This window comes from Podarcis tiliguerta, assembly GCF_965153285.1.
Source record: "Podarcis tiliguerta genome assembly, chromosome: 11".
In the NCBI taxonomy this organism is placed as follows: Eukaryota; Metazoa; Chordata; class Lepidosauria; order Squamata; family Lacertidae; genus Podarcis; species Podarcis tiliguerta.
This window is the reverse complement of record NC_139544.1, coordinates 38,669,446-38,741,070: the sequence shown is the minus strand read 5'-3', so window position 1 is coordinate 38,741,070 and position 71,625 is coordinate 38,669,446. Positions and strand designations below refer to the sequence as shown.

At 42.1% G+C, this 71,625-nt stretch overlaps 1 long non-coding RNA gene across 3 annotated transcripts; it reads left to right on the top strand.

The window, feature by feature from the left end:
- Positions 1-16,752: 16,752 nt before the first annotated feature.
- LOC310660072 lies at positions 16,753-69,954 on the top strand. 3 transcript variants are annotated; one of them, XR_014503116.1, is made up of 4 exons: positions 16,753-16,772; positions 60,901-62,717; positions 63,105-64,356; positions 66,647-69,954. It is a non-coding gene; the product is annotated as an uncharacterized lncRNA (long non-coding RNA). The 3 variants fall into 3 exon arrangements; XR_014503117.1 differs by lacking the exon at positions 66,647-69,954 and adding an exon at positions 65,647-66,640 and having other exon boundaries at positions 16,754-16,772; XR_014503118.1 differs by lacking the exons at positions 16,753-16,772; positions 66,647-69,954 and adding exons at positions 60,285-60,303; positions 65,647-66,090 and having other exon boundaries at positions 61,058-62,717.
- The last annotated feature ends 1,671 nt before the right edge of the window (positions 69,955-71,625 follow it).

The window sequence follows — 71,625 nt, the reverse complement described above, 5'->3', positions numbered from 1 at the left end:
CGATGCCTGGGACTCCTCCCCCCTACTGCACTCTGGGGGGGACGCTGGTCCTGATTTCCAGCTGCTGCTCTCTGAGTCCCCTCTGGTCCCTTCTTCCCGAGGTGTCTCCTTGGGCACTCCTCTTGCCCTGACTATGGGGGCCCCTTTCTGGGAATCCTCCAAGTCACTGGAAAGACTCAGAGAACTCGGATTGCTGTCATCGCTGACATTTCCTTCGGACTCCTCCCCCTCGCTCTCCATTTCCTCCCTCTCCTGTGCCTCTGCTCCTGAACCCCTGACAACAGCAATTTAAAATTAGGCAGCATGAGTAGAATTAAGTATTTGCCTGCATATTGACTTTGGAAAACTTTTGTTTCCTGCGCCTAATAGCGGCTACGCAGAATTTGGCAACATTGATCGTAATTTCAGGAACCTTATCTTCTACCAAGGCTCTCATACGTTGGAGTTCTGATTCATTTTTAAGCTTTTGTAGAACTGGGGCAATAAAGGTCAGGCGTAGATCCTCGTAGTAACTACAGTGCAGCAAAACATGCAGACTTGTTTCCACTTCCGATGAACCACATGGGCAAACACGTGACTCATATGGTTTGCCCATGTGTCACTGGAATGTGAACCCAGCTTCACTCTCTAAGCCCTGGCCTTCAGTGGGATTTGGGAAGAATCCAAGGCTTACCGTATTTTTTGCCCTATAGGACGCACCGTCCCATAAGGCGCACTTAGTTTTTTTTTTGGGGGGGGAATAAAGGGGGGGAATTATTTTTTTTCCCCCAGGCATGGGGCTGGGGCGGGGGAAGCCCGAGCTTCCCCCGACCCCCGACCCCAGCCCCCAGAACAGGCAACTCTCCGCAAGCGGTGGGAGCCCGGCGCTGGGCTCCCACGCCTTGCGGAGAGCTGCGCGAAGCCTGGGCGTGCTGAGCTCAGCGCGCTCAGGCTTACGCATGCAAGCAACTCTCCGCAAGCCATGGGAGCCCAGCGCCGGGCTCCCGCGCCTTGCGGAGACCTGCGCGAAGCCTGGAAATTCCTTTTTAAAGGAATTTATTATTATTATTACTATTATTACTATTATTACTATTATTACTATTATTACTATTATTACTATTATTACTATTATTACTATTATCATCATCATCATCATCATCATCATTATTATTATTAGCTGAGGCTCCAATACTTTGGCCACCTCATGAGAAGAGAAGATTCCCTGGAAAAGACTCTGATTCTGGGAAAGATTGAGGGCACAAGGAGAAGGGGATGACAGAGGACGAGATGGTTGGACAGTGTCCTCAAAGCTACTAACATGAGTTTGGCCAAATTGCGGGAGGCAGTGGAAAACAGGAGTGCCTGGTGTGCTTTGGGGTCACAAAGAGTCGGACATGACTAAATGACTAAACAACAACAACAACAACATCCATGTACTATCTGAAACCCAAGGGGCGCATTGGTTGCCAGATGTGAACTGTTTTCAGCTCTCCTACCCCACTATGATAAACTAAACTATCTAACCGATCAGTCCTGCCTCTTACAAATATAGGTCAATTGAAATGTTACCGTGCCAATGTATCAAGATCCACTTCCGCATGGGGGAGGGCCTCCCTACTGGTGGGAGTGATGTTGTAAATGTCCGTTGCCCCCTACTTTGGTTGAGACTCAAACAGTGACCCAGCCATCACTAGGGATGTGCAGCTTTCCAAGAAAGATTCTCCCAAAAATCTATTGTTTACTTCTGCGTACTGTGAAAACCACCAGTTCCTTCTTGTCTCACACAGTGCAATCCAATACATATTTACTTGGAAGTAAGTCCCACTGTATTCAATGGGATAATACTTTCACTTTTTAAAGGAAATATCCTTACCTATTATAACTCATCGAGTTTGAGGGATAGCCATCTTTGCACTCTTTTGTACTTTTGTCAAGCTTTTATTATTGATGTCTTTTTTTAAAAGGGGGGGGGCAAACAACCTCCAATCTTCCTGAAGGAAGTTGACTGTACCCTTTTGACTAATATACTGATTTTGGGGAACATTTCCCTTGCCTGTTTTTAAGGCGTGCTGGGCTAGACGTAATGAAACAGTGAAAAGTGCAGCAAGCGCTCACTAATAGGCAAACTCCTGCCTTAAGATGCCATTGATAAACATTCTGGAGGTTTACACAGTAATTGCATTTGACCTTTTGGTGATAGACATGCTCTATTATGTGACTGATGGCTGTTGTCTGCTTACTTAATATTTTCAGTGTACCAGGATAAACAAGCAAGTTTGGAGTTTTAAAACTGGATTCGCTTCCTTCCCCATACCAATGTTTGATGTTCAAAGCAACTGAGGCCTGTGCCAGTGTGGGCTCAGAGCTAGGAGTGGGGCATTTGGTGGGGGGACTTGCACTTCTGGGCGGGGTGTGCTTTTGTAATACATGGTAGATCTCTGCAAGAAAAGTAAATTATTTCATATTAATGCTCCCATCCTAAACAATTTTTCCTCTATAGCAGTAAATCCTGTTGGTTTTGATGGTGTCTATTTATGTCTAAATATGGTTAAGACTGAAGCCTTGTTTTAATTTACAGTTCATGATTCAGTTATCATAATTAGTATGTGAGAAATGCTTCTCCTTCAAGTAACTACAGGAGTCCAGCAGTGATGTTGGCAGGGTGGGGGAGCTATATTTTGCAGAAGTGAATGAACCACAGAAAGGCATTAATCTGATCGGCACAGATGCCTCCAGGCAGAGGCATCAGGGAGCTATGAAAGGTCATGTATTTTTTACTTTCAGGGAAAGGGCTTGTGGGATTTTACAGCCTCAAAAGTGCAAAAAAACACCCCACAAAAAACCCTACCCCTTGACTGTTATTGGGTACTATGCAGATTGACTGGGCGGGGGAAGAACAATTTGCCTCAGGCAGCAAAATGTATTGGGCTGGTCCTGAGTGGCTGGTGTATCTGTAGACAAGGGGGTGAAGAAGGCTCATTGTCAAGAAGAATATGCTAACCACACAGTCAGGCAGGGCGGGAGAAGCACTCTGTTCTCAAGGCCGGCCCAATCATTAGGCAGAGAGAGGAGGTTGCTTCAGGCAACTGGTTGTGGGTGTCATGAAAGGGCAGCAAGTTGCTAGCTATAAGTTTTGTGGAATTGTTACTTCCAGGGAAGGAACAAGGCATTTATGGGAGTTCTTGCTTCAGATACCAGAATAAGCTTGGCTGGTTTTGATTTGTGGGCTTTGCCTTGTGGTGGTGCTCTGCCTCAGGCCACAGAATGTATTGAGCCATACCTGCCCAGGGGTTGATTTGGTATTTAGGACTTCGTTTATGTATTTCTTGTGTTATAACAAAGCCAACCACAATTCTTTAAAATTACTTTTGTAAAGTTCCAGAAGTATATTTTCAATAAGCACTTAAAAATAAATAAATGCTAGGTTCTATTCCAACAATGTATCCATGTAAGAAAACCTCAGTAATCTGTGCACTAGTTGTTGTTGTTGTTGTTTAGTCGTTTAGTCGTGTCCGACTCTTCGTGACCCCATGGACCAGAGCATGCCAGGCACTCCTGTCTTCCACTGCCTCCCGCAGTTTGGTCAGACTCATGTTTGTAGCTTCAAGAACACTGTCCAACCATCTCATCCTCTGTCGTCCCCTTCTCCTTTCCCAACATCAGGGTCTTTTCCAGGGAGTCTTCTCTTCTCATGAGGTGGCCAAAGTATTGGAGCCTCAGCTTCACGATCTGTCCTTCCAGTGAGCACTCAGGGCTGATTTCCTTAAGAATGGATACGTTTGATCTTCTTGCAGTCCATGGGACTCTCAAGAGTCTCCTCCAGCACCATAATTCAAAAGCATCAATTCTTCGGCGATCAGCCTTCTTTATGGTCCAGCTCTCACTTCCATATATCACTACTGGGAAAACCATGGCTTTAACTATATGGACCTTTGTTGATAAGATGATGTCTCTGCTTTTTAAGATGCTGTCTAGGTTTGCCATCGCCTTTCTCCCAAGGAGCAGGCGTCTTTTAATTTCGTGGCTGCTGTCACCATCTGGCTGCTGTCACCATCTGACAGCATCTGTGCACTAGTACCTGCCGCAATGCACTCTATGCAGGGCTGTACTTGAAGGTGAGTTGGAAACTTGAACTGGTGTAAAACATGACTGCTCTGTTTTTTGTGGATGCAAAGTGATCAGAACATGTGGCACCAGATCTCTGCCAATTGGACTGCTGTTGAAGTTTAATGCTCCCAGAATTTTGTGACCTCCATCTTTTAAGGTCTGCCTATATCCATATGATTGTGTCTGGGCATCGTGATCTATCTCTTAGCCTTCTCATAAGCCCACTGTAGGATTAATTCTTTTGGCAGGGGTGAGAGACAGGACCTTTTATGTGATAGCCTCCAAATCGCAGAGCTCCCTCCCCTTGGAGACGTGTTTGGCTCCAATTATCCTGTTAAGGAAATTGTAGCTCAGTTATAGCTCAGTTAGAGCATGGTGTTGGTAATGCCAAGGTTGCAAGTTTGATCCCCATGTAGGACAGCTGCATGTTCCTGTATTGCAGGGGGTTAGAGCAGATGATCCACCGGGTTCCTTCCAACTCTGCAGTTCTATGATTCTATGATTATTAGCACTGCTGGCAATTCGTTGGTTCATAAAGTTGTGTTGTGCATTTTGTTGGGAATAAGCAACAACATCTGTAAAAAGGTACCTGGACCAGCAGGGGTGATAGATGGAGAGGGAACCTATTCCAAAGTTTGGGAGCAGCCACCAAGAAGGCCCTCTCAATGGCTCCACCAGAATCCTAGGGTTATGTGGGGCATAGACACTTAGTTTCTTCCGGTTCTCCTCAAGATTGCCAATGGGAAACTTGGGTATTAGTTCTTGAATGCCTCCCTGTTCAATTGACTGAGCCAAGATGCACCAGCACTAACAGATTCTCTGGAGTGTGCTGGATCAAAGCAGAAGAATCAAAGCAATTTAAAAGAAACAGATAGTAACACATTGCAGATTAAAAATTCAAAAGCATGATTTGCTTTAGTCCACTGAAAACCTTTAGATGTTCCGAACAGATTCTGCATTGGCCACCGGCAGCATTAGCCCGTGGCAATGACTTCCACTTAGATCAGCAACGCTGAGCAAGTGGTATAAGTGTTGCGTGCTGCAGAAAAAATAAGTTCCCTTTTCATCCTCCTTATTGTTGGTGTAGCAAGGGCTCCGTATATTAGCAGCTGAGGGCATGTTTGTAATTTTCCATTGTCATATAGCCACTCCGCCAGCATTCTAATCATTTCATTGTTGCTGCACTCCAAAAGGATGCATTGTTTTGGGACACTGAGCTATTCATCTGTTTCCTGTGCTGCTGCTTTAATTTATTGAGGTGGAAAGCCTGTTATTAAGCCTTAAAGTTGCTTGTGTTGTGTTGATGATTCCTCCAAGAAAGAATAGCACAGAGACAGATATGATTAAGAAATCCTTGCTCTTGATCTTTTATAACCTACAGGGACAGACCATATAAAACTGCCCTTTTTTGTACTGGATGCTTCGTCTGGCCCAAGGACACTTTTGCAGACCCGCTGCAATGCAGGAACCTTTCATCCAATGTGGGGCTTCAACCCATAACCCTAAGATTAAGAGTCTTAAAAAGGTAAATGACCCTGGACAGTTAAGTCCAGTCAAAGGAGACTATGGGGTTGCGGTGCTCATCTCGCTTTCAAGGCCGAGGGAGCCGGTGTTTGTCCACAGACAGCTTTCTGGGTCATGTGGCCAGCATGACTAAACCACTTCTGGTACAACAGGACACCGTGAGGGAAACCAGAGCAGATGGAAATGCCATTTACCTTTCCACCGCAGCAGTACCTATTTATCTACTTGCACTGGTGTACTTTCGAACTGCTAGGTTGGCAGGAGTTGGGACAGAGCAATGGGAGATCACCCCATTGTGGGGATTCGAACCTCCAGCCTTCTGATCGGCAAGCCCAAGAGGCTCAGTGGTTTAGACCACAGCACCACCCGTGTCCCTTAAGAGTCTTATGCTCTGCTGACTGAGTTATTCTACCCCAAAGAGTCTGATGTTTTGCTAATGGCTTGCCCTTATCAAACAAACCAAGCCATTATCAGCATTTTGTTTCTTCAAGATGTATTCCCAGCCAGCTTTTGCCAGGCTGGACTCAATAATAGCCAGTTTTATTTCCCAGCCCTTGCTAAAGTTATGTATTTAAGAGTTTGCTCAAGTCCTAACCCTTCTCTGAATGTAGAGGTGAAGGGGATCTGCCCCTGTAACTTATAACAATATATTACTGAAAATAACATACAGTAATTACGAAACAAAAAAATGAATGTGAAGATTGAGTGTCATTGAGCCTGTGTCTCTAGCAGTGGTATAGCATGGGGTGGGGGCACACAGGGGTGGTTGCTCTGGGTGCAAACTTGTTAGGGGGGCAACATTTCAACACCTGGTGCTGCCTCAATAGAGCTGTGCTCTTCCGTTGCTGAGTTCCGTTGGAAATGGCTTCTTCCTGTAAATCAGGAAGTGACCTTTCTAGACAACAGAATGACTCTTGTTTTCTCATCTTTGTGGCTGTGATCTCCTGGGTGATGCAAATGCCATTAGGCCATACATGTTCAAAGTCCGTTTTGGGGGCCTAATAGGTTTAATCCGGCCCCCATGGCAGTTCATTTCCTGGGGTAAAATCCTAAAAAACCCTCAACAACTTTGGTTGGCCCTTTGGTTGGCCCTCACGGCCCTTCACTTCATCAAATCTGGCCCTCTTTGAAAAAAGTTTGGACACCACTGCAGGCAGTCAAATGTGCATGCATACTCTGTCCGTTTCAGACCCCCTCCGTGCGGCCTGAGGTGCTGGCAACCCATGCTATGCCACTGGTCATTAGTGACTTTCACTGAGATAAACAGCAGCTCTGAAAATGTATGTCAAGGAAAAGGCAAGTACACCAATCTATGGGCAGCACCAAAGTCCCTCTTCTCAATGTTCACATGCTTGGAAAGCACAGGTGAAGAGGCAGCAACAGCAGCAGCAGCAGCAGCACAGAAGAGGAGACTGAAAAGGAGCAAGTTGCTCCTGAGGTCAGCAAGAATGTGGATCTTAATAGATGCCCAAGAATGCCAACTCCTGATATTATTCAAATATTATATAGTCTATTTTTCCCCATGCATATAACTGGTACAGCATAAATATGTAGTATGTAAAGCAGGCCACCTAGAATAGTCATTTAGAGAATGCTACAGAAGGAAGGGGGGAAATTAAGTTAATGGGATTAGCTTTCAAATTACAATGAATGATTAAAGTTTTTGAGACTAAAGCCAAAGATCAGCTTGAATACGTTTGATGTAATTCTAGGGTAATTGTGCTGCTCTGATAGACCAAGTGATATTTAATATGTCATATTAAATTAATTGTAATGACCAAGTGTTCATTTGGGCACTGTCATAAAAAGTTGTTAATTAGCACCAAACTTTTAATAAGCTTAGCTGATTAAGGTTTGATTTTTCGGAATCTTTTCCTCCTATGCCACACTCAACATGCAAACTGATGCATGATATGCCACAACAGGTTAGCTGGTTTCTCCTGCAGTCCTAATCACTATGTAATGTTATCCTCTTCCAAGAACTTCTAAGGTTTTGCTCTTGGCATTGATTCTGGATGCTCAAGTGCCTGCTGTGGTCAGGAGTTTCTTTTGTTCACCTTCAGCTGTGCCCCTTCCTGGGAAAGGTGGACTTGGCCATTGTGATACATGCCTTGGTCTCCTCCTGATTAGTTTACTGCAATGTCCTATAAGTGGAGCTGTCCTTGAAAAGCGTTTGGAAGCTGCAGCTGGTGTAAAACTGCTTTTTGGTGTGTGTATGCTGGTTTTATGACAACTGCTGATTGATTTCCAAGGTCTATTCTAGATGCTGGTGCTTGCCTATAAAGCCCTAAACAGTATCTGAAATACACCCCCCCACACACACCCTATGAAACTGCCCAGAGGTTGTGATCATCTTCAGAGGTTTCGTGGCCGCACCCTGGCTGTGGAATTCCCTCTTGAAAAATGGTATGATTTAAGGAAGGAAGGAAGGAAGGAAGGAAGGAAGGAAGGAAGGAAGGAAGGAAGGCCACTGATGCTTTATCATTTAGTGTTCCATTTTCCTCCTATACATGTAAAAGAGAATGGGGAAATATACACAACTCCTTAGAAGTGTACAGATTCCCTGCCATATACATATACCCCTCCGGACACACACTAAGCTGTCTACATCAAGCAAAAGCTGATTGAATGAACTGACACTTGCGTTTTCTCCTCACTGCCATGTTAAACTACTTTAAACTGTGTTGTTTCACTGTCTTAGACATAGAAATCCAAACTGGTGGTTTTCTAAGAGTGTGAGTCTGATACAGTTTTTTCTAATGATTGTTTTGACTGAAAATAACTGACCAACCTCATCACAGACTATTTACCGACCAAAACATTACCCATGATTTATTCTGCTGAAGCCTGGCTTCTTTCTGTTCAGTAAATTATGTGTTTTCTTGGAGTGTGATTAACTTCAACAGTGAAAAGGGAAAGGTCAACTGACCTCTTGAGCAACATTCATTTGTGTGGCTGGGACTGTCAAATAATTTGTGAAGAACCACACAAAGCATTCAATTAAGCTGGTAAAAATAGTTGCAGCTCCCTGCATGGACATTTATTCTATCACTCGACTACAGTAAACAAATTAGCAGCAAATCTTCTGTGAGACATGTATTCAGTGTCTGCTGTGTTTCTGATTTGTAGCTGTGGTCTTTTGTTATTAATCAATAATATTGAAAACATATAGTTTAATACTAAGATGCCTCAGTGCTTTTTCAGTCATTTGAGCCATATGTTCTGTTTCCAAAATGCCTGAAATATGGATAATTTGAACAAACACAAGTCATGGATGGCCAAACCTCCCTCCCTACAGAGGCTGCAGCACAAACCAGAAATCTTTTAAAACAAAATATACAGCTTTAAGAACATATTCTTACACGACTGAACATTGTTCATTGTGCGCCCACATGCAGTAGGGGTGGGGTGTGAGGTAACAGTAATGACTTTATAGTCTGAGGTGGTTTTTAAATGACCACAAATTTATTGGTTATGACTCCCAGAATTTGGCAAGGCATAAGGTAACTGTCCAATCATCAAGCAGCCTGAGTGCTGACTGATGCCACCATCCTCACTGAAGTGCTGGGATGACGTTCAAGAGAATTGCCTGACTCTTGGGCCTAGCATGCTATAAAGTCCCCCAGAGAGGACCCTTCGAGCAGCCTGAGAGTAACAGCCACAACAGCCACCTCAAGCTAGGACTTTAAGGTAACACCCAAGACCCTTCAAAGGGACCTCCCACTGGGAAGTGAAGTGTCCTCCTCTAGCTGCCCCAACTGTGGATTTGTCCAATGCCTCTACTGACAAATTGTGACAGGTTCCAGCACAGGTAATGCCAACAAACAATGTTGCTACCAGGGAGGCTCAATCATATGTCTGCCTAAAAATTTCTCCCCAGACTTATCATTAAGCAGCTAGCCTCTGTCCTCAACAATGAGAACTGCAGCCTAAAATAGGGAGGGTGGGCAGGAAAGTCAGCCAAATCCCTGATGTGGACCTTCTATTTATGGTCCAGGAGTGGACCAAGAGTGGTCTGCTACCTGCCACCAAGAGCCCCCAGGCTTTGCTGATTGGATGCTGGGGCAAGGCCTGCCCAGCCAATGGTATTGTTGACTGATTGTCCTCCTCACAAGTTACTGGCCTTGTACCTTGGGTGATCAGGGGTTTTCCCTGCCTCCACACAGGAGGCCCAAACTAAGCTTTGTGGTGGCTGGAAGATCCATGGCATGTCCATCCATACACTCTAAGGGGAATTTAAAATGGCCAAAACTTTATTGGTAACCTTGCAGGACTCCAGGCAATCTGATTGCTGGCCAGTGTCATCCTCCTAGCCCAAGTACTGAAATACCATTCAAGAGAGTTGCCTATTTCCCACTCATACCCTGGTGTGAATTGCTCCTGTGGATCCTTCAAACAACCTGGGTGTGTGACTTTCATTAGACTGTTTTCCCCAAAACCTTGTACCCTCCAGATGTTTTGGACCATAGCCAACATGGAGAAAAACACATTGGATGTACAGTTTTAAGTTTATCTTTTTCATAGCCTTAGGGCCTAAGAACAGGTGGAGTAATTTAAATTAAATGTGCTCCCCTCCCCAGCTGCTGAATTTTGCACACAGAACAAAATTCTGCATATTTCCTTTACTTGTGTGTGGGATACACATAACCCTGCTTATGGTGTCTTTCAAAATGTTCATCTGTTTGTGTATTAGGAATATATTTTATGCTTGCATCTGTTATACAAGGACAATTGAGCAGTAAGTGGAAATAGATGAATGTGCTTTCATTTCCTCCTAGATTTCCCTCTCCTTTCCTTTAAATACAGCATGAATAGTGCTTGCTGCACATTTTCAGTTTGCAATTGATCCTACTTTGTAGGAATCTTCTGTATTTTCTGAGTTATTCTTTCTCATTATGAAAGTTGTTAGGGCTCTTCTTGGGAATATGTACAGTTAAACATTATACAATGGAGACAAGAAAAATTATAACTAAGGCATATTCATTTCAACAATATTGAACTGGATGGAGAGTGAGGGAGCAAGGGGGATAAGAATATAAGAAGCTCTGCCAACCAGAGCAATAAGCACATTCAGTGTGTAGGCTTTTTGTTTATACCTTTTTTGGAGCATATTATGTAGAAACAAGGATTTCAAGCCAGCACAACTTACAGCAAGAACATAAGAAAAGTCCTGCTGGATGAGAGCAGAGATCCATCTGGTCCAGAATCCTGATTCTAGATAGATTCTTCCAAGAAGCCTACAAGAAGTCAATAAATGTCCCTTGCTGCCCATAAGAAGAGCCTGTTGGATCAGGCCAATAGCCCATCTAATCTGACATCTTATTCCCACAGTGACCAACCAGAAAGTCCTTTAGTGAACAGTAGGTTTACATTTTGGCAATACCTAGGTATATATGTATTTTGTTTTTCTATCTTGATCAAAAGTATTTATTATTTCATTACAGGTAGATAGTTAAGAGCTTAGGCGGCTTCAGCAGCGGTTGCCTGGCGCCCCCCAGAATTCAGCACCCGGGTGCCCCGTACCCTTTGCACCCCCGAGTAAAGACAGCCCTGTATGACAGTTGAAGAACATATTCCATCCAGCCAAAAGCACTTGAGAGGATGTGGAACAGGGCAAGTGAAGGATGAGGCTTCAGGAGAGTCCTGCCCCCAGGCCTGAGGTTCCCCACCTCTGGCTTAGTGAACCATGTCAAGCTGGTTGTGGCAGCGGTTTGACTTCCTTGTACCTGTGCCTCAACTAAAGACTGACATTATTTCAGGAGCAGAAGCTTAGCTTTTATCTAATGAGACAATGGACTTGGAATCATATAATTACTTGCGAATTATTATTCTGTACTTGAGGAAATAGCAAACCCTGGAACAACTGAGAAACAGAAGGCCTGTGGGCACTTCTCTGGTATTAATTTGAATATTCAGTAATTGAAAATTATAATCTGAAGTTAACAACTACTTAAGTACCATAAACCCAATCACATCAAAATAAATTAAATTAAAACATGCCCGCTCTTGAAAGAACATGTAGTTCAAGAACTATTTATCACTAATGTACTATGAAGACTACAATAGCCTCGCTTTAAGTCCGAATTTTGTCATCAGGTTTATTTTCAATTCTTACAACTGTTTCAGTTATTGTTTTGTGCATATTTATTGTTTCAGTGTTGGGAAGCTGCCTTGAAATAATTGATATACGGCAGTATATATATATTTTTAAGGAAATGAATACATAAAATAATAACTGTACATGTGATGCAGGTTGTGTTCACTTTAAGGTGGTTGTGTGCCCCATGTTACAGAAGTCTGTCATTGATTTGAAAGGCTGTCAGAGACAGTTCTCTGTTTAAAGGAGTCCTCTGTTTGGAGGGGTGCGCAGTCCAAGCTTGGTTTACAGACAAAGGGAGAGCAGTAGGGGCCTGAGAGGTTCCTTATCAACAGCACCCAGACAGCAGCCTGAGCAGGATGCACAGAACAGTGTTAGAAACTGAGATATGAAAGCTAGGAGCTAAATGGCACCTTAAACCTAAGTTATGGATGCAACAACGGAATGTCTAGGATGCAACAACGGAATGTCTTCCCCTAAGAGAATTAAACTGAGAAAAATAATCAGCAAAGCTGCAGGTTTGTAGTCTGTCTGGATACCAATGGCCACGGATCTAGTCCCCTCCTTTGCCCTAGCTTGGAATTACAAGTTGTCTGGCAAGAGGCATCTGTGCCATGCTACTGACCCACAAAGTTGCCTAGCAACCAAGAGGGTGCAGTTTAGGCCTAGTTCTCACCGAAGTGATAAATCTTTCTCTAGACTGTAGCACTTCATACTGATACGTGCTCTCTTTTATCTGTCCTGAATCTCCCAACATTCTGTTTCATTCTCAATCCACTTTTTCCTTGCCTTACATGATTTCATAGACTTCTATCATGTCCCCTCTTACTCGCTTCTTCTCTAAACTAAAAAGTCCCAAATGTCGAAACCTTTCTTCAGAGAGGAGTCGCTCCATCCCTTTGATCAATTGGGTTGGCCATTTTCATGTTTCCTCTTTACAAGGGAAATGTAACCGATATCTGGAAACAGGTACATCTTTACCAGGGGTGCAAGGGGTGTGGGGCACCCAGTGCCAAATTTGGGGGGGGGGGTGCCAGGCACCCGCCGCTGAAGCCGCCTAAGCGTATTGTATTGAGCTGCTATGCGGCAGGCAGGCAGTGCAAGATCAGTCGTGTCAAAGGTGCCGCTGACCCCGAGTGAAACATTGCAAATTGTGTTTTAATCTAATTTCATCACTTACAGTTCAAATTCGTTTAGAAAGTCTTGCTCACCAAAGCCAGGAGGAGGGGGAGTGACAAGAAAGAGGGAGAGACAGACAGAAAGACAACGCACTTATCTAGCGACAGGAGCGCGCACAGGCTCCGGAACCTTCCCAAGAAGAACTCGTATATGTGCTGTCACAAGGGCCGTCTCAGCTCCTCGAGAAATAAGGTTGCTCCCACAATGAAAGTCTGCCCATGCATGCACACAATGCCTGCCCACCTCCTCTTTCAGACACCTCCCTACAACCATAAGCGCATGTGTGGAGTCTTTACACGATTCCCAATGTGTTCTTTGTCTTTAGAAAAGCTGGTTTAAAACAAAAAACCTCCTTTTGGAGCCACGCAGACATGAGCACTATTTATCAGCCTGAGACCCCTGGTAGCAGGCAGGGAAGGACAGCTATGTGCCCCCTCAAAATTGTGTGTCTGGGGTCACGGCCCCCTACACCACCACCCCAAACTATGCCCCTGAACTTCTGTATGCAAAACTACTGTGGGAAGGAGATTTTGGGGAGGGAGAAAAGGGGGTTTAGAGACTCAAACCCTGGTGATGGGTATGTTTAATTTGAGTCCCCTTGGAAGTAGTTTGCTTATATCAGAGGCAATGTGATTCGAGCTGGGAGGAGGGTTTCTGTGTGTGTGTTTTTAATTGATTCATCATAAACTTATGTACAAACTAACACATACCCATACAAACAACAGAACCATGCGTGGAGGAATTATATTACTCCAATATGACTGCGGGACAGACTGAAGGACTGTGACAGTGAGGAAATCAGGGCCCAAACTGATCGGCCATAGGGCTTTCTCTGTGCTCCGTATCAGTATCAATTTCTATAGTAACATTTATCTATTTGCACAAAACATGTTGAAGGGGCTATTCTCAGCAAAACACATGCTGAGAACAGTGTGGTGCCAGATGGAGCTTTAATGGCTGTCATTGCACTTGCTGCCTTTTTGGCAGGCAACCTGTCTCCAGCATCTGCTTTGCTTCTTGATGGGCTTAAGCTTCTTTTCTTTATAGTGCATGCTAGTTCAAGTAGGGTGCCCATTCCATATCCGTCTGAGATTGCCCTTGGGTTGCTCAAGGGAATTGGCTGGCAAATTCACTGTCAATATATTGTGCGTGGAGGGATGGTTGAACACAATTTCTCATCTCCTTGACAATCAATCCTGGTGAGTTTTCCAATTTACCCTCTGCAAAAAAAAAAAAAAATGAAACCTAAAAAGTTACAATGCATATTATATAGACATATGAAGTAATCATAGGATAGGGAACCTGTGGCCCATCGGGTGTCATTGGTCTCCAACTCCCACCACTGGTCAATCTAACTCAGTATTATCCACAGTGACCAGCAGTGGCTCTCTAGAGATTCAGACAATAGTCAGAATTGATGGCCGTGATCGTCCAACAATGTCTGGAGGGACACAGATTGTCTGTGCCTGTTAAGCTGCAGAATAGCATGCTTCCATATGTGCTTAGTCAACACAGCCATTTGTTTACACAGGGGGTTGGTTTCTAAGAATCTGTCCTTCAAGGAACATATCCCACGTCAATGGCTGGTGGGTTGCTTGGACCCCAGCAGCTGTCTGAGAATGCTACATGCTGATGTTGGGGCTGGTGGCAATCATGTAGGTAGTGCAGAGGAGTCTGGGGAGTGTTTTAGAGTGCACACAATCCATCCTGGAAGTTCGTAGAATCATAGAATTGTAGAGTTGCATTCCTAATGAGTCTCTTCACTACTCTGAGTTTCACTTTAGAGCAGTGAGCAACTGAGGATCCTCAGGTTCAGTCCTTGACCGCTCCAATGAGAGCTAGGAAGAGATTATGCCAGTGTGTATAGACACTACTGATCTAGATGGACTAAGGGTATAAGGCAGTTTCCTACTTTTCTGATAAGCATTCAGGAAAATCCAGGGCTCTCCCAAACACAGTTTGAAAGCTACTTCCATAAGCCTCAATCCAAGAAAGCTAAGCCCCTTTGATGGGTTTCACAAGCCCACACTATTTTACATAATCTCCACCCCACGAGTCTCATGGTTGAAGGGAAATTCGATGCTTGGTCTTTCTGCCTCAGCCCCAACACTCTAACACAGCCTTCCTCTACCTGACATCCTCCATATGTTTTGAACTACAACTCTCATCAGGCCTGACCATTAGCCATGCTGACTGGGGGCTGGTGGGAGTTACAGTCCATAAACCCCCTCAATGGTTACAGGCTGGGGGAGACTGCTCTAGCCACTGCTGTCAGGAGTACCGGAAAATTTATGACATGCTTTTTAACCCCATTACCTGTCATTGAAATAAAGCCAGCTTTGGATTGGTTTTGGCAAGGAAACACTGATACAGAGCCAACATTTGTCTTAAATAAAATAAACTAAATGCACTGAACATATGCTTAAGAGAACAGCAGCTAGCATAAAACTATCACAATCTCTACCCAGCTCTGTTTCTTGCTTCCCTTTCACTGATGTCTGGACCTACCAGATCTGAAGGGAGAAACGCTGGAGGTGTATAATTTGAGTAGTATTATTGACCATGTAATCACAGCATGAAAAATCGTGCATTGCAATCAATTGCTGACGTCGTCGAAAAGGCTAAAGTTTGAATTAACAAATATTCTCCCTTCCCGAGATCAAAGCTAAGTCAGATGAAAGGGAGACATGAATAAACTTTCTGTGCTGCTTCATTTCTGTCCCTCCTTATTTATCTTGAACATGTGCCTCCTCTAATTTGTCATCAATTAGTAATCTGCCCCACATCCTAAAGTCACCCAAAAAGTAATGAACTAAATTAGCTGAAAAAGCAATGTTCAATGTTTCCATTAGGCTACAGCGGCTCAGCTGGAGAATCCCACAAGATGCAGGGTTGATGAAGCCCTTTTTCTAGCCTGGGGGGGGGTCACATTCCCTCATGGGCCACATTTCCTCTAGGGTCACATGTCATTTATGGGCAGGGCAAGAGGCAACAATGGGCAGAGAGAGAGGCAGAGGTGGGTGGACCAATAGATGCGGCTGACATCTATTTTCAGGCAGGAAAATACCATTAGGTCCAGTCGTGACCGACTCTAGGGTTGCGGCGCTCATCTCGCTTTATTGGCGAGGGAGCCGGCGTAAGCCAAGCCAAGCTGCTTCACAATATGGTAACTGCTATATCTAGTACGGAGCCACATCCGGAATATTTGTGAATGTTTCAGTTGCATTGGTTTCAGTTGCAGAAGTTCCATTTTCTACTACCTGAAACAAATGAAGCTTCCCATAGCTAGTGCTGTTGAGAGTATACAGTATACTTTCCCCATATTTCTAGGTTTTATTTTGCCTCACTTCAATATGTTTTATTACTTCCTCTTTCTGTAACTAGAATACGTATGATAAATTTCTCTAATTTGACTCTGCTTCTCTCAGAGTCAAATCTGAATTGTGCTGAGGAGACACACACAAAGCAAAAGATCATATTTTACTAACATGGAGCACTCCAGTTGAGATTCTTGAATCACAGGGGGTTGGACTAGATGACCCTCAGGATCCCTTCCAACTCTACACTTCCATGATTTGATTATTCTGGAAGCCGTTCAGAAACTCCAGCAGTGGCCTTATAGCTCAGAGAGCCATCCTGGAGCTAGGCACTTACAGTGGTACCTCGGGTTAAGTACTTAATTCGTTCTGGAGGTCTGTTCTTAACCTGAAAGTGTTCTTAACCTGAAGCACCACTTTAGCTAATGAGGTCTCCTGCTGCCGCCGCGCCGCCAGAACACGATTTCTGTTCTCACCCTGAAGCAAAGTTCTTAACCTGAAGCACTATTTCTGGGTTAGCGGAGTCTGTAAGCTTAAGCGTATGTAGCCTGAAGCGTATGTAACCTGAGGTACCACTGTATAATGACTCAAAATATTTGAGTGCATTTGGACATTGGAGTGACTTATAGAAACCAACACCTGAGTTTAAAATATAACACAAGAGACAGCCATTGGTTGAAGAAACTGGCTTCATCATCCATCCTTGTTTTCTACTTTGAACTATTTGCTAAATCTGGAGACCAGTGGGCCAAACACAAAAATCTGTCGCATACGCTGATCTACTAAAATGCAAGGTGTTTTAATGAATTACTCACACCTGCATATTTCCAGAAGGGGAAAGTGGGGGTGGGTAGGTGCAGGTGGCCGGCAGGAGAGGGGGTGGAGAGAGAAACGCATCTAAGTTGGACAATATTTGTGTTTATACTGTCATGCCGACAGCCGAGCTGCTGTTAGGCTTGAGTTGAGACTTCAATTTAAAAGTCAGATGTGCAACATTTATTATCTTCCAAACCATTTCAAACTGCCAGGCTGAAACTTATCAACTGGGGTATAAATCTTGCTCAGAAAAGAGCGCACAAAATTTATTCCCTTTAAAAAGTGACAGAGGAATAAAACTCATGGCGTCCTAGGTAGCTCTGGGGCACAGCAATCCACACGGGGAACTGAGGAAGCACAAAGCTGCATATTTCATACCCTCCAACATTTCTCAGGTGAAAATAGGGACATCCAATTCTACATCAGGAAGTTTCTGCTGTGTTCGATCTCCCCCACACGTAGATGTCATAGACACAGGACTTTTTTCAGCAGGAACTCACCGGAACTCAGTTCCAGCACCTCTCAGGTGGGTTCCACTGCCATTCTGAGAGAACAAGGGAAGGTGTTCAGGGAGAGTTCTGGCACTTCTTTTTCTAGAAAAATAGCACTGAATATACACATATACACCTATCACCTTGAGGCAATTACAACCTCTCTGTCTCACCAACCACACAGGATTTTTATAAAGAAAAAATGTGCGAGGGAAGGGATTGTGTACAACACCTTCAACAGATAAATGGAATGAAACAATATTTTAGCTGTAAGCTGCCTTGAGTCCCTGTCAGGTAGAAAGGCAGCATACAACAACAACAATAAAAACCACAATGGAAACTGTGAGATCAGGAACATACCAGAGAGTAAATCCTCTTGAACTCAGTGGGACTTACCGGTAGTTCTGAATTAAAATGCTTAGGATTGCAGTGTGAGGCTGTAGTCTTTATCCAGTTACCTGAGACCAAGCTCCATTGAATACAGTGGGACTTACTTCTGAGTAAACAGCGTAAGGCTCCATTTACAATAAAGGAATAAACACTCTACATGTTTCCTAAAAAATAATAATGGCTTGCTGCTGAAAATAGGGATGTCCTATCATGCCCTCCAACATTTCCCCGATGAAAATAGGGACATCCTAAGAAAAAGCAGGACATTCTGGGATCAAAAATCAAATCAATCAAATCTGGGACTGTCCCTGGAAAATAGGGACACTTGGTGGGCCTGATATTCACCAGTGCATTCCCAAAGGTGGACCAACAAGAGCCGGGTAAAGAATGCGACCCATCAGAATATTGCAATGGCTCTCAGGGCAGGGCTGCTGCCGCCTGTTTTATTCTGCTCTGAGATGAATCCTGTAGGAGCAGTTCCAGTGAGAAGAGAAAGGGTTGGGGGTGGGGAGGAAACACAGCCTTTTTATTTTCTGTTTTTCTTCACTGGCTGCTTAGATGAGCACCCAGGGACCTTGGATGCCCGGCCTGCTCTTAAATAGCATCTTTAATTGCTGCACATGGCATTAAGTTCATCCAAACAATTCGGCAAATAACAGTTGATGAATGGCATTCTTTAAAGCTGTGCGGAATGAATGGATGGAGACAAATGGCCATAATCCAACACAAATGTAAGCACTCATGTCCCCATTGATTTCAATAGGCTTAAGTACATTTCTGTGCTAAATTGCGGCCAGCGTTTCCTTTTTCTGAGAAGGAGTGCGAACCGTGTCAAAGGAAAATAAATGGAGGGTGGCGACAGTTTGTGTGCACATACTGCCTTAAATATATGCTCAATAAGGGTGCTTTTTACAGGACGAACATGCTGATAGGTGGTTCAATATTTCATGCTTAATTATCAAAAAAGCTACTGTATTGAAGTGGCACACTGTGTGTCATTAAAAAGTTCATAACAGATCTATCCAAAACTTATTTTGCATGTTCTTTTATTAAAGAAGCCCAACAGTTATTTATTTCTGGTTCTTTCATCTTAAATAGGGCATATTCCCAATCCTCAATGTAACTGCTGGGGCACTCCTGAGGTAGTTTTTTAAAAAATATAAATTTACATCTTGGAAAGTGAATGCTCAGCATTTGCTATTGCTGCAAAGGGGTAGAAATGCCACCAAGTGTTTCATTTCCAATATAAGAACTGAAACACAATCATCCTAGCCCTCGTTTTAGTTTCAGGTTCTTAGCTGCCATATGAAGAAGCACCATTTTCTCATAACTGTACCTATACTATACAGTTGTACCTCAGAAGTCGAACAGAATCTGTTCCGGAAGTCCATTTGACTTGCAAAACGTTCGGAAACCAAAATGTGGCTTCTGATTGGCTGCAGGAAGCTCCTGGAGCCATCTGGAAGCTGTGGAAGCCCCGTCAGACATTCGGCTTCCAAAAATAGTTGGCAAACCGGAACACTCGCTTGCGGCCTTCGGGAGCCAAAACATTCGAGAACTAATCTGTTTGAAAACCAAGGTACTACTGTATTATTTTCCTACTGAGCTTCGTGCCCCCTGCATTCCCATCACCCACTATGAATTGGAGCAACTGCATGTGCAGACTCTCACGTGATGTAAGCTATTGATTTCCAAAGGTTTTAAACTGCATGGGGAGGTTCCACAAGTACAGGAAGCCGCCTTCTTCAGACAGTCATCTTCTAACTCTTGGGCACTTACAGGTATGGGGGTAGAGCTGTCCTGCACCTCTCCCCTCCTCTGCTCATGCCTGAATAGGGCTTAAGGAATTTCAGTAAGCAACAGAGAGCCAGTGGGGTGTTGTGGCTAGAGTGTTGGACTATAGCCTGGGCAACCAGGGTTCAAATCCCCACCCGGCCATGAAGCTCACTGGGTGACCCTGGGCCAGGTACACCCCCTCTGCCTAACCTGCATCACAGCAATATTGTGGGGATTAAATGAGGAGGAGAACCATGACCACCATCTTGAACTCACTGGAGAAAGGTGGGATAGAAATGTCATTTTTAAAAAGCTGGGCATGCCCAAAGATAGTAGGGTTTAGATAATTCTTCATGCCAACCATTCAAACAATGCAGGCACAAAAAAGAGAAATTGCTGAATCTCAGTTTCGGTTATTAAAAGGTTACAATTCCATTGATTCCAAGTCAGGGCTTGTGGATGTGCTGGATTCTATGTCTGGGCAGATTTATTATTGAGTTTCACTAGCATCAGTAAACCTCACAGGAGGTTCATTTGCCACAGGATAGAGGTCTGATCTGAGGTGTTGTTTGGGGTTTTTGTTGTTGTGCGGGAGGGGTTTGTTGGTGTTGTTTCCTGTATCTTTATTTTAGATCTTCTTGTGATCTGTGTGGAAATGGTTCCGTTTGGTTGTGTGTATTTTAATGTTTTCTTTATTTTTCATGACTACTTTTGTTAAAAAACGCTGTCATTTCTTTTAGGTGAACAGGGAGATGGGGGAAGGCATTTGCTTATCCTTAACTCAATGTTTCTTTGTGGGCTAGGAGTGGAATAAAAGGCATTTCTTTTGCATCTGGTATCTACTTCGGGAACAATCCACTAGGAAATCTCCCATGCAAACACCCATTGAAAAGAAATCCTGTTGAAGTTTGCTGTTTTGGTATTTATATCAGTGAGGCTTGCTTGCTAGCAGATTGGGCATAAATATAGCCACGGGCAACACAATTTTTCTGATAGAGCATAAGGCCTCCTTTAGGAGGAAGGGTAAGGTATAAATTCAACCAATAAATAAGGTGCTGGAAAGATTTACTAGCTCAATATGAGAGTTAATACAGTTTAGTTAACGGTAATGAGAAAAAAATTATACTCAGTGCTGTTTGGTATGCCAGCTAAGAACCTGAAACTAAAATGAGACTGGAGGGTGTGATGAATTATAGCAAAAAGCAAAACAGGTGTGACATAAAGCTACATTATCTAAAAGGGAGATTTGTGCTTTCATAAATTGATTTATAAACTCATTTTATTTTTAATTAAATTTTGGACAGCAAAAGTAAAATATCTTCACCTTACATTCTGCCAGACAGTCCTGATTCTGTACTTCATTATTTTTCTGCTTGCTCAAAGCGACGGGAATGACAAGACAAGAGAATTTCTCTTTCCGCCTAGAGAATGACAGAGGTAATAATAGGCAGCAAAACTGCAGATACAGTGAAAGATCCATGGAGCTGTGGTATATAACTAAAGGAAATTAAGTGGATAGATGTTCCTGGCACATTTGAGATAGGACATTGCACTTACTTCTGCTTTTGAGCTCACAGAATAAACCTGTGCATTTTGTTGTTCAGCAACTCTGGAGTTCTGTTGTAATTATATGTCTATCAACTTAACATGAAATGCATTCCTTTTTGTTCCAAAGAGGTCATTTATTGGTATATTGCACCATTGTTCAGGTAAGCTGGACATCTTCACACATCTTCATTGCTGGTTCCATTTTTGAGGACTATGAATTCTTCCCTTTGTGAGTTACAGTATAAACTGACCTGATCCAAGCCACCCAGAGTAAAATGCAGGTTAGTTATACCTACCAGCTTTTGCACATCCTGAAAGTTAAGAAACATTTTTTCTTGGGTTTAAAAAATGTATCAAAATGAGTTTAAAGCTGTGTGCTGTATTATCAGAAGAAGAAAATGTTAGAAATGCATACAGTGGTACCGCGGGTTAAGTACTTAATTCGTTCCGGAGGTCCGTTCTTAACCTGAAACTGTTCTTAACCTGAAGCATCACTTTAGCTAATGGGGCCTCCTGCTGCCCCAGCACAATTTCTGTTCACATCCTAAAGCAAAGTTCTTAACCCAAGGTACTATTTCTGGGTTAGCGGAGTCTGTAACCTGAAGTATATGTAACCTGAGGTACCACTGTATTTTGAAGCCTATGCTTAACTGCGCACCTAAATGAATTCATCTTGTACAGATTAATGTGGAAACAGGACTTCTGAATGAATACAAGTGAAAGTGGCACGAACTGGATTTGTCCATTCCTTTTGAGGACTGCAGCACAGATTACATTTCGCATATGGAGGAGAACTAATGCAAAAATATTTTTCTTCTTGATCCCCACTTTCTAATTATACCTCTGTGCTAAGGGATTTAATAGGCAGAAGTGTTGCTACATCTTTTAATTAATCAGTATTTATGTACTTGTCTTATGAGCATTTGTTGCCTGCCAAAGCTCTGATCCAAATATTTTTGTACACAATAGCAATGAAATCACCAGTCTGTAGTGATGCTCCAAACCGCAGGAGAGTAGCCAGCAATGCTCCAAGCCCCAGGTACAGTGGAATACCCCAGGTCCCTGCTTGGAATACAGTGGAATGCTCCAAGCCCCATTGATTTCAGTGGGGCGTAATTGCAATTATCTTAGTCCACCTCACACACACTCTTTTCCAAAAGAATGGCCATAAAATTAATTGCACTTTTGTTTTCCTCATGATTACATGAACTCTGACTATCTGGAAATGTCTCCAGCATAGGAGAAGAACTGCAGATACAAGCAAAACCCAAACCGGAAGCATTATGAGAGGAAAACAATTCCAAGTGAACAAGCCCAAAATGTCACTCATTACATCACCAAGTGGGATGGCTGAAATCCGTTCATTTGGTACATCCATACACACTGACAGCAAATTTTCTGGGTGAAATTTTGTGTGTTACTGCTCTGTTAGTAAAGTACCTTCATTTTACATTAATGGACCCATCCTTCAAAGCAAATTAGGTAAGGTAAAGGTAAAGGGACCCCTGACCATTAGGTCCAGTCGTGACCGAGTCTGGGGTTGCGGCGCTCATCTCGCTTTATTGGCCGAGGGAGCTGGCGTACAGCTTCCAGGTCATGTGGCCAGCATGACTAAGCCGCTTCTGGCGAAGCAGAGCAGCGCACGGAAACGCCGTTTACCTTCCCGCCAGAGCTGTACCTATTTATCTACTTGCACTTTGATGTGCTTTCGAACTGCTAGGTTGGCAGGAGCAGGGACTGAGCAACGGGAGCTCACCCCATTGAGGGAATTCGAACCGCCGACCTTCTGATCAGCAAGTCCTAGACTCTGTGGTTTAACCCACAGCGCCACCCGTGTCCCCATTTGGTACATATTCATTTGGTACATCTATACACATTGACAGCAAATTTTCTGGGTGAAATTTTGTGTGTTACTGCTCTGTTAGTAAAGTACCTTCATTTTACATTAATGGACCCATCCTTCAAAGCAAATTAGGTACTTTGCAGTAATTATTGGTCCCACAAAGTAAGGAGCTTTACATGCACCATGGCCTTGAATGCCCTTCTGCCTCATTGTTGCATGCATAAATGTACAATTTTTAAGAAGCTATCACAGAGTAAATGTCTCCACTGACCTGCTAGAAATAGGTCTCACAAGGGAAGTGGAGTTTTGCATAAGAATGGACATTACAATTAGCAGAGGTTCTGCAGGGGAGGGACCTTCGCTGCTGGAATTTCTTTTCCTCTCGTGGCGAACTCTCATTCTGAGAAGGAAAAACACACACACACACTCGAAATGGCTCTCATTAACTGGAGACTTTACTTTGTATTAATGGAATAAAACTGCGAAAGAGCTGGAGTTTGCTGACCTTTGGCCATTGCTATATGGTTTCCGTATTCACTTAGGAAAATGAAATTCTGTATGGACTAAAGTTAACTAGGAAAGTTCTCTGCGGAGCTATAATCACTTTCACTTTTTTGGGAAGCCAAGAAAAACACTGAAACTCAGTGGCATGGAGTATATTGATGGTGCTTTGCTGCTAGCTTATTAATGAAGGTGCAAGGGACCTTTTTGTAGCCCAAGAGCTGCATTCCCTCCTGGGCAAACTTCAGAGCGGGTGGGGCAGAGGCAAAAGTGGGTGGGGCACTTGTACAACAGACAATTTCCTACACACTCTCACGCAGTTGTAGAAGTCAGTTGGCCCATAACTTGTTAGACTTGGCCCCAACACACTTCGACCAGTGTGATCACTGGTCTACAAGAAAGAAGATTCCACCTAAACATTAGGAAGAACTTCCTGACAGTAAGAGCTGTTCAACAGTGGAATTTGCTGCCAAGGAGTGTGGTGGAGTCTCCTTCTTTGGAGGTCTTTAAGCAGAGGCTTGACAACCATATGTCAGGAGTGCTCTGATGGTGTTTCCTGCTTGGCAGGGGGTTGGACTCGATGGCCCTTGTGGTCTCTTCCAACTCTATGATTCTATGATTCTATGATCAGCAGAGTATGCACAGCAGTCTTGAAGCAGAAGACCAGAGTCATCCTGCTTTCCAGTAGGCAGCCTTTTCCAGAGTTCCTGGTTAAGAAAACTCCTCTCCCACTGAGGTGGAATCTACACACATATAAAAACAGTTCTGAAAATGCTTTTTTTTTTTTAAGCATTTTAAAAAATACATTGAATTTTCCATAAGGCTCACCATCTCCATCTCGTGTCACACTGTACATTGCACTTAAAACACACTTAAAACTGTCAACTGTATAGCCAAGTCCTCAGTTTTATTGTCTCATGGCACAATACAAGCTGCCTGAACTTTAAGTGATGGCAGTACATCATAGAAACAACTCCTAGGGGCTTTATTGCCCCCCCATAAAATATTTGAGGAAGCCAGGCCCCCGCCCCCCAGTTGATGGGCATTGCCATTCAAATGGTGTGCACACACTGCATTGTGTGATCAGTTATGCAGGGTGGGGCATACCTAGGCCCACCAATATTTTATTCAAGTTAGCATTCCTGCGGTAGATCATTAACTAATCTACTATAATACTGTTCTTCCGATCTTAGAAGTACAGCTCATGAGGTATCTGTCTAAATGAGCTTGAGTGTGGGTAAGAGATGCAATAGGAATAATCCCATGCTTGATTTCTAGACAAAGAGATGCTTAGATCATTCTAGCTGCGTGTTCAGACCCAGAAACCTCCCCCCTAAATAAATTCACGCTTGACTCAAATTTTAGTTTGGTTTTTGGCAGAATTTAGGCCACAACTTTATTGATTACAGAAAGTGAGTGGTTGCATAGGGTTTGGTTCGACTAGCTCCCTGCCATGCAGGTAGCGCTGTCCCAGGGTTCCAGCATAGGTCAGTCAAGGATGAACACCTGGATAGGCAGAAAGTCGGGAACAGACTATGTCTGCCACACAGATGTCCCACTGGACTCAGGCATGGGCACAACCCCCTCTCAAGGGTTGACCAAACCATTTGAGTCCCTGGATTCCTGTAACGGAATACCCTTCACATAAGGATAACGAGAGCATTATCCCATCCCTATCACCTGAACCAGAGCCTATCAGCAACCTTACAAGTTGTGACGATTTGCTACGCGGCAGGCAAAACCCAAATGGCAACAGCCAATCAGCCAAGTGGGAATATTCCAGCCGTGCCCCTGTCCTAACGACAGACGACACACGACGGCATAGCAAGATCAAGAGCAAAAGCCCTAAAAGTAGGGAGAGGTGGGCGGGTGTTCCGAATGCACATGGCGAAAGAGGAAGCTCTGGGTCACTTGCATGGGTATATAAAGGTCCCTTGATCCATTGGCCAGATTGAACCCAACATCGAGGGACCTACCAATCGGGTGTTGTGGCTGACCAATCTTACCCACCCACAACACAGGGTTTCGGTTTCCAGGTCTCACCGCAACACGTGCCCCCTTTAAGGGAGGACACGATATATCAGAACCTCTGAAGGTAGAACTAAAATATTGCAAGGGAGATAAAACTCTGAGTCTCTTCCTCTTCCTGATATAGTATAACATCACATGTGACATGACATCATTAAACTGTGCATCATGGTCAAAAACATGAGGTGAGGGTGAGGAGGTGCACTGCAGAATGACACCAGAACTAAGTGCCATTGCAATCATAGGCTTCTAGAGTTCATATTTTGTGGGGATTTAGCCAAATCATGACATCAGACCCAATCCCAAAGTGAAGTAGGTCAAGAATACAGTCGTCCATTTCTAAACTTCAATTCATTGCTATAGAATTTCTACAGAAAAAAGTTCTCCCAGCCCCCCAGTAACAATCATTTCTTCGATCTTTGCCATTTTATTTATAGATTTATTGTTGAATGCTAAAATAGGCATCTAAGCGGTTTACAAATGATAAGGAAGAACTTTCAGAACTGTTTGATTGTGGAACGGATTCCCTCAGAAGGTGGAAGAGTCTTCTTCACTGGAGGTTTTAAACAGAAGTTGGCTCGCCATCTGCCATGGGTGCTTCAGTTGAAATTACTGAATTGCAGGGGTTGGGCCAGATGACCCTCAGAGTCCCTTTCAACTCTACAATTCTATTCTGAACCAAAAGAAGATGGAATATGAGAAAAGCGGTGAGTCATCACTGGCACAGCTACCGCCAAGTGTTAGGCTGTAAAATACTTACCCGAGAGTGTTAATACATTTCTTAAGTGGAAAAATGTAATCCACCAAGTTACATTTCTTCATGGACTCCAGCAACTGCTTTCAAGACTATCAACTCCTGAATAGACCACCAGTGGCCAGAGACACCATCTTGCTTATCAGACATTACTGATTTTATTTAATCAATAACATTTGCATGCTGCTCAGCAACTGACATTATCCAGTAGTGTTAAGCTGTAGCTTAATAGCCATAATTTTGTTGTAAACACACACAGAGAAAGAAGCAAAAGCTAAGATAAAGAACCACAATAAAATAGATAACCCAAACCAGAAAAAACAACAATAAAACCACCAGCAGCAAAGAACATAAAACAGTAGGAAAACAAAACAGCACTACAATAAGTTAGCTTTACAATTGAATAAAAATAAGGTATTCACTTGCTTAAAGACCCATGTGTCCTTTAGGGAAGATAAGCCCAATGAAGAAACTGCCAGCGAAAAGCTGCATACTCATAACACATTTAAATTACGTTGAAAGCATGTGACTTCCTTCAAAGAATCCTGGGTATTTTGCAAAGGGTGCTGGAAATTGTAGCTTATGAGGGGGGAGCACTATAGTTCCCAGAATCTTTGGGGAAAACAATGTGTCTTCAATGTTTTATTTTTATTTTTTTATTATGATCATCATTTGTATACAGCCCTATACTCATAGATCTCATAGCGGTTCACAACATAAAATGTGGGTATATATGGTAGCTTTTTGGTTTTGAAAGTTTTATTTAATTTGTATTTGCTGCTATATTTTGTCCACTTGTTTTCAACTGCTGCTTCATTGATAAGTTTTTGATATTGTGTATGTTTTATTAATTTGTAAACCACCCTGGGATTCATTTGAATGGAGAACTGTTCAGAAGCACAATGAATGATAAAACAGTTGTTCTTGAGCTATTTTGAGGCCAAAAGGTTAACTCTCATAGTCCACCTCCCCCAATAGATTATAAATGTGTTTCTTACAAATCTCAGGGTTACCCCAAGCTTGCTGATTTCTCAGTTGCCCTATTTTGGCTACAATCCAGGTAACACTCACCACTGGAGTTTGGTACTTGAAGAAGTGATGATACGGTAATGAAAAGCAATGAATGCCTGAGAGTGCAAGTCAATTGCTTACTGTGTTTACTGCTAAGAAGTAAACGAATCATTAAAGTGAAATTGCACATAGATATTTTGAATAATTTGGCTTCTGACTGTTTGATGCTGTACGCATTTCCAGCTAGACATGTAGATTAGATGCTTTATATATACTTTATATAATGCTTTATATAGAGAGAGGTAAGCTCGCATTATAATGTCAGTTGCACTTTTTTTCTTCAACCTCACAAAAATTTAAAACAAATGTTTGGAGGCTCTGTTTGTATTTTGTCGATACCCGGCCCTGAGGCGCATGATTCCGGCTAATCAAATAACGTGCAGCAGCATTGTGTTCACTAAATTACCTTGCAATGGAGAGAGGATCAGTAAATGAAAATAATGAACGGGAAAGGATGAAATGGGCATACCCTGCCTTCAAGTACAAAGAATCCTTTTTTGTGTTAACATAAGGAACTGTCTATTTAGACTACAAAACACATCTCTCCCAATATGTATTTATCCATCCATCCTTAAAAGAGTAAATGGCAGGATATTATGGGGCTATCTCATTTTATCTTCCAAATAAGCCTGTAATCCAGTTAGTCACAGAGATAGCGGCCTACTTGAGTCAATCCAGTGAGCTTTCTCTCTCCAAGTCTCCCTGTTTTCCAGATTTACAGAAGCCATCCTAATTCCTGATTTGGTCCCAGAACGTCCCACTTTTCCTTAAAGGTAAAGGTGAAGGGACCCCTCACCCCGTCGCGGGGATTCGAACCGCCAACCTTCTGATCGGCAAGTCCTAGGCTCTGTGGTTTAAGCACAGCACCACCTGTGTCCACTTTTCCTTAGGACGCCCCTATTTTCATATGAGAAACGTTGGAGGGTATGGAGTTATGTGACCCCTGAACCAAGGAGAACAGTAACTATACAAGCTTTAGAAGACACCTGAAAACAGTCCTGTATAGGGAAGTTGTTTAATGTTTAATGCTTTGTAATGTTTTTATATATTTTGGAAGCCGCCCAGAGTGACTATGGCAACCCAGTCAGATGGGTGGGGCATAAATAATAAAATTACTATTAGTATTGAATAGGATGTCCTCACCTTCATTGGAGAAATGTTGAAGGGTATGGAAGAGCTGTTTAACCCATTATGCTTTGTAATTGGGCATTCCAGTGTTACTTAAGACACACCTAAAATAACCATAAAATAACACAAGAAGGGCCTTGACAGATCAGACCAAAAGTCTGTCTAGTCCAGCATCCACAGGGTGAACCCAGATGCCTGTGGGAAGCCCACCAGAAGGAGTAGAGGCCACTAGCCCTCTCCTCCTCCTGCTTTGTAGCAAATGGCTGTCAGAAGAAGAGGTATAATTCTTCCAAATCCAAAGGTTCCACATTATCACTGGTATATTTAGAATTTTGTTCAAGAATTGTGTTTGTGATTCCGACTTCCTAGACTAATGCATGGATCTAAATTAAGTTGTTATTCAGTCTTTGCATTTCTCCAAATTTTGGGGCACAGCTCAAAAACATGTACCAAAATGTATATACAAATAGTGTATTTAGTCTGCATTTCCTTCTGTTTACACCAGGTAGTCAATCACTGGGGAAAGAAAGAGGCAATGAGTAAGCCACTCAGACGAAAGCAGAAAGTCAACATCGGTGGCACACCTCATTTTATATACAATAAACCTGGACACCGAGGGGAAATGAAGAAAAGGATTCTGCAACAGCATTGCTAGCAGAAGTGTCAGGAGTATCTTCTTAGCTCTTCAGAAGGTGCTGGGAAAGTATTACAGTTGTCAACTTTGCCACCTCATTTTGCTCTCACGGCACTTATCTACTTTCTGAGGGAAGCTAAGAGGCTTGCGTTCCTGGGCTCTTTGGGATTCTTACCATGAGTACCTTTGAAAAGCAGCTCTATCTCTGGGGCCAGAAGACACTGGGGATCTCATGATTATCCCTTTTCGTCTCCTCAGTTGTCCCAGGAGACAGTCCTTCAAATCCCAAACATCCTCTTTTTCAGTTCCGTCAGGGTGTGAAAAAAGGATTATATTTTTGGTCCATTTTCTATTCAAGGCACAGGGAATGCAGAGCCTCAATACATTTCCTTGGCTGTGTCAGCCAGGACAAACCATACTTTTAGGGTTTCAAACTATAGATATGGGATCTATAAGTATTGGCAAACGGGAAAGAATCTGCAGTGATAGATTGTGGCATCCTAAACCAGGGCCAGATTAAGAACTTTAGAGGCCCTAAGCACTTAAAAGATTTTGGTGTCCTCATATATACCTAATTCAAACTATAAACAATAATAAACTGTAAAATAAAATTGTATTTTTCAAAATGAAAAAAATCTACAGTAAGATGGAAAATAATGTTTATTTTTGTCTACTTCCACTTTATTTATATTTGATTTTTTTCTCCTACTTTTTCTAATTGCAAAGTACTTCAGCAGATCCTCAGAACGAATCTTACATAACACATCTGCTTCTGTACTTAGTAGAGATAAGGCATCCAGAGTGCCTTGCTGCATAGTTGTTGTTGGGTTTTTAATATACTTTAATATACTCTGTTATTACCAACAGAGAATCTTGAGATTTCAGTGTTAAGTTAGCTGCATGGAGGCAAAATCTGAAACTAGGACATTCCAGACAGATTTCCACTGTTGTGCGATGCCAACCTCAGATGTAGAGTCGATCTGTTCAGCTGTTTAAAAGCATCTTTTCGTGATTAGTTATAATTTTCTGTCGGAGCCAGCATTTGAGTCAATTCAATGAGGAATCATTCATTGCGTAAAGTCTCTGCAAGCTGCAAACAATTTATCCCTGAGGGGACAAGACCAAATGCTGAAGCTGAAGCTGAAGCATATCAACTTGCTACTGAGTAATTTGAAGTGTTCATAGAATAAGAATATCCTCACGTTGGACGGCTTACAATCTCACTTTTTGATATTGTTTTCTACCATGCTTTGGTGCAGATTAAGCTTCCCAGCCATGAATAAAGAAAAGAAAATCTGAACTGATCCTCTTCCTACTGTAGAAGAGAGGCACTGGCCATGGCATTGTCAGCAGTCAAAACTCCCATCTGTGCGCAGACAAAGCAGGTGGTCCTGTTTTATATAGATGCATATTGCCAGATTTTTATAAATATGTGCTTTTTGCAGGACGGTGTATTTTAGCCCGTTTTGCATAAGGTATACCCCTCTTTGCCAGGAAGGTCAACGCATGTCAAACATTATAATTGCTACAATACTTTCATTTCCCTAGCTAGCTAGCTATCACATTGGTCTCTCTCCCTACCTCCCATGTAAAGTTTGGTTTGCATGGGATCATCACTTGTATCCTAAGATAAAACTTGTGGTCCAGGTATGGCTAAAAGTTCATGATTAACTCAGGTCACCAGTCAGCTCCCAGGAAGGGATTTCCTCACAAGTCTGCTAGGTGTATATCTAATGATCTATTAACTATACCACACTAGCTCTTGTTAAATATAATTAATTAATTGACACTGAAATGAAGAATGCCTGGGTGTGTGCTGCTAACTCTGGGGAAATTCCATTGAAGCTAAAGAAGTGCTGCTCTCTGAGCTTTAACTAGATGATAATTAACTGCGAATGTTCTCTGCTCTTGAACTGAGTGTGTGCTTTTTGATCATATGACAAAGATATTCGGTTGCAAATCTCCATTTTGAAAGGGAGTTGCCTTTAGTCCTTTGTTCCCAGGCTCTGTGGGAGTAAGGATGTGTAAATGAGCCTCTCTGAGAGTGACTGCAGCTCCAGGCAAAATGGAGGCTGTAAGGAGACAGACCTTTGTTCCTAGGTCCATTTTTTTTTAATAAGATGCTGAGGCTGTGCTGGACATGCACCAGTTGTATGGAGTTATTTGGATGTCTCACCATTAGTTTTGTTCTGTTCTGAGGAAAGTTCTGCAAGTAGAAGTTTTGAATAGTATCTAACTGATCTGGACAATGTTAGTTTTTATGCACTCAGTTGCTTCAAGCTGCACAATTTTAATATCTGCAATAGCTCTGCACCTGTTAGATCTCAGCAGGCGTACAGTGTTCAGTTCTGGGTGAAAAGCTTTAAGGAGGATATTGACAGGTTTGGTCACAAGAATGGAAAGCAAGTCATACGAATGTAAGAAGAGCCTTGATGGATCAGGTCAAAGGCCCATCAAGTGCAGCATCCTCAAAGGTCAACATGATGCCTATGAGAAGCCTGCATGTGGAACCTGAGCACAGCAGCAGTCTTCCCTCTTGCAGTTCCCAGCAATGGGTATTCAGAGACATATTCCTCTGACTGTGCAGCTAAAACAAAGCCATCATGATAAGTAGCCACTAATAGTCCTATGAGAGGGGAAATGGCGGGGCGTGTGTATGTGTGTGTGTGTGAGAGAGAATTTTATATTTAGCCTGGAGAAGACTAAGTAAGGAACATGTTAGCCCTCTTGAAATACTTAGGGGAGCAGCACACATTAGAGGGCAAAGACTTACTCCCTGCTATCTCAGAAGGTATGAATAGATCTAATCAGAAAGCCTTATTGTATTTTTCCTACATGGACCTACTCTTCATTTACTCTGTATTTCATTTATCTTCATCTTATTCAGAACACGTATCTCATTACGTTCAAAGAACATGCAAGCATGTGTTTACAGTAAGTACACTTGAATTTAGTGGAAATATTTTTCCAGGGGTCACTACAGAAGCTATGGAACTGTTGTTTTTGTCTGAGGACAAGATGGCATATTTATTTTATGGGGAGGGGGGAGGATCTCTAGTTAAACACTGCACAGCTATCCTTTTTTATTACTCACAGTAGCTGCAAGGAAACAGATGTCTCATGCCATATATTGTACTGATTATTGGGATTGCAATTTAAATTCAGTGTCTTTTGCACAACAGTTGCTCACTGTTTCCTATGCTATAAGAGGAAATAAGAATCGATATGAGCAACAAAGGGGTACTATTGGCTAAAGTACTAAGCTATGATTTCTATCAGGTTATTTAGAAAGAAGAGGGGCATACCTTCAGAAGAATTTCTTTCTGCTAACAGATCTCCCATAACACGAGAAGACCTGGACATCCAATGAAACTCAATGCTGGAAAATTCAGGACAGACAGGTGTATCTGAAGAAGTGTGCATGCACACGAAAGCTCATACCAATAAGAAACTTAGTTAGTGTCTAAGTTGCTACTGGAAGGAATTTTTAAATTTTGTTTAGACAAAAGAAAGTGCTTCTTCATACAATGCATAGTGAAACAATGGGATCTGCTCCCAGAAGAAACAGTTATAGTCCTTCAAAGGAAAATTAGACAAACTCAGGGAGGACAAGGCTATCAGTGACCATGATGGGAGAGTTCAGTTGTTAGAGCATGAGATTCTTAATCTCAGGGTTGTGGGTTTGAGCCCCATACTAGGCAAAAAATAATAATAATCCTGCATTGCAGGGGGTTGAACTAGATGACCCTTGTGGTCTCATCCAACTCTACAATTCTATGATGACTATGTTCTACCTCCACTGTTGGATTTCTGAATACAGGTTTCTGGGGAGAATGCTACCAGACCTCCCATAGGCATCTGGTTGGCCACTGTGAGAATAGGATGCTGGACTAGATGGGCCTTTGGCCTGATTCAGTAGACTCTTCTTATGTTCTTCAGCGATGTCAAAGGGTAACAAATGTGCAAGCACTTAATTTCTCCCAGCACCACCCCCCCAAGTGGATGTGGGGAAGGAGTTGCAACTGGCCACTAATATGCTCATTGCATGATGGCTTCTTTAAAACCTCACAACCTTTGGAAATAAAAGACTGCCTTTTGTGTTTTTTTAAGCTGTCAGATCTATTGGCTCTGGGCTGCCTGCTCTGACAGAAGCTCTCCAGGGCTTCTCACCTACCAGAGATCCTTTTAACCAGAGTCACCCAGAATTGAACCAGGGACCTTCAGCGTACAAAGCATCAGCTGCACTTCTGAGCAATGTATTCTTTTCTACTGTGCATCACACTGACAGGCAATCAATCAAAAAATGCTCTCATTTATCTAAAAGGGCTTTGCACAGGACAAGTCCTAGGGAATTTTGCAGAAAGTCAAAAACTTACTGTTTGCTTGCTTGCTTTTGACTAGCAAATACCAAACAGGATACGAGAGGGGTTTTATTCGCTTCTAGGAGTGGGGGAGAAAATCCATCCATCCATAGAATCACAGAATTGTAGAGTTGGAAGGGACCACAAGGCTCATCAATGCAGGAATCTTTTGCCTAATGTGGGGCTCAAACCCCTGACCCTGTGGTTAAAAGTCTCATGCTCTACCAGCTGAGCTAAATTAGATATTCAGTTTGCATTTAAGAGTGAATTTACTTAATTTGCACATTTTAAAACACTATGTGAACTGAAACACAGCCATCCTACCAAATTTGCATGTCTTCTGATTTGCAGTGCATTTCTCCCACCAAGTAATTAGTATTTATTGCATACACTAGGACAAAATTGCATACACTAGGATAAAGTGCATATATTGATGAAAATAACATATAACATGCATTATATGAGCACCTAGTTTTTGGAGGAGGGAAAAAAGAAAAAAAATATAACCAGTGTGGAACTTTTGGTTCTAATAAATTTTTATACCTATCCCATATTTCTATTATCGAACTCCGGAGGATGTGGTTCCCAAATCCTTTATGGATTTTTATAGAACCCCCACAGAATTATTTTTTAAGAGTTCTTTTAGGTTTACCCAAAGACATGCAATCTGCCATGGTCAGGTTGGAAACTCGCATGTTGAGCATAGAGAGCCAAATAGATAAAAGAATTCTCTGTTACTGGTTTAGAGTTCAACAGATGGACAACACTAGGCTACCAAAAAAATGCCTGATTGAGCTCTCAAATAGATTACCCCTTAAAAACTGGGTACATCATGCTGCCCGACTGATGGGCAAATGTGACTTCTCAGTGACTGAGATTAAAGAACTCCCCTTATATTCACAGAAAAATATTTTTAAACGAAACATAAGGGCAGTGGCAACTAAAAACGACTAAACTCTATGTGCACATCTATATGCGCCCCATGGTATTTTAAACTTAGAGAGGTCAATGAACACATATCTTATTTTAATGAATTGACTTTTGCACAGCTTCAAAAAGCTTTTACAGAGCTACGACTAAATACAATAAGCTCTTCTTATAGAGATGGGAGACACAGAGGCATACCAAAAAACAAACATGTTTGCATTAGGGGATGTTCTGAAGTAGAGGACCTTATGCATTATATCTTGCACTGTCCGTTATATAATGCTGCAAGAAAAAGATTTTTGGTACCTATAATGACAGGGTCCCCTGGCCAGAACCCCCTTGTCATGATTTTATATCTCCTTGCAGACACAGATAAGTATGTGACCTGGCGGGTAGCACTTTTTGCAACTGCTGCTAGGAATATTAGAGCAAATTATATAGCCAAGGTAGCCATTAACTGTAAAGGAGATGAATTTATTTGATCCTATCTATCTACCTCAGGCTATGCTCTATCTTTGTCACCAAACTCTGAGTACAAATTGCACACTGTATTAATTGATCTTGTTTTTAACATTAGTGACCATGTGATGATTTTAGCTTATGAATTTTATTGTTTAATGTTTTTATTTGTACATTGGGGTACTTTTATAGCTTTGTTTAGAGTACGTAATGTTTTAATAAATTGGTGCAGTTCAGCAGGTCTTGAGTCCCTTAGGCAAATTTAGGTACATTAGACAAATTGGACAGTTCATGCAGACTTGTCCTCTGTTGAGTCCCAGGACAGAATTTGTTCTACCCTATCCGCTGAACTGCTTAAATTCTGATTGTCCCAGAGGGGAAGGCAACCAAAATTCAATTATAATATGGGACATAACAGATGGTGAAATTCAGTGTGCAGACAGTTTGAACAGTACAGCCACCTCATGGTCCCAAATCAGGGAAGCTGCCTGTCTTCTACGCAGGTTTATGTTTAGAGCTGAGCCCCAACCTATCTGATCTGTCTTAGGGGAGCCTCTTTTGGGGCTTCCAGAATAACAAAAAAATAGCAAAACACTTTCAGTTTTTGTGTAATTTTGCATATGTATCTGACAACAAAATCTCCCTATCTAATGAGCAGATTTAGATTTTGGTTCAGCCTTACAGCAGAAAGCTAACTGTGTCTACTCAGAAGTAAACCCAATAAAATTTGGTGGGGCTTACTCCCAGGTAAGTTGGGTTAGGATTGCAGCCTTACTATGAGGTAGACGTCTATGGAATTTCAACCTTAGAATACAATCCTATACCCATTTACTTGGTGGTAAGCCCAGCTGAACCCAATTGGACTTAGTTATGAACAAACATTTATAGGAATGCAACCTAAAGCTACTGAAATGAATCCCAGACATAGAAAGAGGGGGACATTCATAGTATATGAGTCCTGGACCTGCTTTCTCAGAAGTCCCACTGAGTCTAGTGATGCTTTCTCACAAGTAAGAGCTGCACTGGGCTCAGAGAAGAGCAACCAAAGTGATTAAGGGACTGGAACAACTATCCTATCAGGAGGGATTGCAGCATTTTGGATTAAAGGTCTTATTCTTTGGCGATCATTTGTAGCCGAGTAAGATTGTCTTCCATAAACACAGTTTTAAAAGTGAGTCTGTAAGTGACTGTGGAGGCCAATTCTGGATCCACACAGCCTTCCACAGTGGGGACATAGGTTTACGGGTGGGAGTTGATCATGATGAGGGTTTGCCAAGCGTACCTTCCTCTTAGCCTTCCTCCCTTTCATCCTGAGTTTGAGCATCTTCAAAACCCATGACACCTTTGGCAAAGGCTGCTCTCCAGTTGGAGCGCTCGCAGGCCAATGTTTCCAAATTGTCCGTGTTTATACTACATTTTTTTTAAGATTTGCCTTGAGAGAGTCTTTGAACCTCTTTTGTTGACCACCAACATTATGCTTACCATTTTAAAGTTTGGAATAGAGTAGTTGCTTTGGAAGACGATCATCAGGCATCCGCACAACATGACCAGTCCAATGAAGTTGATGTTAAAGAATCATTGCTTCGACACTGGTGATCTTTGCTTCTTCCAGTACACTGGCATTAGTTCAGCTGTCTTCCCAGGTGATGTGTATTTTTTTCTCTTCAGTATGCAAGAAGTGAACATTATAGGCATGAATAAAATTATGCATGGAAAAAAATATGGATGGATGTTTTTCTCCCTCTCTCATAATAATAGCTCAGAGTCATTCAATGAAGTTGAATGTTGGAAGATCCACAGCTGACAAAATTAGGTCCTTCTTCACACAGTGCATAGGTAAATTCTGGAATTTGCTACAACACTAGCATTTCCCACCAGTTTTTACTCTGTTGATAATGGATTAAACATATTTCATAACAGGTACCCTTATCCATGTTAAGGGTGTAAATTCAGGCTTTAAAACAGAATAAGCATATTAAATCAACAGGCCATTTATATGGATTAGCCAAAAACTCTTTTAAAAAATCATTAGTTTTTCTTTAAGGCATAGGAAGGTGGACAAGAGTAAAAGGAAGTAATCAAGTTATCCTAATGAGGTATATTCCATATCACCTGCCATCAAGAATAACCCAGACAGACAGTAATCAAACAAGGCCAATCAAAACCACACTATCATCAGAAGAAATTGCTTCAGCCTCTGCAAATGCACAAATGTGTCATTTAAGCAGTCACAGAAATCCTCATCAAATAATTGGTTTTTAAAGCAGCACCAGGCAACCTGGATGAACACCTGTCAAGCTATTTGCATTAATTAGCACCAAAAGTTCATTCATAAAAAGTAGGAGAAACTGGATAATTTACCATGCAGAAAGTTTCAGAATCAGCTGCCCTACGTAGCTGTTTTCAACTTTTACCAACTTTGCTGATTAAACTGGTAATGTTTTTAAAGAACCAACAACTCTCCCAGTTTTATTACTTAAAATAATAATAATAAATTGGAACTTCTTGACAATGACCTATCATGCTTGTGCCTCAGATTTCTTTCTTTGCAAGTGATTAATAAAATAATGAGAAGGCACATGCTATTTTACAGACATCAGTGGATACAAATCCTCAGTGTAGTTATTTCATGCAACTCCAAATAGAGTGAAGCCATTTATGGATTTAGGTACCACCTAAGATACATAGTATTAGATTCAAGTTTTTACTCTGCAGACTAAAGAAAACCATTCTTAGAACGAGAGTTCTGCTCATGAAAGAAGCTGTAAAGGTCCAAACTTAAGATATAACTGGGCCCTTAGTATACAGAGTGGCCCTAATACCCTATATTTTGGTTGGCTCAGAGGAAATGTCTAACTTCCTAAGTTCCTTCCATCTAGTCTCACCTGTCATTCCTTCCTAAGCAAGTTGATCTGGCTAGCTTCAGCTCCAGCCAAAGCCAAGCTGTGAAAGAACTCCTTTATTCTCCCCGGTCATACGAAATCTGCAAGTTAGGGCTGGTGTCAGGGGCACAGGAAAACACAACATGAGAGAAGCCTTTTTTCAGCCCTTGTCAGCCCAATGTGTTGGACTCCAGCGCTCATCATACCCAACTGATGGTCATCATGGCTGGGGTTGACAGGAGTTGGAGCCTAACATATATGGAGAGCACCAGGTTGGAGATGGTTGTATAAGAGAAACCATCTTCAATCTGATGTAGTGTCGGATTTACGTATAAGCTAAACAAGCTATAGCTTAGGGCCCCACTCTCTTGAGGGTCCCCCCAACAAATTAAAGGAAAAAAACACTGGATGTACATTTCCAAAATATAAGATAAAAAACCAAATAAAATAAAACCTACATACAGTTAGAGCTTAATCATTATTTCACTATTAATACACTTCTTCTTAATTGTATTTCACGATTAATATACTTCTTCTTAATTGTATTTCAGTTCAACAATTACTTTGATAAAATTCATATTTTGTTATGTGCAAATGGCTTTAGATACCTATTAGGTCCATAAATTACCATATAGCATATATTCAACACAAAAAACAGCTGGACATATAAAGGGCCCCATTACCTTCAGTAGCTTAGGGACTCATCAAACCTAAATCCAGCACTGATCTGATGCCATGCAAATATTTTGGACTGCAAAACCAGTAGCCCCAGACATCAGGTTTAATGTTAGTTGGGTCTGCTGGGAGGTGGAGTTCAGCTACCCTCTACTACTCATAAACATATGTATGAGTTCGAGTTTGTAATCTCTGTTAGAGTTTGTAATCTCTATTTGAGTTTGTAATTCTTTGTAATTCTTGTCAGAATACATACTTCTGAATGGATTAGTTTTTGTTACTATTGACTATTGACTTGTGAGTAGGGACCACTCCCACTATTGAAACTTACATTGGCCTGAGTTCTTGGTGTGCTTTTTTCTTGGTATATTTAATAACAAGAACTCCAATTTATTTAACAATCACCAAGCTGGCTCCCTGCACCTTCTCTTGCACAAGACATTTTGCTAGAGCATCTAGTACACCACTAAGGGACTTTTACTTAGTGCTACATTGAATTCTTCTCTTAATGGTTAAATTAAATAACTGTTTTTGAGCTTTGAGCACCAACACTATTTCTAAAGCTACATTTTCAATTATATTTTTTTAAGCACTTGGGTAAGCTTGTGGTGTCTGAGGCTTCCTATGCTAACCTCCTTTCTCTACCCATTCCAGGAAAGCCTTTTCGTTCAAGGGACTAACGTTATAAATATGTCATCACATGGTCAAGCGAAACACAATGCTACACTTTGTCACTTGGCTGCTAAATAGAATAATGATAGTAATAAAGACAAATAAAAGTCTCCCTTAGCCACAAAATTTCATTTCAAACCTAGTTAAGCGGGTTACAGAGTAACTGGTGTAATTTCCTGCAGGGAAGCTGCAAAAAACGTTTTCGCAAGTTCCTGACCTGTTTTGTCATGTACAAAACTGTCACCGTCTTATTACACAGGGTGTAGTCCTTTGCCAAACTTTGCACAGACCTCAGGAATCTGGGAGCTTGTCAAATGACAGCAGGGAGAGGTTCACTTTCATGGCTTGAGGCCATAAATTCTGCGAATAAAAGTGAAGTTCATACATATAGACGTTCTCTCTCTTGGTGGGTGCTTTGATTCTGTGACAAAAAAAGTCACGAAGCACACAAAAAATCCCCCTGTGTGTGCTGCCGAACCATTTCCCATACTGTTATTTCACCTTTTCCTGAATTTTTCGAATGCAGCGTACTGTATGCATCAAAGCTGTTTCCATGCTTTTAAGTACAGCATGTGTCTGGGGACAATTCCAACCCCAACCTCACACAGTCTACCATTGAACATGAAAATCTGTTGCCCAGAGCGTCTACAAGAGATTGGACCACCCAAGCCACCAGTCTTGCCTTGCCTTCCCTTCATCTCCCATCTCTGTCGTCCAGCCTCCTCTTTGTGAGAGCAGTGGCTGCACACCCTTCTCCTCCCCAGTTTTTTCTTTTCTTTTCTTTGTTTGTTTCTTGTGCCCTCTTACATCCCATCCCTCATTCCAGAAAGTACCTAGTGGGTGCTCAGAGCAAGACGTTCTGAGTGAGGTGGCCATGAAAGTTCCCGTGCCACTGCTAAAGTTTGCTGTGGTGGCTAATGATGCCTAAAATCAGGAGGGAAATGCTTTAAGGCAGCTTATGCCACCACAGTGAGAGCTGTGACCATAAAGAAGGCTGATCGCCAAAGAATTGATGCTTTTGAATTATGGTGCTGGAGGAAACTCTTGAGAGTCCCATGGACTGCAAGAAGATCAAATGCATCCATTCTTAAGGAAATCAGCCCTGAGTGCTCACTGGAAGGACAGATCGTGAAGCTGAGGCTCCAATACTTTGGCCACCTCATGAGAAGAGAAGACTCACTGGAAAAGACCCTGATGTTGGGAAAGATGGAGGGCACAAGGAGAAGGGGACGACAGAGGACGAGATGGTTAGACAGTGTTCTTGAAGCTACAAACATGAACCTGACCAAACTGCGGGGGGCAGTGGAAGACAGGAGTGCCTGGCGTGCTCTGGTCCATGGGGTCACGAAGAGTCGGACACGACTGAACGACTAAACAACAACAACAACAAATGCCACCACAGCAAACTGCGGTAGCATCAGGGGCATCTTCACAGCCAGTTTGCCCAGAAAGCTTCCCTTTGAGGACCCTTTAGGACTTTCAAAGAGAGAGAAAGGAAAGGGTGAGCCGATTGGAGCCATCCGAGGCACTAATTCACTGCCCCTGTGCCCACCACCTGAGACAGTTGCCTCAGTCTGACTAATGGAAGCACCGGCTGTGCTGTTGCCCTTGGTGTGTGAGTGACAGCTTGAAGTTCATATCCAAACAAATGGATTGGAACATAATGTAAGGATGTGTGTCCTCATAATTCTCCTTGTTCTCCTTTGCTGTTGGACAGGCTCACTCTGCTAATTTACAATGAGAGAATGCCTCCAATGCCAGGTGAGGGGGGCTGCACCGAGAAGAGATGAGGGAGAGGTAAAGGACACAACACCTTGATTATGACCCTCAGGAATGATGTAGAGAGGTGGGTCAGCTAAAGAATTGGCAGCTCCTTTAATGAAAGACACAGGAGATGGAGGATTTTATTTGTGCTATAATTAATCTGGAACTATAACATTCTGAGGGACAATGATCTGGGCGGGAGGCAGCTCAATGCTTTGATTGCAAAAGAACCAAGGTTATGATAGTGTAAGCATAGTTTCAAATGTTAAACAGCTTTGAAAAATCTATCAGTCTTACTAGAATAAGTGAGTGACTTGGAATTTTCTCCAGTCTAAAAAACCCAGCAGATCACGAGGATATCGGGGTGGTTATATGGAACCCTGCTGGCAATACTATTTGTGTCTGCAAAAGGTACGGAGCAGACAAAGTGCTTCATTTCCAATCTGTGCATGTCCTATAGCTTCCAGCTGAACTCCTATAATTTTTTATACCACAAATGTTTCAGGTTTTTGTTGTGCGGCTTCCAACATGAGACATAAAAAAAATCTTCACTGTGCAGGATTGTCTTCAGATGGCTCAGGGGTCGGATAACGCCATACCCTCCAACATTTCTCCCGTGAAAATAGAGGCATCCTAAGGAAAAGTGGGACATTCCGGGATCAAATCAGAAACTGGGGTGGTTTTTCTAAATCTGCTTTATTGTGCCATTGCTATCAATGTGTTTCTGATGTGTTTCTAGGGGAAAAAGCTGGTGATATTAATATTGAAAAATATAAAGCAGGGGTAAGGAGAGCGAGGACCACATTCCCTTTTTGGAAATCTTCTCGGGGCCGCACGCCAGTGTTGAGCAGGACCGGGGGGGGGGGGGGAGGAATGGGCAGAGCAATGAATGTAAATGTTTCCTTTGTAATGTAGGCTACACACATTGCATATCCCCATGTTTCTTCCATGTGGGCAAGAAAGAGCTATTATCAGAGTTCAAGGACACATTCAGCAACAACAACAGCTGAATGGAAAGAACAGCAACAGTAATTCTATAATGACATGTAAATCATCAGGATGAGATGGTTGGTCAGTGTTCTCGAAGCTACAAACATGGGTTTGACCAAACTGCGGGAGGCAGTGGAAGACAGGAGTGCCTGGCGTGCTCTGGTCCATGGGGTCACGAAGAGTCGGACACGACTAAATGACTAAAGAACAACAAATCATCTTTTTCCACTACACTTTAGGTTAGATACTGTTTTTCAGGGGTGAAACTCCTAGTCATGTGAAATGATTACGGAGCTTCTCTATTGGCTGGAAGGAGACTTTCACAAGAAGAAGCTCTGAATGATTCGAAATGAAGGATTAGGAATCTTATTCCATGCAATCCTATCCATATTCATTGAGAAGCAAGCCCACCTAGTTCAGCTTATTCTCACGTTCATAGAATCACAGCAATTTACTCAGCTATAGCTATCACTAGATGAACCCATTGACTTCAGGGGTACATACTTCCAGGGGAAAAGATACAGGATTGAAGCCTGAACTACTTTTGTGTAGAAGCATTGAATTAGAAAACATATCGTAAGATCAACTTACTGTTCCATAAATAACTATCAGTTCACAGAGGCAAACCAGTAAATGTGCATATTATTGCTAATGTACAGTTTTAGGATTTTGTTATTAATGCTTTGAAGAATACTATCTATTAAAATATTGTTGCCTGCAAGAGAATTTAAAAACTCATGCTGAGAAAAACTATTTGCATTTGTATCAGCATGAGATATATATATTAAGCCTTAATCTTATTTTGATTTCAGGCAGACAAGAGACATTAATACTCTATTAGTATTTCAAAAACAGATTTTCAGTAGGTGTGCCACAGGATAATATTGATGTATTCTAGGCAAATATTTTCTCAGTCACATTCACATGAGGTAAGTGATCTGATCAGGTGTTATGCCTGAACAGGGAATATAAACATGACAACGGGGAGGAAGGAGACCTCTAGACAGTGGCGTAGCGTGGGGGGTGCAGGGGGGGCCGGCCGCACTGGGCGCAACATCTGGGGGGGGCGCGCTCGCACTCGCAGCTCTCTGCCCCTACCTGGCTCACTCACTCTCTCTCACTGCAGTGTTGGCTGTGCGAATCCGGTTCGTAGCCGCCGGGTCGCCGCCCACTGCGGAGGGGAGGGTGCCAGGCGTGCGGTGCGGTGCGGAGAGAGAGCGAGGGACTATCTGGGGGAGGGACAGTGCAGCGGGGGGGGGGCGCAAATTACTTGCCTTGCCCTGGGTGCTGACAACCCACGCTACGCCACTGCCTCTAGATGTGTTTGGATGAATGAACCTAGAAGCCTCTGGGTAATCAGGAACCCTGATTCCGGATTAGGCAGAGGCTTGCCGAATGCACATTCAGTGAAAAACCCTTCAGACAATCTCTTATCTCACCCAAGATGTTTGCTGCTTGTGTGGAGTACAGCTATGCATATTTCTTTTCCTCAAATAATTGCATGCACTGGGGGTCTTACTGGGATGGTGGGGAGGGGGGGTCTTATTTTTTGAATTTCCCTATGTGGCAGCAATGGGAACTTCCCCGTTAAGGCTATAGAGAAATGTCTCTATTTCTGTTATGGTGAGGGAGTAGCATCTTAAGCGATTGTTCCATTTAGCCTTAGTTGTGCCTTCATTTAAGCCCTCCCAGATTAACAAACCTCCACACAGCTTGATCCATGGCAGACCTCCTTTTGTTGAAAAGTTGTGGCCCAACTGAACCCAGTGCCATGAAGGGTGGGCCATGTGTGTCAGCTATGGGGACATTGAGGGTAGGATTGGCACATGAAGCCCCACATGCCCTCTCTACACTTCCCCCATGCATTCTTTGAATGCCTAAATAGGGCTTGAGATAAACCAGAACATATACTACCAATTCTACATGCTGAGGGAAAGTCCAGACAGGTCAAGGTCTCAAGTTACCCGAGGACCAATGTCTCTGAAGAGACTTTTCTCTGGCCTGCCCTATTTTTCCATCTTCACTGCCATCACCAGGAGGAATTAGAAGGGAAGGTTTGTTTGTTATGTTCTCTTTGTAGCTAAGGGCCTTTATAACTTAGGGTCATGCCTGCCTGCGTGTCTGATGCGTGAGATTGTATGGATGAGGCTGCATGTATGCATATTCATGGGAGACAATATGTTGTGCCTGGTAAATGGTGCATGTGTGTTTGTGAAATGAGGGATGGGGCTTGATGGACACCCCTTTCCTCCCAGTCTTTTGAAGGAGGAGGATGTTCTGTTTTCCCTTGTCCAACATTAAAATGCAGCCCCTAGAAGGCTGGGTGAGTTCCAATCTGGTCCTCGGGTGTATCTGGATCTCTTTCACAACTGTCTGTGTTTTCTTGATCTGATGATCTCAGGTTATTGCCCCTCTTGTTAGGAATTTTAAGGGGAAATGGAATATTGTGAGGACTAAGTTCAAAAGTTCAGCCATGGATATGAAACCCCTAGAGGCAAATTCCAGCAGCATCCATCAAACCATCATCTTTTCAAGTCTTGCTCTACTAGCAACTAAATTTGTTATAGCATCATTTAGAGTAACTGATGTATAGGACAACCTCCGTTTTTTTGTCTTATCTTTCAAAATAACTTAGCTAGGCAAATCCTCTGACAGCAATTATAAGAGGACAATACTTGCACATTGTTCACAAGACAATTCATCGGAATTTTTAGCTCCTTTTGTGTTTGTTGCTTAGTGTTACTGCCTTCAACTTGGATATTCTGCAAGTCAGTTCTATGCACTTTCCTCCCTATAATCATTAAGTTAAGGCTTCCTGCCAAAACTGAAAAGAAATTACGTGGATCTACTTCTAAAACCAGATTAACAAAAAAATATGGCAGCCATTTCAAAATCTATCACACCTTTGGCATATTGGCTTATTGTATAGCACTTGAATGAACAAAAAAATTAGGGTGTCCTGTGGTCTGTCCATTCTCATAGCAGTTTAAACTTTTCACACAAATGATTTCCAAATCATTCACACCAAATCTTTTGCCAACCATCATTCCCACAAGTGTCAATGGGTATACAAACTATTCTGCTTAATGTTTAAGCAGCATTGAGGTTCCTCTCCACGGTGGCCGCATTATTGTGGAACAGAGGACTCATCCACACACCCACTTGTCTCACATCTTCTTCCATTTGTCCCCTGCTTTCTAAGCATGGGTCCCACTTTTAGTGGGAAAACCCACTGCAGGAAACCTGATTGATGTTTGTTACAATTCAACAGTAAACAGCAGGTTTTTTCCTGGGTGTTATGTACTGAGCTTGGATCCTAGAACAATAGGCAGGTAGGATGCTAGAAGGCAGCAACCTGATTGGTCTGCAAGAGCTGCCCAATCTGGCTCCAGGAGGAAGTGAATCAGCAACCTGATTGGCCTGCAGGAACAGTCCAATCAGGCTCCAGGAAGGGAGCTGAATCAGCCAATCACATGGGGCCCATTGTGTAAATAATGTATATATAGCCAGAGGTTTTGGGAGAAAGCACTCGCTCACTGTTTACCATGAGCTGAAATAAAGAGCATGAAATCAACACTCAACTTTGAGTATATTTCACTGGGGAAAGCTGTGGGACAAAATCAAAACCTTGCAGAAAGCAAGGAACAAGTGTGGATGAACCCTCTCTCTCTGCAGGAAGGCCTACTCAAGCCTCTCTATTTTAAAGCATGCTCTGAAAACCTTCCTGTTTCAGGAAGCTTTTATAATGTAACACGCACACCTATTAAAGATGGAACCTCTTTACTGCTTACAACTTTTGAAAATAATTTTCTGCAACAAACAAATAAACAAGTAGTAATAATAGAGGACAGGGTTGTTTTAAGGTTTGGAGCATCTGACAATTAGAAATAGTTTTCTCGTGGATATGTGCCTCCCTTCTGTAGTTCTCGGCACTTAACGAAATTCGATTACAACAGATGACCCCTCCATCAAATGCCCATATGCCATGCAAAATAACTACTGTCCTTCAATTAACATTAATTCATTGCAAGCACATTAACCACTGATGCGTTGAGTTATGACAATGGAGTAATTTAATATTCCCAAATTGACAGTTTGACACATTCTTTTTTACGAGCGCCTGTTAATTTTAATGGCATTTTATGCCTTAACATGAAATCAAAATGCTTGAGACGCTTGGAGTGTTTTGCTGAATGTAAATAGAAAGGGTGCCAACCGGTCAAAAGTAAGCACTTTTCAAACCCATCAGTTTCACTTGAACACAGGCTTTACTTTACTTTCTTGCATTTAAATCAGCTGGAACTTTGAAGTGCTTAACTTTGGCAACATCTTGTCCAAAATGTTAATGCTGGGTCAAAATTCCTCCTCCATCTTCACAGGGCTATTTGACTCCACAAAGTGAGGCTTTGGAGATGGGTAGAGGGTCAAGAAGAGTCAGACATGACTAAACAACAGCAGAGGGCACCAAATAATTTTCAATGCGGCCGGGCATGGAGCTTGCCATTAAAAAAAGAGATTGCAGAAGGTTTGGAAGGTGTCTTTCTTTTCTTTTACAAAACTTTGCCCTGACACTGAGCATTGCTGAAGGTGAAAGGAGAACCCCATCTGCTTTCTTCAGTCTTATTATATATAGGGGTGGGGGAAGATGGCTACCTCCACTAGTCAGCAGTATCTTTGCAATGACATTTTTAAACAGTAGGCCGCATTGTTGATCCACTATAGCCTGCCAGCCTCATTTATGCTGAAATCTAGCCTACCAGGCACCTTCTAGCATTATTATTCACCAATAATCTTTTAAAAATTTGCCTACCACCCTTCACCCAACAATCAGATATCCCTCAACCATCCTGATTTTCCTGGGACATTCTGGAATTTCAGAAGTCTCCCTTTCTGATTGGATCATTGAATGCCCCAATTTCCCCTTCCAGCTGTTTGCTGGAAGATTTAGGACATAAAAGAAAGTAATTATTCACGCAGCGCATAGTCAAACTTGGGAAATCACTACCCCAGGAGACATGTCCACCAATTTGGATGACTTTAAACGAGTACAGTGGTGCCTTGGGTTAAGTACTTAATTCGTTCTGGAGGTCCGTTCTTAACCTGAAACTGTTCTTAACCTGAAGCACCACTTTAGCTAATGGGGCCTCCCGCTGCTGCCACGCCGCCAGAGCACAATTTCTGTTCTCATCTTGAAGCAAAGTTCTTAACCTGAAGCGCTAATTTTGGGTTAGCGGAGTCTGTAACCTGAAGCGTATGTAACCCGAGATACCACTGCATTAGACAATTTCTTGGAGGAGGGGCCTACTAGCCACAATGACTACGTTCTGCCTCCAAAGCTGGAAAAACTAGTTAGACACTTATAAGTCCCTTTGATTTCAATAAGAAAGAGTTAGAAATGATTGAGTTGTTATGTGCCACATGATTGCAGCTGTATGGAAAGCGAGAGGGGAAGAATGTCTTTTGGCTGCACCCATCCTATTGTGTTCCTTGCCACTCCTGCCACCACTGTCAGTGTGTTGGGCAGTGGCCGGCAACCTAAGGCCCATGGGCCACAAGCGGCCCATGAGTGTCGTTTAACCGGCCCATGAGCCGCCCCCAAACCAAGCCACCCACTTGGTGAGTCCCCGCACCACGCTGCACTGGTTTAGTGCTGCGTAGTGCGGGAACTCACTTCTACGACACCAGAAATTGCCTCTGCACAGACACTGGAAATCGCAGGCACGGGCGCTTGTCCATAGACAGCTTTCCAGGTCATGTGGCCAGCATGGCTAAATCGCTTCTGGTGCAACGGAACACCGTGACAGAAGCCAGAGTGCACAGAAACGCCGTTTACCTTCCCACCACAATGATACTTATTTATCTTCTTGCACTGGCGTCTTTTCGAACTGCTAGGTAGACAGGAGCTAGGACAGAGCAACTGGAGCTCACCTCGTTGTGCGGATTCGAACCGCCAACCTTCTGATCTGCAAGCCCCAGAGGCTCAGTGGTTTAGACCACAGCGCCACCCACATCCCTTCTTCTGGGCTTATGATTTTCTAGTATGCTACTATTTTAGAGTCATTATCTGTCCCTGCTTTTGAATAATAAAATGTTACATTGCTATAATATAACAATGAAAGATTTGTTTGCCGGTTATAAAATCGTCCATTTAAAAAATTGAATGTCATTTCCTCATTATTTCTGTTTCATTCATTACAACCCATATAATAGAGAATAATGGATTAAATACCCACTTTAATTTCATGTTAAATGCTGCTCGTTTGTCAACTAAAAGATTAGAATTAAAAAAATTACAGGCTGCTTCCATTCCACTGTATTCTTCTTCTTGTTGTTGTTGTTGTTATCCTCATCAGGTTATGTGTGTGTTTATGCACAGCCTTAGAAGTTTTAGGTTTGTGTTTCCATAAGCAATAGGAAAGTTTTACTTTTGCTCCTTCTATAGTTCATTACTACGTTTTAGGAATAGACAAATCTGTCCATGACTTTTAGTTTCCCCTTCTTAAATTTAGTTCATCTCATTTCCATGTACACATTTTTTTAAAAAAATCCTCACGAAAAATTGTCAGCACTTTAGCATGAATTCCTACTAGTATAAAAATATGGCTGTTAATTATTTTCATGTTTCTCTTTCTTGGATTGTGTGAATGATGAATACTGCTTGATAAATAATTTAAATAAAACTATATATATATAACATTTTGTATGAAATTTTAATATACACATTTTTGACAGAAACTTCCTTTGAGTTTTGTTTGGACAAGTGCATTGCAAAATTTGGAGAAGCACAAATTTCAAAGGATTGCTGTGTTTTGGTTTGCATATTTGTTTTGGAAAGTTCAAACTGGGTAAATATGCATTAAAATGTGAATTCAAACTTAATTTCCTCCTCATCCCATTCCTCCAATATAAGTCAATATATTACTTTATATTATATAAGTCTAAGCCATCGTTGTCTACTTTCATGACAGAAAGCATCTGTACACTCTCAAACATCAACACTGTGGATGAAATTTCATGTTGTAGAAATACAATGGTGAAGGAATGATAGAAATCTGAGATACCGGTTCAGAATAAGCTTTATAGGCTCAATCTGAAGGATTAATTGTACAAGCAAACAAAATCCAGATTTTTGGCAGATTCAGAGTACTATGTCTAATAGGTCTTTCTTTCTTTCTTTCTTTCTCAACCTATACACCACCCTATACCTGGAGGTCTCAGGGCAGTTCACAACAAGACTACAATATATAAATTCAAACCAAAAGCAATAACCCAATACCTGCCCCCGCCCCCCAAAAGCCTCTTTTGTCCACCTATCACAAAAGAGACATTTTGAGGCATCAGGAATGAAACCCTTTGAACCAAGCAGAGCTAGACATTGGACTGCTCTGTATCAGTATTGATACTTAATTTAAATAGGTGTTGACAGGAGTTGTGTAATTACTTGTATAGCTGACAGAACTCCATAAACATAAATGAAGGATAGCTTTTCATGTAGAGCATTTTGATTGTTTACGTCAGAGAGAAAGGCATTTTTGATCTTCCCATGTACTTGGAGTTGGCTTTCAACAAATGATTCACAAAGTGATGGAATTTATTCCCCAGCCTTCTATTACTAGTTTTGGTTCCAGCAGCTGCTTACTCTTGTGGAGACAGCTTGGTAATGTCGCTCCACAGAATGAGTTGATCTGCTGGTGTAAATTTAGTTTATTGGAGGTGGAAAGTTTCCAGGAACCAGGAATGAACCAAAACCTTTGAGCCTAGAGAAACTTTGTACCCAGCAAGTCACCATGTATCTCTGCAGCAGACTGGAAACATCAGCTTCTCCTTGTTCACCATTTCCCAAAGCACGACACAAATAATTTTTCCACGAGAAAAGGCAAATCAGACTAACTTAGTTAAGGGAGGCAACTGACAGCGGGTGAATGTTCCTATCAGGCTGCACCTTCTGTTGCAGCTACCTGATACAATATTAAGAACCTGGGGGATTTTTCAGACACCTAATATAGGAGTGAAAGTTGATTTATGGGTGTAAGAAGCCAGCGTAACACAAAGATCAAAGAAAAGAGGTGTTGAATGCAGAAATGCCAAGACCTAAGGGGAGCCACTTTCAAGAGAAAGTAGTCCTAGGGGTGGGAAACCTGTTGTCCTTTAGATGTTGCTGGACTCCATTGTCCACAGTCAGCATGGTCAATAGTCAGGGGTGATGAGAATTGCAGTCTAATATATGGATTCTCCAGCCCTGCTTTAGGGGGACTGCAACTCCTTCCTTAACAGGCTGAATACCACTCACACAAGTGGACAAACCACACAGCAACTGTACTTATTCAGTGTATTCGGAATAAGTTGTATTCTGTGTATTCAGTGTATTCTGAATATTCAGTGTATTCATTTTTATCCAGTCCCTTATGTTGTGGTCCCGTGCTGCCAATCATGGCAGAACTCAGTAGAGGGAGAAGCAAGCCAACCAGCCAAGTCTCAGGCGGGTACTTTTCTGGAGACAGAGTCCATATACAGTGGTACCTCGGGTTACAGATGCTTCAGGTTACAGACTCCACCAACCCAGAAATAGTACCTCGGGTTAAGAACTTTGCTTCAGGATGAGAACAGAAATCGTGCAGCAGTGGTGTGGTGGCAGCGGGAGGTCCCATTAGCTAAAGTGGTGCTTCAGGTTAAGAATAGTTTCAGGTTAAGAACAGACCTCCAGAACAAATTAAGTTCTGAATCCGAGGTGCCACTGTACAGGGTGAGTCTTTTAAAAGAGGCCCCATGGGACATGTGTACTCTTTTAAAGGACTCGCCCTGTACAAGGTTCAGTCCAGTCCTAAGGTCAGAAATATCTCAGTTCATGTAGTCAGATGATCTAGAGGTCAAGAAAGCTGAGGGTCCAAAGTCACAAGAAGCAGCAAGGTCCGGCCAGGAATGACACATGTTGTTTCCAGCAACTGACTGATGCTGGAAACCCTGCTTCAGAAAGCTGGAGCCATCTGGTTCTCATCAGGAGCAAGAAGGCTGATCAGCAGCTGGTGGAGTCACTTTGCTTTCTCCTTCAGGCTGCTGCTCAGCAGGTGAAGCTGACTCCTGGCCCATGACACCTTGCTGCACTCAGGCCCCAATCCATTATGTCCACAGCCTCACCTGCATCTGATACAAATGAGAGTGAGAGGTGGGTGTCATTCACATCCAGCTAGCATCTCAACCTCCCAGCAGTTTCCTATGGATGTTAAGCAGCATAGGGGTAAGAATAGGTCCTCGCAGAACTGCCAAAGTTTCAAGCAACAACCGTCTACCTCCACATCCTGGAACTGGTCCCAAGAATAAATGTTTTTGTGGCCTTGCATTTCTTTGTACAGTGTCCTGAAATCTATTTTTGGATGAAAGATAGTTTATGTTTTTTTTAAAAAAAATCAATGATGCATGAAACAGAGAAGATTATTATGAATGCCTGGGACATGCCTACCCCAGAGTGCAGAGTTCATTTATTTTATTCCACCCACACAGCTTGTGCTATAGTGAGCTGCTTGTATCAGTCCATCCTGAGCATGCTCCCCTAGGAAAGATCTCCAAAGAGGTCTTCATTTCCTTGATTTGTTTCTACTCGGCAGCAATGCTACAGCACAGCGCTGCTGTTTTGACACTACTGAGTAATAAACTTAATATTGTATTAGCAAACCAGTCATCTGCAATAGAAATAAGATTCAGGATCCCATTGCTCATTGCAAAAACCGCATACCCTCTTTGCAATTTACCCTGCCACTTGAAACTCCAACTGTGGTGAGTCAGAGGTACTATGGGAGTCTTCATAACATATTTTATTGTTGCATGATCTATGCATTTTTAAAAAAACCTCATTTCCTTTGGGTATTTTTAATGCTTCAAAATGCTAACTCGATTGATTTTTTTTTTGCCACAGTAATATACAAAATTGTGTTTTAAAAACCCACACCTTTAATTTCCTAAGTGAAGTGAATTGCTGCTTCTAAATTTCATTTTAATGTAAACTGCTGTGGGAATTTCATGTAATACCCATAATAAATACAATATACTACATAATTCACTATGCTAAATATTCAAATACTTTTTTGGAGGATCTCCTTCTCCCAATATTTTTAAACAGTATTTTAGATGACTTCTACTTTAAAAGGGGGGGCGGATTTATTTTACAGCTTAATGCATGGACGAAATTAACTTCAGACCACTGATCTTTGTTCAGAGAATTAAAGAGTACTGAGAAGCAGTATAGAAGTATATACAGATAAGGCAAAATAGCAATGCCAGTTTCATTGCAAGTTCCCTGGCAAGTATGACCGTTAATAGAGCGGCTGTTCTTGCTGAAATTCAACAGATTGTAGTAGCTGATTGCATTGTTCCCAAAAGGACAATCTGAATCCTCTTTGGTACATTTGCAGGGGAAAGGCAGTGATGCTCAAGAATTGGTCAGTGACCCAATTGCCATATGCCAGGTGTGCTTTGCAGAGCTGCAGAGCCATGGGTTATGCACAAATGCCAGCACAGCTCCTTGGCATTTCACTTATGTGCTAAAAGTTCTAGCACCTAAAAGCCAAGTTGCAGAATTTATAAAGTTTGGGTTGTTGTTGTTTTTTCCATAGGTGGTAGGGTATGATCAAGAAAAGCTGGGCCCATCTGCATTATCCTTTTAAAACAGTATCATGCCAGTTTGAAAAGTCATAGCTTCCCCCAAAGAATCCTGGGAAATGTAGTTACCGTAATTAAATGTAGTTCCTACATGCAGGCGGTTCCTAAGCACTGACCAGTCCTTCTTAGCTTCAGTAAGGTGGCACCGTCATGGGCCTTCAAACTATGCCCTGGGACCATAATGTGTGTTTCTGGGAGCTAGTTTCTGAACTAGTACAGATGGTGGGAATAAGTAATAAGACTTGCTTGCTTGCTTATGTAATTCATATCCTACCTTTTCTTGAAGGAGCTCAAGGTGGCATACATAAGGTAAAGGTAAAGGTAAAGGGACCCCTGACCATTAGGTCCAGTCGTGACCGACTCTGGGGTTGCGGCGCTCATCTCGCTTTATTGGCCAAGGGAGCTGGCGTACAGCTTCCGGGTCATGTGGCCAGCATGACTAAGCCGCTTCTGGTGAACCAGAGCAGCACACGGAAAGGCCGTTTACCTTCCCGCCGGAGCAGTACCTATTTATCTACTTGCACGTTGACGTGCTTTCAAACTGCTAGGTTGGCAGGAGCAGGGACCGAGCAACGGGAGCTCACCCCGTCGCAGGGATTCGAACCACCAACCTTCTGATTGGCAAGCCCTAGGCTCTGTGATTTAGCCCACAGCGCCACCCGCGTCCCATTTATATCCTACCTTTTCTCGAAGGAGCTCAAGGTGGCACACATAGTTCTCCCCATTTTATCCTCACAACAACCCTTTGAGGTAGATTAGGCTGAGAGTGAGTGACTGGCCCAAGGTCAGCCAGTGAGATTCATGGCTGAGTAGGGATTTGAACCCTTGTCTCTCATGCCCTAGCCCAACACTCTAACCACTACACCACACTGGCTCTGATACATTGTGATGTTATTTTCCTTTTGAGCATGTTTATATGTTTAAATGTGATCTGACTTGCCACATCCCTTCAGCCCTCCTTCTCTTCCCTTTCTATTGTCCCATGCCATGTCTAAAATCAACTGAAAAACAGCTGGGAGAACTAGGCAACAATTCAGGCATTCCCATCTGTGGCACTTGAATTTTATGAATCCCGAGCTTTGCCAATCAGCTTATCTCTGTGTGCTCTTTCTTTATATCTTTATACCCCTTATATCTTAGTGATAGTTCTCAGTTGTCTCCATTATTGCTTCATCTTGATATCAGCAGGGGATTTTCTTGCCACATGACTCACATTTCTGTTTCGAAATTGCCTATACACATATCAGATAAGATTGCTGTCAACATTAAGCCGTAATCCCAAGTGGTCAGAATGATACCTGCTTGAAAGGGACTTGTTCTCGTTTTGCCCCAGGCAGTTGTTAATTTAGACAAATTAATCTCTGATTGCATTCAGCTCCATCTGCCAGAGGGTGTAGGATACAATTTGGGCAGTAAAAGAATCAAATCCCTCCTCTAGCCACTAGACACGGAGGGTGGGCATTTGCCTCGACTTTCTGGAACACAGGCAGAAATGAGAAAGTAACCCAGAGAATAAAAAGCTTCTCTATGCTCAATAATTTGTACATAAGTTTTTCTGTGCTTCTCTTGCAATAGCTTTTCATGGGGTTCATGGAGGGCTTAGCTCACCTCCTCTTTGCGGCCTGAATGACACACACACACACAGAGAGAGAGAGAGAGAGAGAGAGAGAGAGAGAGAGAGCAGCTGGCAAGGCCCATGTTTGGGTGGCTTCCTTTGGCTTCCATGTTGGTTTGGGTGGCCTTGCAGGCTTTACATCACTATAACTACAGCACATCATGGCAATTTCTCCCTTTGCTTTTGTGTGGCCGAAAGGTTAACTGACTCATCTTTGCAAGCGGATCGAAAAGGCCTCCCTGGTAGTGAAATGTAATAGAAATTGTCAAGTTGCTTATTCTAGTCCTCTAGCACCATCTCAAAACCCATTGCCAGTTCTTTATATAACACTGATGAGGTTGGGTACTCTAAGGCCAGAAGCTCTGCTGCTCTGCTAATATCTTTCCAGGCACTTTGCGATCTACATTAAAATCCTGCCAGACCACAGAACAGCGTGGCTCCTACCAATACACATCTAGTGAATTAGATTATGATGCCCCCAAGATGCCGCTTTAAATAAACATTTTAATAATGCTTTAAATTACTCGCATTTGCCTATAATCATCCAAAGGTTTTATTTTAAAAGTTTGCACGTGAGCTAAATATTGGCTTTGGCTTGGAGAAGAGAACCGTAATTTCCAAATAGACTTATTGATATTGAAATAAATGGTTTTCATAAGGCTTGTCAACTGTAATGATTAAGGATAATGAACACAGAGGGGAATGTGCTTACTCCACAAAAGTGCCTACCTCTGCAAACCTCTTAAAACTAGCAATGCACATGCCTGGCCAATGCAGAGACGAGGAAGCTGTTCCAGCCTGAGGACCACCCATCCTTCTGAGTAACTGTTTTGGGGGGAGGGAACATGCCAGTGGTGGGTGGAGCAATTGAATTCAGTTTGCATTTAAAGGCAAACCTACCAAATTCACATTTTTTTCTGATAAAGAATATGTTAACTGAAATACAGCTATTTCTTGAAATTCACAATTCTCTGAATTTTGCAATGCAGCTCTCCATTTTACCATGGTAAAATGGTGCATTAAAATGCACGTATTAGTGAGAAATAAAATGTAGAAATGCATAATATTAGGGTAAATGGTTTTGCAAAGTATGTCTAATTAGAAGAAATATGTACTGGAATGCTGGTGAACTTTCATGAGGAAATTTAAAAAGTTGTCCGCAAACTGAAAATGTGGCAAACTGAACTTAAGATTGGAAAAACGAGAAACTGAGAAAAATAAATATGGACAGGTTGTCCATCCCTAGCGTAGCCAGATAAAAAAGTGGGTGGAGCAAAGAATGTAAATCTTACATTTGTGCAATAGCTTTGTTTCCACACACACCCCTACCTCACTATCCTTTTAGACAAGATAACAGTCATTATAAGAAAAGCCAGCTGTTCCAGGCCAATGGTCCTTCTAGTCAAGTATCCTGTACCAGATGCCTGTGGGAAACCCTCAATCAGGATTTGAACACAAGAGCACTCTCCCCTTCTGTGGTTTCCAGCAGCTGGTATTCAGAAGTACTGCTGCCTCCTCCATTATTGGAGTTCAGAGGCCTATTTCATATGGGAAAAGAAAACACCCAAGGAAGGTGTGAAGAAGTGCAGCTTGAAAAGAAGGCATGTATTAGTGGGAAAACCATTTAAAAGTGTTTTGGAGAAATTATTTTGCTAAAATATTAGGCAGAATTACATACAAACATGTGACTATTAAGATAAATTTACATTAAAATGTTAATGAATCTTCCTGAGAATTTTTGTTTATTTATTGGAATCTGAGGTGGAAATGTGGAGAAATGAACTTAAGAGAATTAAAATTAGAAACTGAAACCCATAAAACACAGAATAAGACTTGTTCATCTAGTGCTGCATCTAGTGTGGCAGCAATAACTGCTAGCACATTTGCAAAGCTAAGCAAGGTCCAGTATGGTTTCAAATTGGATGGGGGACTCTTGAAATTCCTGCATTAAAGGGGGTTGAACGAGATGATCCTCAAGGTCACTTCCAACTCTATAATTCTATGTTTCTATGATTCTATGGGGATGTATGGGGTTAGGTGATGTATAGGGTGGAGGATACATCACACTACTTCTGGGGGTAGGTTGACCACTCTAGGTCCCTATCCTGCACTCAGCTCTCACTTGTAGCTCCTAGAAGTTCTCAGCTTGTGACAATGGCCACAATTCGAGAAATGGATTTGACTGGCCGGCTAAAGCAGATGAAGGTAGCCAATGGGTCTCAAACTCTTGGTAAGTTAGGGACTTCCCCTACATGTGAAGACAGGCTCTGGCGGATTGAGCAGACGAAACCAATAGTGGGTCCAATGGTCAAGAAGGTGGATTCTGCACAGGTTGTAGAGGGAGAAGGAAAGAAGAAGGAAAACCCTGATCCTAAACCTCTGCTGCTTTGCATCTATACTCATTTGTGAGGAAGGCTTTGGGAGTAAACCCCGGGGGAAAATCTGTAGCCCTGCCTTGCCGGACATCTTTGGGAGAAGAAAAGGCTAAGAAGTAAATCCTACACAAATCCGGAGTGGAGTCTCTTAGACAGTTGGATATGGTGCCTTGTACGCCTGCTTCCATAAACTCCTGCAGTCAATATGGTGCCAAACATATTGCTCTGCTTTCCTTTGGACCACATTAGCAAGGCTGAGAAGGGAGTCTTGTCATCTGGGCAGCCCAGGACCTCCATACACACTGCCCAGGCTTGCGCCCCAGAGAGTTCACATTGGTGCTGCTAACACAGCAAAAACAATGTAGGAGGCAGCAGTTACTGATCTCTGCAGCCAAAGCAGACATTGTGATTCTCCATAAATGTGACTTCACCACCGGAGGCACACTCCATTTCTCTCAAGACAGATGGATACCAACAATGATTGTATAACTATGGGAGAGGAATACCTTTGTTTCCCATAACCCATTCCAGCCTTCCTTCTATGGAAAGAACTCTTTGGATCACAAGTAAATTGAAACACAGACGAAGGATGCCTGGGAAAGGGGAAGGCTTATTACAGGAACCCACATTAGGACTCGATTATGGTGTCATCTTTAATAGTATGCCACTTTTGTTTTAAAAAAGTAACTTATTTCACTGAATAGTTTGTGCTGGGAGGTCAAAGAAAGTACTGAACTAAATCCTAAGCGATTCTCGCCTTTCTTGGTGCTTATATTACAGTTCTATTATTCATTGTGAAGACCAGGCCAGCGGCAAAGCCCTTGGCAGCAAACATTCATTTTCAGGCATATTAACTTTTTTAGAAAAGGAAATGTGATTTCTTTAGACTTTAGTCATTGCAATATTTGTCAGCTGTCTAAGTCTAAGAAATTAACTTTTTTGCGGGGATTGCTTTTGAATATGAATAGATAATAGAGGTTCAAAAAGCTTTGCTTCTCGAAGACTGACAAATGAGTTTTCATCAAAATAAGTGGTGAAATCTGTGGGGGGAGGAGGTTATTTTATTTTAGTGTTTTTTTTTAAAAAAATGTAAACCTGATATTTTTAAAGCTATTGCTGTCAGAAAAGCGAATTCTGACATTTAGATAAAGCCAGTGTGGCAGAAGAGTAGTTGGAGAGAGTTTTGTGCGGTGGCATTTTTCAAGAACCTACCATTTTCAAGTTTCTTCAAAAATTAGTAAACTGTGGGAGATAAGCCCCCTTCTCTGTTTTCCATTTCTTTCAGGTTCCCATTAATCAAGTTTGTGCCATATCAGGCAGGTTTCAACCAGCATAGAGACTTGAGAAGGGACCAGTACGGGATGTGGCACCCTTCCTTCCTTGAGAAAGAACACAAGAGAGACAGGGGGAGAACACATTTAGAGAAAGTGAGGAGCAATGTCTCCATGCAGCTATATTGTGGGTGACTTGTGGGCGAGGGCAGAGGCAGAAGTGGGTGGAGCAACACATGCAAATTTGTTGGCTAGTTTCCTTATACACAGGGATGCGGGTGGCGCTGTGGTCTAAACCACAGAGCCTAGGGCTTGCCGATCAGAAGGTCGGCGGTTCGAATCCCCACAACGGGGTGAGCTCCCGTTACTCAGTCTTTGCTCCTGCCAACCTAGCAGTTCGAAAGCACGTCAAAGTGCAAGTAGATAAATAGGTACCACTCCGGTGGGAAGATAAACGGCGTTTCTGTGTGCTGCTCTGGTTCATGGCTTAGTCATGCTGGCCACATGACCCAGAAGCTGTCTGCGGACAAATGTCGGCTCCCTTGGCCTATAGAGCAAGATGAGCGTGCAACCTCAGAGTCGTCCGCGACTGGACCTAACGGTCAGGGGTAACTTTACCTTTCCTTATACACTCACCCAGTTCTCTCTATTCTTCATCTAGGCAAGCAATATCAGAGTTCAAATACATATTCCTTTTTTATGAAGGGCAGGAAATAAATGTAATAAACAGGGTCACATTTGTCCCCCAAACCTAAGGTTCCCCACCCTTGCCTTATAGGTTTTGAAAACTCAAATCTACCTACAGGACCCAAAGGACTAAGAACCCCTACTCCATTCTTTCATTCCTTGCAGCCGTTTCTTAACTGACTTCTGAAAATCCACAGGAAGGCTATGTTTCTTTTTATGTCATCATCACATATACATGGTATAAATATAATCTCTCTGCTTGCAAGATGACAGCATCACCTTTATGTACAAATGAAATTGGCACCATTTGCAAGCATACTTCCTTCACGACTAGAATTTTACCTCTGACGCCTGCTCTTTTAGAGGTAATCAAATCACATTTTGAATTTCCTAAGCACAGTTAATCATTTTAACAGAATCATTTTGCAGAGTGGTCTATGACTTAGTTGGAAAGGACACCACATTAATGTATATTTTTGCAATCTCTGCTCCATGTGGAGACTGAATCAAGATATTTCCTGTCACATCGCAAGCTTCTTGACAGAGTGTACCTTAAACAATATCCTTGGTTACCTGGAAAGTTTCCAAATGTTTTTGCTTTTAGTCAGGTACCTGAAAAAAAAATATCCATTGGTATTTAAGCTTAAGTTTTTCCTTCCTGTTTATATATTCACAAAGAATGTCAGTCAAAGGAGGAGAAATTGGTGCTTTAGATCTGAGTTGTCAAGCATCCCTGGAAGTAGTGACTGTCAATAAAAAATAAATCAAACCTTGGGTATCAGTAAATGTCACTAAAAGTTGTGTGTTGGTAACAGCAAAAAAAAAAGGGGGGGGAGAAAAAAACATATCACCCAACTAGTTTCTGAGTATTTGAAAGAGGCTGAAGGTTATCCAGTTCTGAAAAGACATTTAATTGACACCCTTGGGAGTCTTCAGTTTGAGACATTCATTATTACCATTTCCTATAAGAGCTTCCATCACCTGCTCCATGACACAAATCTGCTCCTGCAGCAACCCACTTGAGATGGAACCACACTGTAACTCGATCCATCTGTAGTTCATAGCGCATCTCCTGCATCATTTTGTCACAGGGATGCAGTAGGAGAGTTAAAGAGGACCAGTCTGGTGAAAGGAGGAAATGAATATCCATTCAAGGAGTTCATTTTTGGACCTCTGGGGTCACACGCTCTTAGAGTCATGAGACAAAGTAAATCTAGAGCAGAGGCAGTCAATGCGGTGCCCACCAGATGTTGTTAGATCACAACTTCCAACAGTCAATGGTCGGGAATGATGGGATTTGTAGTCCAACAACATCTGTTCTATAACATTTGTGCAAGGAAAGTTGTAGTCCAAAACATCTGAAGGCGCCTGGCTGGGGAAAGGAAGGCTATGGTATTTGTTTGTTTGTTTGTTTGTTTGTTTGTTTGTTTGTTTAAATCAGTATAAACCACAGTTTTGTAGAAATATAGCAAGGTGCTGTACACCATACAAAGTTTAAAACAACAGCATTAACCAAACATCAGAAAAATAACTTTAAATACAGGTTGGCTGAAGGAAAATCCACATTCCCAAGGCTGCCTATTATTAGCTGACATCTAAAAAAAGGCAGGGATGATTCCTACCAAACCTCTACTGGCAGGGAGTTCCACAGGACAGGGGCTGCCACACTAAAGGCTCGGTCCCTAGTAAGAGCTCACTGAACTCCAGAGGCTTGGGGAAGCACAAGAGGTGCCTCCTCAGAGGTTCTCAGTGATTGAGGTGGAGCAAAAGGGAGCAGATGATCCTTAAGGTACTTTGGTCCCAAGTTCTTTAAGCACAACAACTTTTCAAAACTGTGGCATGTTAGTATCCAAAATGTATATATAAAACAGGGGTCGGCAAACTTTTTCAGCAGGGGGCCGGTCCACTGTCCCTCACACCTTGTGGGGGGGCCAGACAATATTGGGAGGGTGAACAAATTCCTATGCCCCACAAATAACCCAGAGATGCATTTTAAATAAAAGGACACATTCGACTCATGTAAAAACACGCTGGTTCCCGGACTGTCCACGGGCCGGATTGAGAAGGCAATTGGGCCAGTTCTGGCCCCTGGGCCTTAGTTTGCCTACTCTGATGGAAAGGGTGAATTGCAAGAGCTGTGATGTCATACACTCTGTGTCAGTTATGGCAGTTGGTACAGTTATGGCAGCTAGTGGAACAGTCTTAACATTTAGAGCAGCAGGTATGTTGTGTTGTGCTGCTGTCTGCCTCAGAGTTAGTCTGTAAGAGTTTAATCTATGCAAGATGTTTTAGCAATTTACGTATCACCGACCTGCATTATATATTTAATCTGCAAGTGCCAGTATGCTAAGTAACAGTTGTATATTATTTAAACTTTAAAAGAGAGTGTCTTGAGTAGTTTTTATAGGAGGGGAAAGAGAACTAATTAAAGGGTCAAATGGCCCAGGCCTGTCTTCCATATACTTTGAGTCTTAATTCCCACAAAAACTGCATTGATTGTATCCATGGATTTCAAAACAGCACAGATTTTTTTTGTTTCCTAGAATTTCCAAGCAAACAACAGCAACGAGGATGCCAGTGTTCGTTATTTGAACTCCTGGTCCATCTTCTCTGCATTTCAGAGATCTGTATTACAAAGCTTGGCATGTGTTTTTTCACATTCCGCTGCAATTAGATTCGAGTCCAGATGTGATTGCCTTACGATGGAACTCTTGCATCTTCATTAATGCAACTCACTGGCAAACCACAAATCTGCTGCAGCATACCTGTCAATCCAATCCAAGTATAGCTTTTATATGGCAATAAGTAGATTCTATTTCAGCGTGTACTCCAAATGCCAGGAGACAACTGAATGGGTTGTGAGTAAATGGAGATGCATCGCACTACTTCAGGCAATGCTTTCCTTGATTTTCTGAACCGCTTGAGAAGCCCTGCAAAAGATTATCCTAACAAAAGCTGCTCAGAGGACTAATGTAACATAGAAGTAGACATAACAGAAACAGATCACTGGTTCCCAGACAAATGAGGGCATCTGCATGGATGGAGCATATCCACTTCAAGAGCCATTTCTGTAGCAAATGATTCTCTGGGTCTCAGTGGATCTCATCCTCTACTCTTTAAAGGAAGAGAAAAAAGGTAGAGAAAATGGGATGGATGATTACTGGTGGCATGCTTTGCTCAGTGATATATACACAACGCAAAGTACAGCACAGCAAGAGAAAACTACGTTGTTCATTGGAGGCTGATTCATTCTGCAAAAAAATAATAATAATATTGGTCTTTGGTCTAACAAAAAACATGAGAAGTATCTAGGTCTATGTGAGCAGAGCTCCTTTTTTGCAAAATGAACATCCCAATCAGCAGGGAAGGAGTAGGAGAGCATATTGGATCCATCCCAGCACCTGTTTCTAAACTGTTAATTGGCCGATCCTGGCCCAACTGCACTGACTTCCAATTAGTTTTTGGTGCTGGTTTTGACCTCTGAAGGCTTAAACAGCTCAGGATGGCAATATCTCAAGGACCACCTCTCCCCATATGAACCTACCTGGATCTTGTGATCATCATCTGAGGTCTTCATGTGCCTCCTCCACGAGAGTTCTGGAGGGTGGCAACACATGAAAGGGCATTTTCTGCAATGGCATTTGTGGAATGCTCTCCCCAAGGAGGCTTGCCTGGTGCCCTCATTATACACCTTTAGGTACCAGGCGAACATGTTCCTCTTCAACCAGACCTTTGGCTGATTGACATCTGATGCCCTTTTAAATGTGTTGTGGGGTTGGGATTATTGGTTGGTAGTTGTTCTTATTTTTATTATGTATTTTGTGGTTTTTATATTGTAATTTTATCTTGTGAACTGCCCCGAGATCTACAGATGAAGGGTGATATACAAATTTATTTATTTATTTATTTATTTATTTATTTATTTATTTATTTATTTATAGATTGCATTTCACCTTGATAAAGGGTTGTAGGCATGATGTTTGTGTTGTTAGATGAGGCTAGGGGTTTGTGCAGCATTCAAGCACACACCAGGATCTCACTTGGATGCATTCTAAGTGAAACAGCGCTGAAAATAACAATACATGCACATCGTATGTTGATGTGCAGTGTACATTTTATGGACTGTTATAGACCAAGTTCAGGGAACCTGTGTTTACTGGGCTCCATCAGCCTCAGCCAACATACCCAGTGGTCAGAGATGATGTGAGTTACAAAGCAATAGAATCTATATGCCACAGGTTAGCTTAGCTACCCCTCTACTGAGATAGTAATGGATAATTTCCTCCTCCTCCTCTTCTTCTTCTTCATTTTGTTCTGTTTTTCTCCGGTCCATACTTTTAAGTGAAGTGGCCTGGATTGGAACATAATTATCCTTCTGATTTTCTACTTCTCCAAATTTTGTGATATAGTACTCGGTTCAAAAAAATGAACTTAAGAGTCAGACATGTACTTGAGGCAACCTATGCTTGCCAGAAAAGAGACCATTACATATAACACTTTACATTACATATAAAGAGACCATTACATTTGCTCTGTGTGTGGTTTTTTTTTGTGTGTGTGTGTGTGTGTGTGTGTAATTCTTTTTCTTAGCCTGTTATAGCTGTGTCTAGTAAAACTTCAGAATCATTTGAACTTGTCTGATCTTTCACTGCTTGGTCCAAATGGTGGAGGGAACACCAGTGGACTCCAGAAATGCACAACTTTAAATGCGGTGGTAAGCTCATAAATCATAGAAGTGTAGAGTTGGAATGGACCCCAAGGGTCATCTAGTTCAACCTCCTACAATGCAGGAATCTCAAGATACCTGCTCCTACAGTCTGCTGACAGGAAGCATCTATCAGGAGGGAAGCAATTTTTGGTAATTACCCCTCCCACCCTAAAAAATCTGCCCTGAGAAGTAAGACCCCCCCCCCCCCGGACTGATTTAAGGAAAGTTTAGGAGCTTCATGACCAGGGAGAATTGCTAGAAATGTATCCCTCCCATTTCTGCTTGCTGATGGATGCCTTCAGTCAATTGAAGGACACCAATTGGATACCACCCATTATACTTAGGACCCCTTTAAAAAGAAAGGGGTTTGCATTAATTACTTTCCTCACCATATATGTAGACATGGGTATTACAAATGTTCTGAAGGCATAGTCACAAAAAGCATCTCCTCTCATTAATTGTCCTAATTCTACATTGCCTTGCTTTTTTCTCATAGGAGCACCTAAGAAACAAGGAAGCCAGTGCTAATAGATATCTCCATATCGCCCCTAAGCCAGATAGCTTCAGACTCCACATAGATCAGCTGCCTTATCTCACTTAGTCTCCTTTCTCCATAAATTGTTAACTTGTTGTTTCAGGCCAACTATCTGTAATTAACTTGGTAGATAAATGGTATGAGGCAAGATTTGGATTTTATCTTTTGGGCTTGACATGAAATTGAAATTCCCTTTGGAAGTATTTTCTTCTTTTTGTACTTCATTTCCTGGGTTTGGGGCCAAGTTCTAATTTTCACTTGCTTGCTGGAGCCTGATTTTTTTTTTACTTTTTATTATTTTCGTATTAGTCTAAGACTCTTCTCTCTGATCCATTGCATTTTCAGACTGTGTTCTCAGTGTTTTGCTCTGTTCATTGAGCTGTTCTAAATGCAGAGTCACACCTTCATCTTTTCCTCGAGGCCACTGTTTACATTTATCTTCTTTCCCTCAGGTTAAAACAATATACAGCCAGTTACATACTTACACTGAGAGGCTGAGTTCTCCTTTGCTAAAATGATATCAAAGCCCCCTTGCACTTTGTGACCACCTGAAGCTGGTGAAGATCCTACTGGCTTCCCCAAGACATATAGGTCCCAAGGTAGGAGGGGAGTGTAAATGTTCAGAGTAGAACTGTGAACCCCGAAATGATACCTGCTATGACCTTTTTAAACTACAAAGAGCATGATCCAACCCAATGTTTTGCCCTAATTTGTGCGAAAGCTAAAATTTTGTCATAATGGATTTCAATAGGAAAGCTAAAATTTAAGCATACTTTAATTTTAAATAATGGAAAGGGTTGTATCTCAGTGGTCGAAAACATACTTTGAATGCAAAAGCTGCCTCCTAATGAGTCAGATGATCAATCATTCTAACTCAGTATTGTCTAAATTGTCTGGTAATGGTACTTTAGGGCTTCCATTTCAGACAGGAATTGTTCCCAGCTCTACCTGGATAAATCAGTGGTGTTCAATGAGCCCGTGGTATCTGGAGGCTGTGGATCACACAAAATTAGGCCAAATGGCTCACAAGGCACCAGTTTCCCCATCCCAGAAGTAGATGATGGTTGCATTGAGTTGACTAGTTGTGCTACATCACAAAGCATACTGAAGACCATCAGTTTAGATGGTTTTTAAAAGGGATTGGGAAAATTCAAGGAGGGTTCATAGAGGATAAAGGAGAATAAGACTATCCGTGGCGGTGCCGTGGTCTAATCCACTGGGCCTCTTGGGCTTGCCGATCAGAAGGTTGGCGGTTCGAATCCCCATGATGGCATGAGCTCCTGTTGCTCTGTCCCAGCTCCTGCCAACCTAGCAGTTCGAAAGCATGCCAGTGCAAGTAGATAAATAGGTACCACTGCAGTGGGAAGGTAAATGGTGTTTCCAGGGGCTCTGGTTTCTGTCACAGTGTCCTGTTGTGCCAGAAGTGGTTTAGTCATACTGGTTACATGACCCGGAAAGCTGTCTGTGAACAAACACCGGCTCCCTTGGCCTGAAAGCAAGATGAACGCTGCAACCCCATAGTCACCTTTGACTGGACTTAACCATCCAGGGTCCTTTACCTTTACCTTTTTTACTGTCCGCAATAACTATGTTCTACAGCTATTGTCAGAGCAACTGCTTCCTGGGAACCACAAGCGGGAAGAATGTGGATGCACTCATGTTCCCTCTCTGGGATGCCCATAGGCACCTGGTGGGTCACTATGAGAACAGGATGCTGGGCCACATGGATCCAGCAAGGATCTTCTTATGTTATTAAGTAAAAATGTACAATACGTCATACTGTTGCCACTCTGTGATTGCAGCCATAGTCAAAGTAACTGTTCCACAGAAGGCATTTTAGTATGACCCACAAAAAATAAAGTAATTGTGCATTATTTTATGTTGTTTAGTGAATCAGCCTGCAAGCTCCACTGCTTGGCAGTATTTAAATCTTTTAAATTAAGAAGAGTGGCAGATGAAACTGATATACTATGCCGAGTTGGCGAAATTAACTGGGAAAATTTGGAACCAGCAAGACCAGACTTTCCTGAAAGACTGGAAGAAATTTCTGATATATTTGAAAGACAATTGTAATCAATTGACATCACTTATAGTGTTGCAAGAAGTTTTGTAAGGAGAACCATATGAATAAGAAAGAGGACTAAGAAGGAGTTTATTTAGGATATGGATTTTATAGCAATAACTATTAAAATAAAATGCAAAATCAGAAAGTAAGTTAGAAAAGCATTAGTCGAGGTTGATGGAGGTTTCTGGCTGTGATAGCCAAAGGTTTGTTATGTTGTATAGGATGGGATGTTATGTTTGGAAAATATGTGCAAAAACCAATAAAAAATATATTTTTTAAAAAAAATCTTTTAAATTAACAAAATAAGATACTTTTACATCCTTCTGTTTTCAGTGGAAGAGAAGCTGAACGTATGAGCATTTCTTTAACTGAAGTCTTGCAGAATAGATGTCTATATTCTTTTGCCTTCAATCTCTTCTTTGAAATGTGAATTCCTGTTTGAAAAAGCCTGTAACTTTTCTGTATAGCATTGGAGACAAGAGTTCAGTGTTCTTTTTAAAGCGTTTAGTTTCTACAACTGTTCATGACCGGATATCCTACAGCTATAAATATTTAGTTGTGGAAAGTAGGCTTCCCATTTTGGTATTCTGTATTTGATGCACAGCTGAGAGGTACTGGAACGGCATAGGAATAATTAAATGTTACAGTTTTAGTTAATGCACTCACGCCAATATATCCTGAAGGAGAAAAGGCTGGAAGAACATTTCCCTGTAGCAGTAAATGTTGAAAGGTGCATACATTCCTATCATTATGGTGGTGATTAGAGTTGCATTGTACAAAATGTTTCAAAAGGCAATTTTTATCACATCATTATTAATATATAGATCTGAAGGTGAGGGCTGTTTGCAAAGAAGAACACTTTGGGATTTCAGCATGCCTGAAATTTAGCTGCAATTAGTGGGAGTCAGGTATACACCTTAATGAAAAATGTATAACTAGATATTTACAAGTACAGAACACAGAATCCTAAAACTGGAGAGTTGGAGGCTCATCTAGTCTGACCCTCTGCAATGCAGGAATCTTAACTAAAGCATCCATGACAGATGGCCATCCGACTTTGCTTAAAAACCTCCAAGTTAGGAGGGTCCACCAGCTTCCAAGTGTACTCCAGGTGTGGTCTGAAAGGAATAGACCAGTGCTATGACTTTCCTGGATCTGGATACCATACTGCTGTTGATGCAGCCTAGAACAGCATTAGTTTTTTGCCGCATCACACTGTTGATTCATGTTAAGGATGTGGTCTACTAAGAACCCCTAGATATTCTTCACATATACTATTAGCAAGCCAGATGTCCCTCATATAATATTTGTGCCACTGGTTATTCCTGCCTAAGTGAGCCAGCTGCTTACTCATTCACTAACCAAGATTTCTTTAACCTTGTGTAAGAAATAGGCATGCACACACAAAATCACATATCTCAATTGTGAAGTAATGTGTGATGAGGGTGTTAGGTGTGACTAATGTATGCATGTTGATCCAAATTATGTGAAGCTTTCTCAAAAGAAATGACAGCACAAGCTGGATCTTCAATCAGGCAGTTCCAAGACAGAATCTGCTATATCTCAAGCAACCTAGATAGATACTTGACAAGACTTTCCTTGGTTGTTTAGGTAGAAAGTATGAGCTGCTTCATGAAAACAGAAAGTGATCTACACAAATTGTTCAGCTATAGGCATACATCCTTCTAAAGATAACTGCAGTGCCATCACTTTCTACAGGAGATTAAATTCTGAAATATGTCAGAGTTGAATACTTCTGAAGAAAAGTGTTGCAGGAAAGAGAAAGAAAGAAAGAAAGAAAGAAAGAAAGAGAAAGGAAGAAAAAAGAAAGAAAGATCATGAGCAATCACAAAGTATGCAACAAATGCAAGGACATCAGGGTACCACTTAGGTCAATAGCCAATCAGATTTGACTATGTAGCAGTGGTAAGAGCAAACAAAACCAATGCTGTATTCTCAGGACGCAATGTAATGTGTCCTCATTGCTGAGGCAATCGGGTTGACACCTCCTGCCATACCAGATTGCTTCATCATGGAGCATTCATTGCTTGTCCTCACAGCACAGCTTGGCAAAACAAGGAGCATTGGCCTGGTTGCCTTGGCAATGTGGGAGCTTGTTCCCTGCCTTGCTGTGATGTAAGGGCAATGAAACAAATGCAGTTCAGAGTGGCGAGACAGGATGTTGATCCAGTTACTTTGGTGATGGAAATACTTCTGTGAAAATTTTGTATGTGTGATGTTTTGATGAAGCTCATTGGTTTGATTAGCTCAACTCTCTTCTTGACTATAAAATGGCCTATCTTGCTTCTCATCATCTTAAACTACTTCACCTTACAGCGGAACCTAATTATTCTTTCTGCAGTACAGCAGTACAGCAACTCTCCTTCCCAGTTACACTTCACATTACAGTTCCAGTACATTGGATAGCTCCCAAGAGTAGTTTTCATGCCTGCCAAAATGTGAGGGCAATTTATCTAGCTGAATAATATAAATGACCAAACACCCCATGGATCTGTAAACAAACCTTTGAACTGCGGAGCCAGTTTCAGAACGCTCGATTCGCCATCTTTCCTGGGAGTTGCCTTCATGTCATTAAATACTTCTCTGCACACAACTTTGAAGAAAGGAGAGGTGAGTTGCTGTTGGTACCTCAAAGGACATGGTGAGAGAAGCAACTCTCAGATTTAAGGAACAGCTCAACATCAATATATCCATTTCAGCTAAAGAGGCACAAAATGGTGACTTGAGATTCTGGTGATGTGGCTAAAACCTGGCAGCTGGTTTGTTTTGGCAATGTGCAGGAAAAAAATGACCCAAGACAGGCAGTCATAAAATGGCATACAAAGACAAGGATGTCAGTTATCACCAGTACCATTCTGGTACTGGAAGTACTGACGAGGAAAGTAAGAGAAAATAAAGAAATATTGGGAATAAAAGGAAAAAGAAGTGAGCATAAATTGAAAGCCTTTGTGGATGATCTGGTAATCACTGTGGAAGATCCGAAAATCTCCCTCCCAAAAGTAACAAACATAATACACGAGTTTGGACAAGTGGCAGGATTTAAATTAAACAAAAATAAGACCAAACTGCTATTTAAAAACCTTAAAGAACATGAGAGGAAAAAAGTAACAGAAATGATAGGAGTAGAAGCATATAAAAAGGTAAAATATTTGGGTGTATGGATAACAGCAAAAAACATAAACATATATAAAAATGAACAGAAGAAGTGTTGGAGGTGTGAAGCTGAAGGTACTTTTTGCCATATGTGGTGGGACTGTAAAAATGTTAAAACATATTGGGAAATGATATACAATGAATTGAAAAAAATGTTGAAAATGACATTTGTTAAACAACCAGAAGCCTTCCTGTTAGGTATTTTAGGTCAAGATCTGCCAAAAGAGAAGAGGACATTATTCATGTATACTACTAAGGCGGCGAGAATTTTGGTAGCACAAAACTGGAAGACTGGAGAAATTCCAACAAAAGCACAATGACAAGAGAAATTGATGAACTGCACAGAAATGGCAAAATTGACAGATAGACTACGAGAAAAGGACAACAGTGACTTTGAAAAAGAGTGGGAACCTTTTATATTTGCAGAAACAAAAAAAGAAAACTGACTTGATGGCAGGATTTAAATAAACATACACACTTTTTTAATATAGAACATTTAAAACAAAGAAGAAACGATATGGTGAGTTGGTGGAAACAGAAGTATATGATAAGGGAGCTGGGGGATGCCTGGGAGGAAAGGGGATGAAGATTTGTAACGTGTATGTTATTGATATGAGATGTTTGTTAAAATACAAAAGAAAGTTAATAAAAAAAATATTTTTAAAAAAATGGCACACAGGGAGGTCAGTAGAAAGCCAAGCTTTAAAATCAGGATGCCTTTTGTTCTTCAGAATGATAAAAGGTTAATCCACCCTTAACTTTAGCCCTGCTATTTCCAGGCACAGGTCTGCACTAGAAAGCTTTGTGTCTGTTTGTTTGTTGCCCCAGAGCTTTCCTCGTGAAAACTTGCTCTTAAGTGCTCCGTAGCAACAAACATCAATGTGAGCTTTCCTTGGATTGCTGTTTGCTCTGATTGAGCTTTAAAGAGTGGGTTTTCATGGGAAAGCTGCAGAGATTGGGGGAAAAAAAGATACTCAGATATGAAGTTTTAAAGCGCAGACCATACCTGGAAAGAACTGTCAGGGACGGGCTGGAGGAGTGGTGGAGGGTTCCAGCCAAAGAACCCCCTAGGTAAGTAGCAGAGGAGGAAGGCTCACAACCTGGATTGTGGTGATGGTACTCTGAAGACAGGTCAAAGGAGGCTGGAGGCTGAGAGGTGGGAGAAACGACAGGCTCAAGGGGGAGAGCCAAAGGCAGAAAGCCCTTCAAGGGCAGGACAAGGTGCAGAGGGAGATACTTCAGGCCCCAGACCTAAAAGAGAGGAGGAGGAAGGGACAGAAGCTGCAACAGCTTTGCAGCAACTGCCCTGTCCCACTGTAGTAAGCTCCCCTCCCCTTTTTGACTCCAAGGTCACACAGGGGTTTGCATGCAGCTGAAAAGAAAGCTCAGAAAGTCCAGGGGAGGCTCCCTTGTCAGCAGAGTTTATGCTGGCTTGGGAGACATCTAGAGGAGGAGGTTTAGGAGGAGAGAGGAGGGGCCAAGAGTTAGTCTTGGCAACGTTGCCACTTAGGGCAGTTGTGCCTGGGTGCTCTTTGTTGTATACTATTTTCTTAAATAAAAGCTGACTTTACTTTGAGTTTCTAAGTCTTCATTCTGACCTGCTGCTGAACCAACGCTGAAAAGAGTGGAGGAAAGGTACGTGTGGATAAGCCCAAGCAGGAAACAGGCCGCAGTGCATTGACTGAACACATGTTTTATATACAGATGCTTAAAATGCATTATGGTTAGTCTTCCTGCTTTCCAGCTAAAAGTGAATGATAGCGAGTAACTGAAACAACCTTTGCTGAAGTCCTTGGAAAATTAACCACCAGAATAGGCAGAACTGGATTTGATGGACCAATCACCTGATGAAGGCTGCAAATATTTCAGTGGTGCGCCTATTGTTTTCCAACTGTCATATCTCTTAATTTTCCTGGCTAATCCTTTCCTAGCTACGGAGCTCTGTTAAATAGAGTAGAAGCAATTTCTCCTGTCACAATAATCTCCATTTAGATTTAGTAAGAAACCTTGAGGACCTCAATTGCTGCTGGCTGATTAGCTGGAAGCTGAATTGCACTTAATAAAACCTCTCTTCCCCCACTGATTAAAAGCCCCACACTCGTCGCTTAGTGCTATGATGATGGTCCTCTCTCAACAGGGTAGATGAGGGATAGATCACTGTGGGGGAGAGAGCATTTCTGTCCATGTTTTGGACAGTGATGCTCCTGTTTTCTGTTTTCAAATTATCATCATCATCCCCTTGGGATATGATCTGTTCAACACTGGAGAATTGTGGGAGGGAAGCAAACAAGGTGTGATCCATGCTGCCACATGTCTCATTGGGTGCAATATAGGAGCATGGTTAGCTGCCTTATGTTGCATCAGTTCCATTAGTCCCTCGGTAGGCAAACTAAGGCCTGGGGGCCGGATCCAGCCCAATCGCCTTCTCAATCTGGCCCGCGGACGGTCCAGGAATTGGCGTGTTTTACATGAGTAGAATGTGTCCTTTTATTTGAAATGCATCTCTGGGTTATTTGTGGGGCCTGCCTGGTGTTTCTATATGAATAGAATGTGTCCTTTTATTTAAAATGCATCTCTGGGTTATTTGTGGGGCATAGGAATTCATTCATTCCCCCCCCCCCCCCCAGAA